General features: G+C 45.7%; 2 protein-coding genes across 2 annotated transcripts; both read right to left on the reverse strand.

Annotated features, from left to right (window-relative positions):
• Positions 1-17,959: 17,959 nt before the first annotated feature.
• On the reverse strand, positions 17,960-29,683 carry LOC149284242 (Golgi phosphoprotein 3-like). Its single transcript, XM_089497028.1, has 4 exons — positions 29,483-29,683; positions 21,688-21,819; positions 18,669-18,783; positions 17,960-18,384 (listed from the first exon to the last, which is right to left on the reverse strand). The coding sequence occupies exons 1-4, from the start codon at positions 29,681-29,683 to the stop codon at positions 17,960-17,962; spliced, it is 873 nt and encodes a 290-aa protein (XP_089353154.1).
• A 7,338-nt stretch (positions 29,684-37,021) lies between these two features.
• LOC149284243 (myotubularin-related protein 12-like) lies at positions 37,022-59,623 on the reverse strand. Its single transcript, XM_089497011.1, has 16 exons — positions 59,549-59,623; positions 52,330-52,390; positions 49,505-49,641; positions 48,448-48,520; positions 45,143-45,279; positions 44,599-44,704; positions 43,615-43,729; positions 42,879-42,954; positions 42,534-42,640; positions 41,832-41,956; positions 41,410-41,488; positions 40,940-41,010; positions 39,103-39,272; positions 38,244-38,414; positions 37,879-38,034; positions 37,022-37,606 (listed from the first exon to the last, which is right to left on the reverse strand). The coding sequence occupies exons 1-16, from the start codon at positions 59,621-59,623 to the stop codon at positions 37,022-37,024; spliced, it is 2,244 nt and encodes a 747-aa protein (XP_089353137.1).
• Positions 59,624-63,500: the final 3,877 nt, after the last annotated feature.

Consider the following 63,500-nt stretch of genomic DNA (forward strand, 5'->3'; position numbering starts at 1 on the left):
CTCTGCTCACTTACCTTGATTCCTGTGCGCCAAACCCACTGACTCCTTGGACTCTGCTCACCTACCTTAATTCCTGTGCGCCGACTCCTTGGACTCTGCTCACCTACCTTGATTCCTGTGCGCCAGACCAGCCGACTCTTTGGAATCTGCTCACCTACCTTGTTTCCTGTGCGCCAGACCCGCTGACTCCTTGGACTCTGCTCACCTACCTTAATTCCTGTGCGCCGACTCCTTGGACTCTGCTCACCTACCTTGATTCCTGTGCGCCAGACCAGCCGACTCTTTGGAATCTGCTCACCTACCTTGTTTCCTGTGCGCCAGACCCGCTGACTCCTTTGACTCTGCTGGCCTACCTTGATTGCTGTGCGCCAGACCCACGACTCCTTGGACTCTGCTCACCTACCTTGATTCCTGTGCGCCGACTCCTTGGACTCTGCTCACCTACCTTGTTTCCTGTGCGCCAGACCCGCTGACTCCTTTGACTCTGCTGGCCTACCTTGATTGCTGTGCGCCAGACCCACGACTCCTTGGACTCTGCTCACCTACCTTGATTCCTGTGCGCCGACTCCTTGCACTCTGCTCACCTACCTTGTTTCCTGTGCGCCAGACCCGCTGACTCCTTGAACTCTGCTCACCTAACTTCATACCTCTGCGCCAGACCCACCGACTCCTTGGACTCTGCTCACCTATTTTAATTCCTGTGCGTCGACTCCTTGGACTCTGCTCACCTACCTTGATTCCTGTGTGCCAGACCCGCCGACTCCTTGGACTCTGCTCACCTACCTTGATTCCTGTGCACCAGGACTGCCGACTCCTTGGACTCTGCTCACCTACCTTGATTCCTGTGCACCAGACCCACCGACTCCTTGGACTCTGCTCACCTATTTTAATTCCTGTGCGTCGACTCCTTGGACTCTGCTCACCTACCTTGATTCCTGTGCACCAGGACTGCCGACTCCTTGGACTCTGCTCACCTACCTTGATTGCTGTGCACCAGAACAAGGACTCTGCTCACCTACCTTGATTCCTGTGCGTGGACTCCTTGGACTCTGCTCACCTACCTTGATTCCTGTGCGTGGACTCCTTGGACTCTGCTCGCCTACCTTGATTGCTGTGCGCCAGACCCACGACTCCTTGGACTCTGCTCACCTACCTTAATTCCTGTGCGCCGACTCCTTGGACTCTGCTCACCTACCTTGATTCCTGTGCACCAGACCCGCCGACTCCTTGAACTCTGCTCACCTACCTTGATTCCTGTGCACCAGACCCGCCGACTCCTTGAACTCTGCTCACCTACCTTGTTTCCTGTGCGCCGGACCCGCTGACTCCTTGAACTCTGCTCGCCTACCTTGATTGCTGTGCGCAAGACCCACCGACTCCTTGCACTCTGCTCACATACCGTGATTCCTGTGCGCCAACTCCTTGGAATCTGCTCACCTACCTTGATTCCTGTGCGCCGACTCCTTGGACTCTGCTCACCTACCTTGATTCATGTGCACCAGACCCGCCGACTCCATGAACTCTGCTCACCTACCTTGATTCCTTTGCACCAGACCCACCGACTCCTTGGACTCTGCTCACCTATTTTAATTCCTGTGCGTCGACTCCTTGGACTCTGCTCACCCACCTTGATTCCTGTGCTCCAGACCGGCCGACTCCTTGGACTCTGTCACCTACCTTGATTCCTGTGCGCCAGACACGCCGACTCCTTGGACTCAGCTCACCTACCTTGATTCCTGTGTGCCGACTCCTTGAACTCTGCTCACCTACCTTGATTCCTTTGCACCAGACCCACCGACTCCTTGGACTCTGCTCACCTATTTTAATTCCTGTGCGTCGACTCCTTGGAGTCTGCTCACCCACCTTGATTCCTGTGCGCCAGACCGGCCGACTCCTTGGACTCTGTCACCTACCTTGATTCCTGTGCGCCAGACCGGCCGACTCCTTGGACTCAGCTCACCTACCTTGATTCCTGTGCACCAGACCCGCCGACTCCTTGAACTCTGCTCACCTACCTTAATTCCTGTGCACCAGACCCGCCGACTCCTTGAACTCTGCTCACCTACCTTGTTTCCTGTGCGCCGGACCCGCTGACTCCTTGAACTCTGCTCGCCTACCTTGATTGCTGTGCGCAAGACCCACCGACTCCTTGCACTCTGCTCACATACCTTGATTCCTGTGCGCCGACTCCTTGGACTCTGCTCACCTACCTTGATTCCTGTGCACCAGACCCGCCGACTCCTTGAACTCTGCTCACCTACCTTGATTCCTTTGCACCAGACCCACCGACTCCTTGGACTCTGCTCACCTATTTTAATTCCTGTGCGTCGACTCCTTGGACTCTGCTCACCTACATTGATTCCTGTGCGCCAGACACGCCGACTCCTTGGACTCAGCTCACCTACCTTGATTCCTGTGTGCCGACTACTTGGACTCTGTCACCTACCTTGATTCCTGTGCGCCAGACACGCCGACTCCTTGGACTCAGCTCACCTACCTTGATTCCTGTGGGCCGACTCCTTGGACTCTGCTCACCTACCTTGATTCCTGTGCGTGGACTCCTTGGACTCTGCTCACCTACCTTGATTCCTGTGCGCCAGACGCGCAGACTCCTTGGACTCTGTTCACGTACCTTGTTTCCTGTGCGCCAGACCCGCTGACTCCTTGAACTCTGCTCGCCTACCTTGATTGCTGTGCGCAAGACCCACCGACTCCTTGCACTCTGCTCACATACCTTGATTCCTGTGCGCCAACTCCTTGGACACTGCTCACCTACCTTGATTCCTGTGCGCCAGACCCGCCGACTCCTTGGATTCTGTCCCCTACCTTGATTCCTGTGCACCAGACCCGCCGACTCTTTGGACTCCGCTCACCTACCTTGATTCCTGTGCGCCAGACCCGCCGACTCCTTGGATTCTGTCACCTACCTTGATTCCTGTGCGCCAGACGCGCAGACTCCTTGGACTCTGCTCACGTACCTTGTTTCCTGTGCGCCAGACCCGCTGACTCCTTGAACTCTGCTCGCCTACCTTGATTGCTGTGCGCAAGACCCACCGACTCCTTGCACTCTGCTCACATACCTTGATTCCTGTGCGCCAACTCCTTGGACTCTGCTCACCTACCTTGATTCCTGTGCGCCAGACCCGCCGACTCCTTGGATTCTGTCACCTACCTTGATTCCTGTGCGCCGACTCCTTGGACTCAGCTCACCTACCTTGATTCCTGTGCGCCAGACCCGCTGACTCCTTGAACTCTGCTCGCCTACCTTGATTGCTGTGCGCGAGACCCACCGACTCCTTGCACTCTGCTCACATACCTTGATTCCTGTGCGCCAACTCCTTGGACTCTGCTCACCTACCTTGATTCCTGTGCGCCAGACCCGCCGACTCTTTGGACTCCGCTCACCTACCTTGATTCCAGTGCGCAAGACCCGCCAACTCCTGGGATTCTGTCACCTACCTCGATTCCTCTGCGCCGACTCCTTGGACTCAGCTCACCTACCTTGATTCCTGTGTGCCGACTCCTTGGACTCTGCTCACGTACCTCGATTCCTCTGCGCCGACTCCTTGGACTCTGCTCACCTACCTTGATTCCTGTGCGCCAGACCGGCCGACTCCTTGGACTCTGTCACCTACCTTGATTCCTGTGCGCCAGACATGCCGACTCCTTGGACTCTGTCACCTACCTTGATTCCTGTGCACCAGACACGCCGACTCCTTGGACTCAGCTCACCTACCTTGATTCCTGTGTGCCGACTCCTTGGACTCTGCTCACCTACCTTGATTCCTGTGCGTGGACTCCTTGGACTCTGCTCACCTACCTTGATTCCTGTGCGCCAGACGCGCAGACTCCTTGGACTCTGCTCACGTACCTTGTTTCCTGTGCGCCAGACCCGCTGACTCCTTGAACTCTGCTCGCCTACCTTGATTGCTGTGCGCAAGACCCACCGACTCCTTGCACTCTGCTCACATACCTTGATTCCTGTGCGCCAACTCCTTGGACTCTGCTCACCTACCTTGATTCCTGTGCGCCAGACCCGCCGACTTCTTGGATTCTGTCACCTACCTTGATTCCTCTGCGCCGACTCCTTGGACTCAGCTCACCTACCTTGATTCCTGTGTGCCGACTCCTTGGACTCTGCTCACGTACCTCGATTCCTCTGCGCCGACTCCTTGGACTCTGCTCACCTACCTTGATTCCTGTGCGCCAGACGCGCAGACTCCTTGGACTCTGCTCACGTACCTTGTTTCCTGTGCGCCAGACCCGCTGACTCCTTGAACTCTGCTCGCCTACCTTGATTACTGTGCGCAAGACCCACCGACTCCTTGCACTCTGCTCACATACCTTGATTCCTGTGCGCCAACTCCTTGGACTCTGCTCACCTACCTTGATTCCTGTGCGCCAGACCCGCCGACTTCTTGGATTCTGTCACCTACCTTGATTCCTCTGCGCCGACTCCTTGGACTCAGCTCACCTACCTTGATTCCTGTGTGCCGACTCCTTGGACTCTGCTCACGTACCTCGATTCCTCTGCGCCGACTCCTTGGACTCTGCTCACCTACCTTGATTCCTGTGCCCCAGACCGGCCGACTCCTTGGACTCTGTCACCTACCTTGATTCCTGTGCGCCAGACATGCCGACTCCTTGGACTCAGCTCACCTACCTTGATTCCTGTGTGCCGACTCCTTGGACTCTGTCACCTACCTTGATTCCTGTGCGCCAGACACGCCGACTCCTTGGACTCAGCTCACCTACCTTGATTCCTGTGTGCCGACTCCTTGGACTCTGCTCACCTACCTTGATTCCTGTGCGTGGACTCCTTGGACTCTGCTCACCTACCTTGATTCCTGTGCGCTAGACGCGCAGACTCCTTGGACTCTGCTCACGTACCTTGTTTCCTGTGCGCCAGACCCGCTGACTCCTTGAACTCTGCTCGCCTACCTTGATTGCTGTGCGCAAGACCCACCGACTCCTTGCACTCTGCTCACATACCTTGATTCCTGTGCGCCAACTCCTTGGACTCTGCTCACCTACCTTGATTCCTGTGCGCCAGACCCGCCGACTTCTTGGATTCTGTCACCTACCTTGATTCCTGTGCGCCAGACCCGCCGACTCTTTGGACTCCGCTCACCTACCTTGATTCCTGTGCGCCAGACCCGCCGACTCCTTGGATTCTGTCACCTACCTTGATTCCTGTGCGCCAGGCCTCCCGACTCTTTAGACTCTGCTCACCTACCTTGATTCCAGTGCGCCAGACCCGCCAACTCCTGGGATTCTGTCACCTACCTCGATTCCTCTGCGCCGACTCCTTGGACTCTGCTCACCTACCTTCATTCCTGTGCGCCAGACCCGTCGACTCCTTGGATTCTGTCACCTACCTTGATTCCTGTGCGCCAGGCCTCCCGACTCTTTAGACTCTGCTCACCTACCTTGATTCCAGTGCGCCAGACCCGCCAACTCCTGGGATTCTGTCACCTACCTCGATTCCTCTACGCCGACTCCTTGGACTCTGCTCACCTACCTTGATTCCTGTGCGCCAGACCCGCCAACTCCTGGGATTCTGTCACCTACCTTGATTCCCGTGCGCCAGACTCACCGACTCCTAGGACTCTGCTCACCTACCTTGATTCTTGTGCGCCAAACCCCCCCGACTCCTAGGACTCTGCTCACCTACCTTAATTCCTGTGCGTCGACTTCTTGGACTCTGCTCACCTACCTTGGTTGCTGTGCTCCAGACCCTGGATACTGCTCACCTACCTTGATTCCTGTGCGCCAGACCCGCCGACTCCTTGGACTCTGCTCACCTACCTTGATTCCTGTGCACCAGACGTGCCGACTCCTTGGATTCTGTCACCTACCTTGATTCCCGTGCGCCAGACTCACCGACTGCTAGGACTCTGCTCACCTACCTTAATTCCTGTGCGTCGACTTCTTGGACTCTGCTCACCTACCTTGGTTGCTGTGTTCCAGACCCTGGATTCTGCTCACCTACCTTGTTTCCTGTGCGCCAGAGTCCGCCGACTCCTTGGACTCTGCTCACCTACCTTGATTTATGTGCGCCAGGGCCGCCGACTCCTTGGACTCTGCTCACCTACCTTGATTCCTGGGCGCCAGACCTGCCGACTACGTGGATTCTGTCACCTATCCTGATTCCTCTGCGCCGACTCCTTGGACTCTGCTTACCTACCTTGATTCCTGTGCGCCTGGCCTGCCGACTCCTTGGACTTTACTCACCTACCTTGATTCTCGTGCGCCAGACTCACCGACTCCTAGGACTCTGCTCACCTACCTTAATTCCTGTGTGTCGACTCCTTGGACCCTGCTCACCTACCTTGATTCATGTGCGCCGACTGCTTGGACTCTGCTCACCTACCTTGGTAGCTGTGCTCCAGACCCTGGATTCTGCTCACCTACCTTGATTCCTGTGCGCCAGGCCCGCAGACTCCTTGGACTCTGCTCACCTACCTTGATTCCTGTGCGCCAGGCCCGCCGGCTGCTTGGCCTCTGCTCACCTACCTTGATTTCTGTGCGCCAGACCCGCCGACTCCTTCGACTCTCCTCTCCTACCTTGATTCCTGTGTGCTGACTCCTTGGACTCTGCTCACTTACCTTGATTCCTGTGTGCTGACTCCTTGGACACTGATCTCCTACCTTGATTCCTGTGCGCCGACTCCTTGGACTCTGCTCACCTACCTTGATTCCTGTGTGCTGACTCCTTGGACTCTGCTTACCTACCTTGATTCCTGTGCGTCAACTCCTTGGACTCTGCTCACCTACATTATTTCCTGTGCACCAGACCCACTGACTCCTTGGACTCTGCTCACCTACCTTGATTCCTGTGCGCAAGACCTGCTGACTCCTAGGACTCTGTTCACCTACCTTGATTCCTGGGCACCAGACCTTCCGAATCCTTGGACTCTGCTCACCTACCTTGATCCCTGTGCGCCAGGTCCGCCGTCTCCTTGGACTCTGCTCACCTACCTTGATTCCTGTGTGATAGCCCCGCCGACTCCTTGGACTCTGCTCACCTACCTTGATTCCTGTGCGCCAGACCCGCCGACTCCGTGGATTCTGTCACCTACCTTGATTCCCGTGCGCCAGACTCACTGACTTCTAGGACTCTGCTCACCTACCTTAATTCCTGTGCATCGACTCCTTGGATTCTGCTCACCTACCTTGATTCTTGTGCGCCAAACCCCCGACTCCTTGGACTCTGTTCACCTACCTTGATTCCTGGGCACCAGACCTTCCGAATGTTTGGACTCTGCTCACCTACCTTGATCCCTGTGCGCCAGGTCCGCCGACTCCTTGGACTCTGCTCACCTACCTTGATTCCTGTGTGCTAGCCCCGCCGACTCCTTGGACTCTGCTCACCTACCTTGATTCCTGTGCGCCAGACCCGCCGACTCCGTGGATTCTGTCACCTACCTTGATTCCCGTGCGCCAGACTCACTGACTCCTAGGACTCTGCTCACCTACCTTAATTCCTGTGCATCGACTCCTTGGATTCTGCTCACCTACCTTGATTCTTGTGCGCCAAACCCCCGACACCTTGGACTCTGCTCACCTACCTTGATTCCTGTGTGCCAGACTCTTGGACTCTGCTCGACTACCTTGTTTCCTGTGCGCCAGACATGCCGACTCCTTGGACTCTGCTCACCTACCTTGATTTCTGTGTGCTGACTCCTTGGACTCTGCTTACCTACCTTGATTCCTATGCGTCGACTCCTTGACTCTGCTCACCTAAATTGTTTCCTGTGCGCCAGACCCACCGACTCCTTGGACTTTGCTCACCTACCTTAATTTCTGGGCGCCAGAACCTGCTGATTCCTTGGATTCTGTCACCTACCTTGATTCCTGTGCGCCGACTCCTTGGACTCTGCTCACCTACTTTGATTCCTGTGCGCCAGACCCGACGACTCCTTGGATTCTTTTACCTACCTTGATTCCTGTGCGCCAGACCCGCCGACTCCTTGGACTCTGCTCACCTTCCTTGATTTCTGGGCGCCAGACCTGCTGACTATTTGGATTCTGTCACCTACCTCGATTCCTCTGCGCCGACTCCTTGGACTCTGCTCACCTACCTTGATTCCTGTGCGCCAGGCCTGCCGACTCCTTGGACTCTGCTCACCTACCTTGATTCCTGTGCACCAGGCCCATCGACTCCTTGGACTCTGCTCACCTTCCTTGATTCCTGTGCGTCGACTCCTTGGACTCTGCTCATCTACCTTGATTCCTGTGCGCCAAACCCCCCGACTCCTTGGACTCTGCTCACCTACCTTGATTCCTGTGCGCCAGAACCTTGGACTCTGCTCGACTACCTTGTTTCCTGTGCACCAGACACGCCAACTCCTTGGACTCTGCTCACTTACCTTGATTCCTGTACTCTAGACCATCCGACTCCTTGGACTCTGCTCACCTACCATGATTCCTGTGCGCCGACTCCTTGGACTCTGCTCACCTACCTTGATTCCTGTGCGCCAGATCTGCCGACTCCTTGGACTCTGCTCACCTACCTTGATTCCTGTGCCCCAGACCCGGCGACTCCTTGGATTCTGTCACCTACCTTACCTTGTACAATATCTGTTACTATTATTATTTATATAAAGTCGCCATATTTTGCAGCACTGTATAATGTGTGTTATTATTTTTATTGATTTATATAGCGCCATCATATTCTGCAGTGCTGTATAATGTGCGTTATTATTATTGATATATCGCCATCAAATTCCGTAGCGCTGGACAATGTGTGTTATTTTTATTGATTTATATAGAGCCACCACATTCCTTAGTGCTGTACAATGCGTATTATTATTTCTTATATATCTTCATCCTACTCTGCAGCGCTGTAGAATGTGTTATTATTATTAGTTATATATCACCATCATATTCCACAACACTGTACAATGTGTGTTATTATTATTCATATAGTGCCATCCTATTCTGCAGCACTGTAAAATGTGTTATTATTATTGATTAATATAACGCCAACATATTCCGCAGCGCTGTACAATGCGTTATCATTATTAGTATTGATTTATATAGCGCCATCATATACCGCTGCAATGTACAATGTGTTATTATTATTATTGATTTATATTTCATCATCATATTCTTCTGCACTGTATAATGTGTATTATTATTTTTGATTTATATAGCACCATCATACTGACATTTTCTAAAAGCAAGTGTTGCTATAAAGGGAATAAGGTCAATAAACTAATCACAAATAAACTTCAAAAAGAACAGCAAAGAGGTTAATCACTAAAGTTATAGATACTGATAAAAAAGTTATGAACCCTGATAAAATTGGCTTACGTTTTTGCAAACTCTGTACAATCTCCTATCAATACTTCACCGAGGAATATTTTAACGATAAAAATGGGATGAAAATTATAATTCAGTCGTTGATTCCTGCAAACCAAGCAGGTTTCGGTGAATAATAGAAGAATATCAGACACATTAGACTTCAGCCTTTGACAGATTCAGATGGAATCTCTTCTTAAAATCTCTAGAAACCTTTGGATTTAATGCTAGAATGATAGACGCTATAGGCTTTATATACTATCCCTACTGCTACAGTAACGGGAGCAGGTTTCTCCTCATCACCACTCTTATATATTGTCTCATTGGGACCCTTGGCCATGTTGAATTGAGAAAACCCAAGCATTAAATGCTTCACTACTGCACACGGGCAGCCTTTATGCCGATGATATACTAATCGCCAAGGAAAATCTGGAGATCTCGGTATAAGAAATAGTAAAAGCTATAGACATTCCAAACCATGTGAAATGCAAATTGATAAACAAACTTTGTTTTCCCCCGGGCTAAAGATGACATTAAACACCTAGGAATAAATATGTTAAATAAGTGGTGGAGGATAACTTCCTACCACAACTACAACAAACTAATAAAAATCTGAAAGAGTGGAAAACGCTGGAGATTAACGGTGAGGAAAAATAAATTCTATTAAACCCAATATTCTCCCAAAATTGACATATCTTATTCAGATGATCCCGTGTTTCTAAACCCTGATTAAAACTATTACAAACAGCATTCTCTAAATGTATTTTATTAGGTAGAAAAGTGTGATATAAGATATATTAGAATGCTAGCAGGATGGTCCATGTTCTCATTACCCAAAAATACAAACTAGAGGTGTGACAGATGGCCCCATATATAGCTGGATATCGCTAGTATTAAAAATGTACTCACTTTGTATGGCGTCCTGATAAAACGAATGCTTCGATGCTAGATACGGTTTCAACTCTCTAGTCTTAAGCAATATATTAAAATTCTGGTTCAGGAATGTGTTCCAATTTGGAAAATAGGGTGATTTCATCTCAACTAATCGGGATACTGGATAAAAATATAACCGATTTTAACATTACAATGAGAGAGGGTGCGTGAGAGGAAATGTGGGCTTCTGACAACGAATTTCATTTCTGAATTTAAATTGGCCCACCGGAAACAAGCAAAAGGTATTCTTACCTAACACTCCCTGAACCTGAGAAAAAAAGGCTAGAATTATTATTAGGCTTTTACCCATTTGTTGCCCAAATCAGGATGTTTTCAGTCTTTTAGGTTTTTCGCCATCCGCTACGCTCTTCCTCTGCATGTCTCCGTGTTTGAGGAGCTGCGTGTTATTGGTGTGATTGTTAATAATTGTGTTTTGCCCAAAGATAATACATGTGCTAGAGAGAGCTACATATATGTTTTCTCTGGAAGATGAATAGTGTATGTTTGTTAGAGAGCTGTCGCCGTGTCTGTGTGCAGGAGCGTCTGTGTGTCAGAACTATGACATCATAAGACATGAGAGTTGCTGGAGATCAGCCTGCTGGAAAGCAAAAAAACAATCTCCCACGAGGCAGATAAATAGCTAAAACTGTATTAAAGATTGTAATGTGTACTTTTGTGTAATAAATAGTTTTATGAATTCCCGGCTGTTGTGTGTTTATTACCGGGTTTGTGTTAAGTGTATAAGCGGAGAGAGGACGATGCTCACCGGTAAAATGTCTTTTTTTCTAACGGGTTCTGAAAACTAGAGACATAACGGATTTTGTTAAACCGTCACACTGTGTGCGGAGGTACCGCGATCAGCGCGCGTCTATCGTAAATCGTCTTAAGTTAAAACATCGGGTTTTTTTGTTTGTTTTAAATTTATTTAAAATCCTCCATGTTAAATAAAGTAAAAAAAAACAACTTTATTCAACATGGAAGATGTTGGCAGGCCGGCCCTGCCAACGCTGACACTACCCCCCCAACTTCGTGGGGGACTGCCACGCTGCTAGCTATTTTCTGCAGTGGATCGGGTGCCGGAGGGCCCCCAGCGCGTCACATAATGCGCCTCTTCTCTACGCCCCGCAGTGAATCATAGGGTGTCGGATTCAGGGTGTCGAAATCATAGGGTGTCGGGAAGTGGTTTCTACTGCCCGGTGTTTGTCAAGCCCTGCGCTAAAAACATTTTTATTATAAAGTCAGAGTTTGAAAGGGACATGATACCCCCATTATAGAATGATGTGTATATTAGTTACTCTAATCCTCTGTAAGTACCTTAATGGGCATTCTTTCAAAACATGGGAAAAAAGAAACACCTGGCACAGTAACTGCAACTCTGTTGCTGCAGCTGCCCTACTCCTTGGTCTAATTATACGTATTGGTCATTGACTGCTTGAAGCAAACAAATAGCTGCAGGAAATCTTGCTCATTTCAATCGATGTGAGCTTTTTGCATGCATGCGCATGAGTCTGAACGGACCCCTATCATGTGCAGGGGATGTGTCCGGCACAAATCTGCAAAAGGGACAACCTGAAAATTTAAAGGGACGGCACAGCTATCATATTCATTAAAATCCATAAGATGGCTGGAGTGTCCCTTTAAGTTTTTGCCTTCGTCTCTCTATTTGCGTGATGTTCAGTGTCCCTCCCATTTAATATACAGTGCAGAGAACCCTTCACATAACCTATATATATATCTATATCTATATATACTCATACTATGTCAAAAAATAGAGTATTGCAGAGTATGCGGTGATACCTTTTTTATTGGACTAACATAATATTAAAAAGACAAGCTTTCGAGAGTTATCCTCCCTTCATCAGGTCTGAAGGGAGGATAACTTCACCCTTTTACATATACTCATACTAGCTATTCCAGCACAATATATACGGTAGTTGGACACCTGAGTTTGCTTATGTGGACTTTCCCCCTCTTATATTATCTGATACAAGGTTTGCATTTCTGTTTGGGGCGTGAATCTGTCTACGAGTGTCCCTTTAACCTCCTCAGGACCAGGGGTTTTTTTGGGTTTTTTTTACCATGTTTTCAACCAGAATCGTTTTGTTTTTGCCTTGTCTTTATTCAACTGCGATTGCCCACTAACTCCAGTAGAGCTTTCTTTTGAAATAATGATATATAGAAACCATAATTTATTATGATAATATGATAAAATATTGATTTTTTTGAGTCTTAATAGTTGTCGATTTTAGGAATTTGCTCCTTGATGCTTTCTTTGGTTTGTTAGAAAACCAACCTTATGTCGCAATCTAAGAGCGTTGTATATGAGCGTTGTATATGAGCGTTGTATGACGGGGGGGTCTCCAAAAGGCAAAGCCAGCTCTGAGAGCAGAGATAAGGAACATCTGATCATGATTTTATAACTCACTGGTGATGTACCAATAGCACAAGATGTATTCACTAAAATGTAACAGGTTGCAAGAGGGTTAAACATATAACTCTCCAATTTCTCTGGAAATTGCGAAGGACCAACCCAGATGAGTATCTTCAACTCTATAAACTGGTCCAAACACCATAGCAACTTATAGAATGTTCCTGCCAATATGTCCATTTCATTAGAGAATAAGTCCTCTGTTCATTATAACTTTTCTATTATATACTGCGCCACAGCTACCCGCAGCGACACACATATATATATATATATATATATATATACGGAAAGTGGCCGTGCTGGTCCAGTAAAGATGTCAAAGAAAGTGACTCCTGTCTGATTCTAGAGTGCTTTCTATCCTCTTGGTGAGTTTACGGGTTTATTGATCAACCCAGGAGTGTGCCGAAGAGTGGCTTCTCCTGCCAGAAGGGCCTGAGCAAAGCCTGTACAACACATGGTTGATGTTGGAAGACCCTACTACGCATGCACAGAAAGCTCTCCAATTCATTTAAATGAGGGTGATTTCCTGCCAATGGAGCAGCTTCCCCGAAATGTAAATAATTGATTTTATTAATTTCTTTCCAGCTTTAGTGAATGCAAAGTGCTTCACTATCCATGGCTTGTTGATGAGACTGTCGCTTTAAGAGCTGATTAACTATGATGTGATACAAAAACAAAATGTAATATGGGAGTATTTATAACAATATTCTAATTGTGTTTTATGAATTATATAGATAGTTGCAGACGCTAGCTTTGGCACTTGTGGAATTATCTTACCTCCTGCGTGACACTGCCACCTCCTGGCCAAAACGGGTATAAATCCATTTGGTGATTTACAGGGGGAGTCTTTCTTATTGCACCTTGAATTATAAATCAGACTACAGGATGGGGTTAGTATTATATATTGGAGCCTACTGGTGCTCTTTGGTCTATTAACATGCCGGAGGACCAGTGTGGATACATAGTTTAAACACTGAGTTCAGTGACATATTTAGGGCTATCCAGCATCTCCGTGCTACAAAACCATTGCACAATAAGCATGTTTTGAGGGCCGATATAAAGGGACGCAGCACCTTTCAGGACGCTGAGCATAGGGGGGGGGGCAGTGGCTGCCCTGGGTCGGGCCAAGTGCAGCATCCAAGTTAAAGGCACCACTGACATAAAAAGGCATTTAAGTATACATCAATTTTCCCATTATTAAAATTTGCTGCTCACTTTTCTAAATACGGACGAGAAATATATGAACTATAGGAACACGAGTACGTGGACATCTCTCCTAATTACTGAGTGTAGGGGTTTCAGCAGCACCTATTGCGAACAGGTGTATAAAACCAGCACACAGGCAGTCGTCTCCATAGACAGACATCGGCAGCAGAACGGGTCGTACTGAAGAGCTCAGGGGCTTTAAACATGGCGCTGTCATAGGATGCCACCTTTCCACAAGTCAGTTTGTAAGTTTTCTGCCCCGGTCCCCTGTAAGGGCTATTATTGTGATGCGGAAGCAGCTAGGAGTAATAGCCATGATGCAGTACACACTCACACTCACGGAGCAGGGCTGCCGAGTGCTGGAGCTTGTATAGCCTAACAATCACCTGTCCTCTGTAGCATAATTCGCTACAGTGCACTACCTACCAGAACACATAGCGCCTACTAGACTTGTGAATTTGTATTCGGGACAACATGAGAACTAACAGGAACGGTGCGTATTTTTTGTTCAAACCGAATATAGAATAAACTAATATGGCGGCGGTAAACGTGGAAAATGAAGGGGAACCAAGAGGAACACAAAGACCTCGCCGGCTACAGAAAATACCAGCCGCAGGCTTTTATCCAAACCGTTTAGAAAAGAGATGGAGGTATTAGTTAAAATGATAACTTTCAGGATCAGTAATTTGAACTTTACCCACCGTTTAGAAGAAGCCAGGCTGTGTTTTCCTCTAACCAGAACGGTGCGTCAGCCACAGGATAGAGAAGCGCTGCGTAGCCAAAGAACACGGCAAGAAATTCCACTTTTTTAATTAAATAATCTGTAACCATTTTAGGCTTTAAAAGGTCTTTAATGGGCAAACTTTTTTTTCTTTTTACTTGGGCATAAAATCCAGCGCAGTATACAGTAATGTAGGTTAACATTATCAAAAATCTAATTTTATGTCATTTTGTTCCAATGATATGGAGGCTGCCAGTGTTGTCAGTCATGTTATATTGTGGGCAACTTTTACTGTTCAAGCATCACACTAAGCGGATACTTTTTGGCAATGCTAACGAAGTCCGTCCCTTCATAAAGGCATTATGATAACGGAGCGAGAGCTCATACAAACGGCTAATATGCAGCTGCCTGTAATCATATCATACAAAATAACGAACAGCAAAATACCCGATCTATCAGAAATAATTCCTAGCCTAAAAATACTAAATATTACTTACCCTGTAAAGAGCATGTTATTAACTCCATTACATACAAGAAAGGCTCTCTCTCATCACAGATCACATGAAGGCGAGATTATTTATATGAATATATGTTGCCATGCCTTAGTGCGGCATAATCTAAAAAGGACAATAATGTTTAAGTTGTAATTCATTGAAATCTTCCCTTTTCCCCCAAATTGACACTAGCCACGTCATGAGCCATGTTTTCACACTAGTCAACAGCAGATATAAAGTGCTGCCCCCATGCAATCTTTACTGTTATACAGCTCCCTTACTGCAGGGGGCAGCACTTTATACGGAAACGTTTGTCATGGTAAACATGGTATATGTGCTCACCCCCTAAGCGAAAATTGCTGAACACACAGTGGGTCTCTTAATGTAGGTATGTGATAAGGAAAATATTTATTACATGTAAATGCGGTTCCCAGCACCTCTTTAGGACAACACAGTAAGACTGCTGCTAATTACATGGCATTGAGACCCCATCAATGTCAAACGTAATTTTGGGTGACATTTTCCCTATTCATTGCGTGTAGAATTACTTTTATATATTTTGGCTTTTTTTTTAATAAGCATTCTTGGATTTAGTTCCCATTGTGCATATTTCAATTGGGAGGCATATATAGTTTGTTCCTAAGAATATTGTTCTAATAGCGGGGAGAGGGGGGGCATAAAATCTAAATTAGGGAAAAAGTTCTGGAAAAGGACTATGTGCCAACAGAACGATCTGCAATATGAATAATGAACAGATCGTTAAGGGAACACGTACATTCTTTCCAGTCTTCTTTAAAGGATCCACGTGGCGAGGAACCTTCTTACTTGATGCGACGTGTACAGCACTGCGGTGACATTATGAGGGTTGGTGTACAAACTGGGCCCCTCGGGAAGAAAAGCACCAAGCAAGCGCTGTGTTTGCACATAGAAGGAGAGCCACGGCCAGACAGAATACACAATGTGCAAGCAGAAAAAAAACCCATGCATTTTACGGAACGAAAGGCAACAGCGAAGCAGAACTGTCCCCTTTCAACCTTGATATAGCTGATCGATTATAGAATGGCTGTCCGACCCTAAAGATCAAGCTTCTTCCCACCGTGTACAATGAGTGACGGGTCATGGGTCGGCCAGCACATTTAATCTTTATATATAATCTGGATCATTAAATTGAAGGCACCCGTAAAAGTTACAGCTTGGGTGTGTTGTGCGTACCTGTACAGTGTGAAATGTACATACCCGGGAATTCCCAGAGCTCCCGGGGCAGTTTCTTCCGCATGACCCTCATCCAACCCACCACCACCTCATCACTTCGACATCAAGAGTAGTAATGGGGGGGTTTATGCACCTTATTTAATATCCTTTCAACTAGTAAGGTAAAATGTTTACAATTCATACACATTAAAGCACATGTACAAATGACTCGGGTTTGTCGGTTTCAGGCACTTTAAAGATCATAGTTTATTTAACTGTATAATAAAAAGCTAGTATACAGGTAAGGGGGAATCCGATAACTGCAACAATAGTTACTTACCATCTTGCTCTGAATGTACTAACAAAAACATTTCCCGTCATTTAGAAAGCCCCCCTAACATCCCGTCCTGTGCTTCACGATCCTACAAAACAGCTCCAATGCAAGTTGCCCCCGTACTAAAAGGGGATGATGAATATCGAATGGTTTATTTACAGGCTGAACCAGGAAAACAAAATTAAATAAAATCAAGCCGTGGGACAGAGCTAACAGAGTGAATGCGGACAACCGCGCCGAAACGTTAATGTGCTAATCTGCATAATCATATACATAAAAAAAAAGTTTAGGTTTTTGACCTACAGAAAAGCTGTAATTGGTTGATTTGCAGTTTTTTTGTTTTTTTTCTGGAAACGCGCATGCAACATCTCAGGATAAACAACTGGATTGTGTTTAAGACAAAACAGACAGGACAGAGATTTACAGCAACATTAAGTTACGCAAGTACATAGAATTTAAAACTGAGCGCGAGATTTACCGTTCACAGAAACCTCACGCAAAACGAAAATAATAAAAAAAAACAAAAAATGATGAGTTACTCGTTGGCTTTACGGTTCGTTGTATGTTTTGGAGCCCGTGAAATAAGGCTGAAATGTAATTCTGACTCTGGTTGGACAAAGAAAGACGACTCTTGGGTAAACAAAAGGGAAAAAAAAACAAAAAAAAACCACTTAAAACAAGGGAAGGAAAAGGTTTTACTATACAACTGAAACTATTTACATTATGGAATGATTCCCAATCCCAAGCTTCCAAAAACCACTGCGTGTTCTCTACTCTGTGCGAATACATTAAAGGTTTAAAAATGGCCAGCGCGGACACTTCGTTTATTTTTGTTACGGCCGTGGCAGGAGATATTGGGTAAAAGAAAAGGGGGGGGGGGGGAGGAAAGTTTATGGAGCAGCCCAGAAGTGTTAAAACTATTCTAGAAAGCGCTAAGGAAGAAATGGAAAAATAAAGACACGTATTTAGACTTTGGCGATTGAAAGGCTTTTCCGTGACGCTTTTCACTTTGACCTAGAACCTTGCCCGAGTGTTGGTGAAGAAACTCGTGGTGAGCATCTCCTGCGTTGCGTGGGCCAAAGCTTTGCTACCAGTTGTTTAAAATGAACCCTTCCAGTAGTTAGAGAGGAAAAAAAATGGTTTCCAAGTAACGAGTTTTAGGAGTAGTGAAGTGCCAATATGGCAAAAAGAACTCTTTCGACGGGAAGGTCGCGTCGTTCCAGCAGAATCCTGCAGACAGACGGAAACCGATGACTTCTTAGCCGACGCAACACAAGCAAAATACAAATGACCGAGAATGCCGAGCAGATCCACGTACGATGAACACCCTGGACCACGAGCGGGTTTTACTTTGTAAAGGTGGACACCACGGCCCAGAGGATTTCGTTGGCATTGGGTTTCGTAGACTCAACCTCGGGGTCTAAGTCGAGCAGCTGCCGCACTCTTTTCATACCCAAGTCGTATTGGTCATCCAAAAGCGGCGCGAAGGCGTTCTCTATGACATCGGAGGAGTGGGCAAGGTAGATGAGGGCGAGCAGACGCTTGTCCATGCGGTGGGGATCCTTCACCCACTTGTCAAGAACGGCCTCCTGCACCTTCTTGATGAGACGCTGCTTGATGGTGTTGTTGGTGAGCGGGTGGGTGGTCATGTCGAACAGCAGGAAGTTTTGTTTCTCTGTAGTGAGGACGCCTTTTTCCACAAGGTTTTTAGCCAGCCGTTCACGGACATTTCGTAATTGGAAGTGGAGTTTTAGAGGGTTCCATGTCTCACCTGAAAAAAAACAAAAAAAAAACAACACTTTTTAAATAATTTTAACCTAGACGCTAATCTAAAGAATAAAAAAAATACAAAAATTTAAATGCATCATGACATGAAAAACGAAAAAGGTGAAGTCTTAGTATGTTTTTACATTTATCCGCTAGAAGAAAAAAAAAAGCCAAAACTGAAATCTACACTAATTACTAACATAACATTCCCAATATATTCCGATAGACAAAGACTCCTTGTTACACCCAACCAGGGCAGCTGAAATGCAAGGAATCTTATTCACGCACCACTTAGAAGTTCGATCCAGCTCTGCACAGTTTCCGGGGTAGGGGTTTCTTTTATATGTTTTAAGGCTTCGTCAAGCATAACATCACCGGTGGGGGCATCGGATTTGCAGATAACCTAAATGGTGGAGAGAGAGAGAGAAACATGTTAGCGGCATTCAGCACGTAAAGTAACAGGATACGTTTCTTGTTAGTAAAATATGTTGTGGCGTCACTTCACTCAAAGACACAAGAAGTTTTTGCATTTTTATGGCGGACACAGGAGGCTAAAAGTGAAACTTCTGTCTGTAAAACCGATATGCAGGGAGTGGTTTTGGGAAAAATGCTGTTAAAGAACATATGTGAGGAAGACATTTTATTACCCATACACTACCATTCAAAAAAAAATGTGGGGTCACTTACAAGGTTTTTTTTTTAAGACAGCATTAAAAAATGTCCATTAAATGGATCAGAAATCCAGCACACATGGGGTTAATGTTGTAAATGACTATTGTAGCTGGAAACAGCTGATTTTAAATGGAGTCTCTTCATAGGCGTACAGAGGCCCTTTATCACTCCCATCACTCCTGTGCTCCAATGGCCCTTTATCACTCCCATCACTCCTGTGCTCCAATGGCCCTTTATCACTCCCATCACTCCTGTGCTCCAATGGCCCTTTATCACTCCCATCACTCCTGTGTCCCAACGGCACATTGTGTTCACTGATCCAAGTTTAACACTAACTGATAATTACAAAAGGGATTTCTAACCATGTTTTTTCCCCCCATTAAAAAAAAATTATATATATAGATCCCTCGTATGAACAGGAACGGTTTCAGTTCATGTGTATGCGGTGACAGCATTGGCTACACGCGTTCGCGGCACAATGCGTATCTCGTGTGTGGTACGGAGAATTGCGGTTTCACGTTTATACTACGATTACGTTAAGGAATATAACCGGAATACACCGACGAGCGCGATGGGCGACATGTTATTTCAAATAGTCTTTGCCGTCCACGTTTACAGCTCTAGACACACAGCGGTACACATTTATTATCGGCTCCAAAATTTTACAGCCAACTCGCTAGTCTGTTCTACGAATCCCTACAGATCCTCCGTATCCCCTTTCCTAAACTAATCCATCTGGACTGTAAAGACTGGAGATAGTCCGGCCAGGACTATTTAAATGAACACCTGGGGAGACAGGGGCCACGAGCTGGCAATATTCTTATATTTAGTTTGTTACTTAGCTAGAAAACATTAATTCCAGCCACAAGAACTCCTTTAGTATCCACAAAGAAAAAAAACGAAGGGTGAATCACGGGGTGGGCAAGACGGGGTGGCCCGTTACCGCCGCCAATTTCATGAAAAGTAACATTTCCGTGAAAAAAAAAAACAAAAAAAAAAACCAAAAAAAACTTACGCTCTGGGGGTCAGAATCCGGCTAGCAGTGTCTGCCGAGCCAAGCCTCAGGCGAATGCATATGGGGGATTCTGGAGCTATCATGTGCATTACAGCGCATATAACGGCTACCATATACTTACATGATTTAACATATTCTGTATAATATATAATACACACACATATATATACACACACACATACATACACACAGAGTCATCCAGTAATATCAGCACCATTGATAAGTGTAAGCAAAGGCTGTTAAAAAAACGGGTTCTTTTTGTTTTGTTTTATTTAATACTCTGCACTCAATTATCGGCACCCCTATGAATTCATATGAGGAAAATATATCTGAAGTATATTCCTATTGGTATTTTACATTCTGTAGTACCCCTGGGTGATTAGGGACAGGAAATTGTTCAAACATGACTTCCTGTTTCACGGGGGATATAAATATGAGGTAACACATAGGCCAAATTCTCAGTCCTTCATCACAATAGGTAAGACCAAGGAATATAGCGGTGATGTGCGGCAAAATGTTGTGGAGCTTCACAACATGGAAATAAAATAGCTAAAACATTGAAAATGCCCATTTCCACCATCAGGGCAATAATTAACACATTCCAGTCAACTGGAAATGTTCTGAATCAGCCTGGAAGAGGACGTGTCTGTTATACGCACTGTGAAGAGGATGGTTCGAGCGGCCAAAGAATCTCCAAGGGCCTAAGCTGGAGAATTGCAGAAGATAATGTGGTCTTGGAATCAGAAAGTCACCAAAACTACAATCCGACGTCACCTACATCACCACAAGGTGTTTGTAAAGAATTAAAGAAAAAATCGTCTACTCTCATCGAAAAAACAAACTCAACCGTCGTCTTCAGTTTGCAGACACTTTTTGACTATAAACATCAGAGGTGGGTTTGGGGCACACACACAGAGGTAGCCATGGTTAAATATGGCGGTGGATCTTTAATGTTTTGGGGCTGTTTTTCTGCCAGAGGACCTGGACATTTTGTTAGGGTTCACGGCATCATGGACTCTACAAATATCAAATGAACACCCGACTGTCTCTGCCAGAAAGCTTAAAATGGGCCGTGGTTGGATCTTGCAGCAGGACAATGATCCAAAAGTCAACACAAAAATGGTTAACTGACCACAAAATCAAGGTCCTAGCACAGCCATCCCAGTCCCCTGACTCGAACCCCATACAAAACCAGCGAGGTGACCCGAGGAGGATCGTCCACCAGCATCCACCTCAAAAACTGTACAGCGGAACGGCCCGAGATCCCTTTGCCGTGTATTCTCCAACATCATCAGGCATTATAGGAGAAGACACAGAGCTCTTATGTCAGCAAAGCGAGGCAGTGCAAATTATTGACTAAAAGGGTGCAAATTACTGTGCCACAAATATATTTTTACTTCCCCGCTGCTGAGCACCGACCAGAAAATGGGGGATCAGAGGGGAAAACTATATATTGTTGAGAATCCTCAGACTAGGAGGAGGCTGGCAGCTGCAGCATCTACCTAAGGTAAGTACATTTTATCTTTTAGTAGTGGGGTGCCGGGGCAGTGAAAGGTCCCTTTGATGTCACTGAAATCTGCTGTGTTACTCTGTGGACGCTGGCCGCTGCAGCTTCCTTACCTTTCTTGTCAGGAGGCTTTTACGCCTCATCCCTCCGGCTTCGAGTGTAATTCGTCCCCTGAACGCCAGTTCAATCAGCATACAGCCACGTAAGCCGGCCGAGATACAGTCGTTCCAGAAGGAGGTGTAGCCCTGAAAGGAAACAAATTAGGATTTCATCTGGTAAGTCATGTTTGACAATCTAACCATTCATACGGAACACAAACAAGCAGAGAAAACGCAAACAGAAGACACGCATGTTTAAAATTCCCTCACTGTATTACCCTCTACCACTTCTGCTAGAAGGCTGTTCCACTTATCTACCACGCTCTCAGAAAAGCTACTTAAATTACCTCTAAACATCTGACCCTATATTATAATGTTAGAACAAGAGGTCATCATAATCCGGCACTCTGTTAAATTGATTACATATTAAAAAAGTTTCAAGTTATACATATTGGGAGAGAAGCACAGAATTCTACTTATCAAATAAGCAAGTTGATTAGATTTTTTGAGGAGAGAATGTTTTATTTAGGGCTGCAACTAACGATTATTTTCATAATCGATTAGTTGGCCGATTATTTTTTCGATTAATCGATTCATCGGATAAAAAAATAAAATTTTTCATTTATTTTAAATTATTTAATAAAGTAACATAGGATGTTAAAAACAAACGGCAGAATAAATTTTTTTTCTTGTTTTTATTTCCCCAACCTGCCCCCCAGTTATGCATATTTGAGCCCAGGCTTGCCACACTGCCCTCCCCGACATGCCACACTGCCCTCCCCACATATGCCTTATATACCCTATATGCCTTATACCCCCAGATATGTCACTCCGTCCTCCTCAGGTATGCCGTATACCCCCCTGATATGACATAGTGCCCTCATAGGATTTGCAGACTCGTTCACAGACAATACTTTTATAAATAAATACAGGATTAATCTTCACTGCCCCCAGGATTTAGATTCCCCTCAGTCTGTTCCCCTTTACCTCTAACTGCACCTTAAGGTAACCTTATTAAATTAATGAAATTAACCCTCAGTCCTCAGCATCAAATTAATCCTGAAGAGAAGACCCCATTAACCACAACTGCCCCTAAATTAACCCTGAAGACCCCATCAACCACAACTGCCCCTAAATTAACCCATTAACTATAACTGCCCCTAAATTAACCCTAAACACCCCATCAACCACAACTGCCCCTAAATTAACCCTAAACACCCCATCACCACTGCCCCTAAATTAACCCTAAACACCCCATTAACAATAACTGCCCCTAAGTTAACCCTAAACACCCCATTAATATACCTGCCCCTAAGTTAACCCCCACCTCCCCTAACTTTCAGCAGCCCAAATATTAATTTTATACTCAGATGAGTGTCACAGCCATGACGATGCTACAGAAATGGGCGGAGCCAATCGTCTATTTGGCCCCGCCCCTTTCCTCCTCCCTGTCCGTCCCTGCAGTCACTGCCGATTGGCCCCGCCCCTTTCTTTCTCCAGCAGCGATTGCAGGGAGGGATTGGAAAAAGGAAGTGGGCGGGCCAATCGGCAGTGACTGCAGGGAGGAACTGTAAGTAGCAACTGCTGCTGTGACTCCTGCGAGTTACACTAACGGATTATAACACAAGGGGTATTTTTCAGAGCATTTGCTCTGAAAAAACCCTCATTTTATAATCGATAAAAATCGATTCAACTAATCGATAATGAAATTCGTTGCCAACGAATTTCATTATCGATTATCATCGATTTTATCGATTAGTTGTTGCAGCCCTAGTTTTATTATACGCAGGGATGTTTCTGAAAGTATATAAAAATCTAGACCTTTTATGAGCCCCTTAAAAGAAAACTAACATTTTCTGCCTGCAATGGGTTTTTTGTTTTTTTTTTAAAGCAAAGGTGTGTGTGTGTGTGTGGGGGGGTGCTACAGGATTGCAGGATTATAAATTCTGTATGAGATGTCCCCGTGTGGCTGCATTGTGCTTTTATATCCTTCTGAAGACAGACTCGTGTAGCAGAACCTGTTGAAAGAATAAGCACAAAGGGCTTTGTTTTCAGCCGTTTCCTGCGAAACCAGGAGCCCGACGCGTACTAAACATCAAAGGCGAGAGGAGGTCGTGAGAACCCAAACCGCCTTTTACCGATTCAGACGGAGCAACGACAGCACAGCCGCCGCGGGTGTAACGAGGGCCGGAATAGCGGCACAAACACTGGCATCTGCCAGGTTTTAGAACGTGAACACCCCAAGAAAGAATTCCACACCCCCACATTGGGTTTTCCTTATCTCATACACCCGCTTTTGTGGATTACAACTCTCATCACCGTCAGCCAAGCTGATAAGGGTTATTGGAGTCGTGGCTCACAACAGCAGGTGGACAAGAGAAGGCAGGCATACTGGTGAAAATTTATATTTTGTTAGCTAAACTGTTTGCATAGTACATCACCATTTAACCCTTTATTTTCTGTGTGCTGTTGCGCAGCGAGCGTGTATATTTTTTTGAAATCTATAGAAGCCTACGCGTGGGGTATCGCTGTAATCCGGAGATGCAGCTCAATACATTTTTAGGTTGATTTCTCTGCAGTTACATGTAATCTATGCAAACAATCCTAAAAAACAGGGAGAGGTTGGCTGGGAAAATAAAAATCAACGTTATGGCTCCCTTTGCCACGGAATGGTGAGCAACTGGTTGCGTGACGCGCTCCTAGCGAAATACTCCGGCTTGTCCCAAAGGAGACAGACGTCAGAAATAAAACTAAACATTTTCAAGTTTGGAAAAGTGTACAGGAATGTTCCCCGTAACATCCAAAAAAAACAACCCACAAAAACCTTGAGTGGTATCTTGATCACCGAACTGGTTTGGGGACCATTTTCATAGTAAAATATTAGAAAAGATGGTTTCTTTTACAAATATTTGTATTATTCATATGAAATGTTGGACTACACAACTAACAAGGGTACCAAAAGAAATGTGGGTGCACAAAAAAATTTAAAAAAGGAGAATCATGGTTAAGGAAACCGTGTAAAACATCTCAGGTGTTTGCGCACAACACCCAGAGTAAAGAAGGGGTTAATTTATTGCCCCAGGGGTCAGAGAAGAAGCTCTTTGCTTCACTTAAGCAGTCCCTTAACATGCCAATGGATTGTACCCAATGGCACCCTTTGCCATCATGCCAGTCAACAAAGCCATGTAGAGATTACCACACAATTACTCTAAGACTACAATATAGAAGTAACTCATCAAATATCCTCTCCCATCAAGATAGGAAATAGGAGTCTGGTAGAAAACCACATGCATCAGAACTCAAACATTCTAAAACGTACACAAATAGAAGAGTTATAAAGAAATAAAAGCTTAATTAAACTAGAAGTAAAGCTTTAGAGCCGGCATGTTCTTTGTAATGGAGACAAATGGGGGGGGGGGGGGTATTTGTCTGACCAGGATGTCCCTTGCTGTATGTGCCACAAAGGAGATGGCTGCTCTCATATCGCAAGTGGATGAGGACCAATCTGTTGCACAAACTTGGGGAGCCATGTCAACATCGAGGTACTGGGGCGCAACATCCAGACTATGTAGCCTTGACAGTAACACACATTCATAGCACGGAAGGCTCCTAAACCGACAGAATGAGTCAACTCAATAAAGGAACCAAGCACACCAGCTTTTCACCTTCGTGAATCTGTTCACTGTGCAAAGTTGCAGATGGAACACAAGCTACCTTAGTCTGCCTCACAGAAATTCCCCAGGTAGCTCTCAACTGATATATTTACAACATAATAAAGAGCTTTAGAAAATCCTTCCTGGAGAAAACCCGAAAACTGGCCAACGTCGGCAGAAACATTTTCCCTGAAAACCATGAAGAAAAGATCCTCCAAACTTTGGGGTATTTAGAATTCTGTAGAAAGGTCTTAACCACGCTAGAAGGAAGACTATGAATCATCTCCATCATCAAACCCACCTATTTCAGGTAACTTGGGTTGGAAGAGTGGACCCTTAGAACTCTTCTGTCTGGTAGTCTGAAGGGCTTGACCACCGACATTCTTATCAGGACCACCTTAGACAGGAGGGGAAGAGGTTGCAAAAATATACAGAAGACCTTCCTCCAGAGCCACTGGATCTCCTACTGGAAGCAGTAGAACAAAACGAACATCCTGTTGAATCAGGAAGCCATCAGGTCTAGAAGTTCTAGGTAGCTGTGTCTGCAAGCTTCTGACATGCTCCAGAGACCTTGGACTGAGCTTCCTAGAAGCGTAGATCCACGGCTGGATGGCTTACATCCATGGAGAAGACAACCAAGATCTCCATAAAAAACACTGAATCTTCTTGTATGATAGATAATGTACTATGCTCCATCATCCATGTTTATGCTTAAAAGACAAACTATAGAAAGCACCATCCTCAACAGGAAGTCCTGCTAGTGGCCTTGGCCACAGCTGGGTAAACATTAGGGATGGCCCACAAGTCCGTGTTGCCTCCGGAAAGGGGTAGAAGCGACACACTCTCCTAGATGTTGACAGTCATTTCCCAGGATGTTTTCATTGCTCTGAGAAGCTTGGACAAAGTCTCATGCACAGGAAAGCAGTTTTGGTCTAACATTGCCAGAACAGGAGGCCATTCCCTAAACTGATGGTAGAAACTGGTGGTCTACTTCTTCGGCTGGTAAAAAAGGGTTCATCTTGAACTTTCCCTTCTTCGGATAAGGACAAATCTGCTGAATCTGGGTCCGAAACCGCTGGAAAGGCATCCTTTCCCTGGAGGAGAAAAACTCCAGAGCAGGAATCATGGCATGGAAAAAATCTAACATGGACACCTAGTCAAGGAGATGAGGATGCAGTAGGAAGAAAGCTGTATCGTTGATTACAAAAGGAAGTCAAAAGGCATTTCTGTAACAGGCAGAAATACTGCATCACAATCCAGTGACGTCAGCACACTTATACAAACCTATAAAAAAAAGCGAAGATCGTGCGCAGCCGCAACCTAAGGGCCGTCTCATACCAGACTGCCGAAAAACTCCAGACTAACAGCCACGAACGGCAAGAAGGACTGAAGACATCTGGTGGCCCAGCGACCGGGGCCACCCCTTCTGCTAGTGTAAAACCACTAGACACGTCACTGAATTACTATCACTTTGCTCTCCTATGCTAGGTACCCTTTAAAGACCTCTATCATACCTTTACATCCTTTGGTTATTGCCCTATGGGTGTAAGCAATAGACGAGGCCCAAAAGGTTTCGAATAGTAACTTTTTTTTTTTGTTTGTTATTGTGATGGTCTATTTGCAAAGTTAATTCACATAACTTGAAAGCCTCTTGGAGATCAGAAGAGGGCACAGGCTGGAACAAAGACATACACACTATACATCTGCTGCAAATAGTGTCAAACATCCTTACACAGTCCATATATTGTTGCAAAAAATACATTGGCTCTGGCTACAATCGGGTAAAGGCGGCAGGATTTGGTGAGGGACTGGATGTGAGGGAAGAAGGAGAGAGCAGAATCAAGTGTGACACCAAGACAGTGAACTTGGTCAGTTGGTTGGCGGTGTTGTGATAGAGATGTCAGGAATTGCAGGCAGCGGAAGAGCAGAGGCCCAAGAACCGAGCCCTGAACAGACAGCGGTAGGGGAGAGGAGCAAGTTCCAGTGACTAAGACACTATAGGTACGGTCAGAAGTAATATTTAAACCAGGAAAGAGCCGTCTCACGGATGCCATCGCCATGTTGGTAGAAGGGGAGGTCAACTGTGTCAAAGGCTGCAGATAGGTCCACGAGAATAAGTATTGAGAAGTGGCCTTTTGTTTTAGAGGTGAGGACATAGTAACTTGAGTGAGTGCTGTGGACAGAAACCAGATTGTAGGGGGTCAGGCAGAGAGTCTGAAGAGAGGAAATTAGTTAATTGGTTGTAAGTTAGTAGTTTCAGCCGTTTGGATGCCAAGGAGAGAAGGGAACTGGACGGTACTTTGATGGCGAAGTGCGATCAAGGGAAGGATTCTTTATGATGAGAGAGATGACAGCAGGATGGGACTACACCAGAGGAGAAGGATTGAAGATGCTGGTTAGGGTTGAGATAATGACACTAGAAAGCGATGGCAAGGGCCGATGGGACAGGTGGCGAGGTGAGAGGACGGGACAACTTAGTTCTTTTTTTGTTTTTCTATCAATGAACAGCAGGAACTTTATTAACAATGTGTTACAGACACAAAGTAACCAGGCTCGCGGGACGTTTACTGCAGTGTATATATCACATTTGCCTCGGTTAACGTGCTGCAATCGCTCCACTTAACGGATTTTCAGGCAGGCTTTAAAGGGACTGGGAAGAAAAACAAGAGCCACGGCTCAGGGAGCGTCCAACATGCTGGTTTTAGCCAAGATATTGTACAGCTCTGCGGAATATGATGGCGCTTCATAAAAATAATGAGATGGATAAAGTGTAACAGAAATCCATGACAACCATTTAACATGGTGCTTCCTGTAATGAACACTCACCAGCATGAGTAACCCCTCAACTTAGGGCAAAAATCACAATATTTTTTGCTGAATATGTTGGCTACTGAAGAGTATAACAAACTGATACGTCTAAAAGAACGACGGGCTGAATATCCGGATGTCTTTATGAGACAGAGGATCTGTGGATTAATAAGCAGGTGACAAAACAAATAAGGGGTGATTCACTAAAGACAGAGTTGGGGGTTTCAGCTCCTTGCCTTCACTCCATTACGAGCGAGCTTCTGCAGGATGAGCTGTGCCAGCCCTGTATGATGTATAATGAAATAAGTGCAGCTCCTCCTAAGTCATTATACGTTATACAGGCGGCCCGTGCTGGCCCTTCACATAGCAAAGTATGAGCATAAAGACCACAACTCTCCAACAGACCCAACGGCAGAGTGTCAGGAGCGGTAAATGTACAGACAGCATAGAACTATAAGTTAACGTGCACAGTTTGGCTCGGACCACTGATCCAAACGGCACTGCCCCAGGAGGAGAATAACCCCCACCAAGCGACAACGAAGCAACCGTTCTGAAGGTCAGGTCTATAGACAGCTATCACGTCCAAACACCTAACTTACCAATAGAAAAGGAATCTGACGGCAGATCAGACCCATTCTATCCTCATGTAAGACTTGGACCTTAATCAGTCATTGGTCTCTTCTTAAATCCCCCATCTGTGGTAGCTTGTAGTGCTACGCCTGGGAGGCTGTTCTATGTATCTACCACCCTTTCAGGAAAGTATATGCAGGCACCAAGCAAAACTTCCTTACATTCCCTCTAGTTTTAGATTACGGCCTCTTGTTCTAACCCTCCGGCACTTTATGAAATCCCTTTAAGTATTTAAATGTTTCCCTCACATTCCCTCTCACTTCTCCCCCAAGCTGTAGATGGTGAGCCCCCTTAGTCTCTGCTGATAACTTACTTCAGCCCCCCCCCCGAGCTCCAATAAGTCATTTTACATACTAATCACCGAGATTACCTGCAAAGTTTACCATACCAGGGGTAGAAAATGCTATTCCTCTAGCTGCTGTGGGACTGCGATTCCCATGATCCCCAGTACACCTCCGAAATGTAACTTATGGGAGATGTAGTTTCTGGTTAGCCACAGATCTGCCAGGGGATTAGGCCACGGAGGGTGTAGGGTGCTGCCACCGCTGGCACAGAGGTGTGCACACCGACTGCAGGTAACCTAATAAGCTACAAACACATAGGGCCCTATTAAGGACCGCGCGAGGAGCCGGATCAGTTACCATCCCAGCCCCGATGCATTGTTTCGGGTAGTCGGAGAGCTCGCACCCGCCTCCCCTTGCACTAAGCGGGGCACTCACCTCCCTGTCCTTCAGCCCCAGCAGTAGCACCTCCTCCATCAGGGTGAGTCTGGCCTCCTTGTCCCCGGCCTTGTCGTCTTCGTCCTGCTCGTCACGGTCTCGGTCCTCATCGTCCCCGTGTTCCGCCCTGTCCCGCTCGCTGCGGGAGGCCTCGGTGCGGCGCTGGACCAGCCCGGAGCTGCGCTGGGTCAGGGACGTCATGCTGCTGTTTGGGGGGGGGGGGACACAGAACTGGGCAGCCTACAGCGGGGGTCGTGGAGCAGCCGGGAACACCGTGCAGCAGGCGGGGAGGGCTATCTCTCACCCCAAACAAGTCTCATCAGGCCGCGGCTCCCTGTCCGCCGCTGCCTTACCTCTCCCAGGAGCGGGCAGCTGTACAGACCCCAGCCAAGATGGCGGTAGCCGCTGACGTCACCGAGAGATGTGGCACAGGCTACTGGCTTCAAAGCACCAGAGACACAAAACACATTTAAGAAAGTGTACTAAGCTTTACTAGATATTCCGGCTGACGCGGTTCCGTTGAACACAGGGCTGTTGTACGCGCGTTGGTTGCTCTCTATCGTTTATAAGTCTACGTTGTAGACTCGATAAGAGGCGCAGCCTAAGCCGGATGTGACGTACCCAGAAGAGGCGGAAGGAGGGAGAGGGTCCATGTGCGTGTTTTGCTTGGGAGATGCTCGCCTCAATGTCAGGGAGATGGCGATTTCCAGCCCCCTGAATACATACCGCTGCTGCTCTATACAGCGCTACAACTATACAGTTAACCAGCATGGCTGCCTACGTCACATTAACACCGGCTCGCATTATTTATACTTTCATCTTAAATCTGCAGATTATGAAAAAAATAATCCGGAATCATCAGTTTGAGGCATTTTCAGTCTGTAATAAAATTAACTTTATTGTTTTAAATGGTACAGACTTTATATTAACTGTGTGACTGTCATACTGTGCAACGACCAGAGAGGGTGTGGTTAGAGGCGTGGCAAGGGGCAGGGCTGTACAAGACATTTTATGTGATTTTGTGACACCTAAAAAGTTACATAACCAAATCAGCCCGTCACCCGAATTCCTGCTGCTTCTATACACATTAATGTGACTTTTAGGATACATTCATACTGTATATATATTTTTTTTACATATTATTACTAATTATTAGGTTATGCATTCATATTAAAAACGTCCTAAACAAACTATGTATCATTTCTGTGGATACATCAGATATGGAAATGGGAGATCTTGGTTTAACCCTTTAAGGACAATGTGCGGTCCCTAAACCCATTGAAAACAATGCATTTTGAGCCCGTACATGTACGGGCTTTGTCATTAAGGGGTTAACAAGCATGGTAAAAACGAAAGGTCCTGAAAGGGGGAAGGGAATGGGCAGCCCTACAGTGCAGCTTGCAGGGGTCCAGCGTTTCGTTTCGTGTTAAGAACCCGCCTAGAACGTTCAGTCTAGAACTCAGCAGCTCCAGCTGAGTGGCCACCTGGATTTTATTTTTTAACTAAATGAAGAGCACTCATTTCTTTACAGCCCTGGAAATTATTATTAGGGCTTTGCCGCTTATTAACACATTTGCCCCTTCGTACTTCGTACAGATACCTCCGCGGATGCAGCCTCGCATTTCCCCCTTAGCTGCTGCTTAACTTCCCGAACCTTTCAGCGAGTTTTGCCCCCGCTCTTCCTTCATTAGAAGATGTGAAAGCAGCATGCAGGGAGTGTAGAAGCATGCAGTTTACCCCCCCCCCCCATAATCCTGGGAAAGAACCCGGCTTTGTGTAATGTAGGTTTAAACGAGGACAGGCTGATCGCTGCGAGCGTCTGACCTACAAAGAGTCATTTTCCTGCAGGATCTCGCAGGACGGAGGGGTTGGCGCACCACGTAGTGCTTGGATATAACCCGCAGAGGCAAGAAAAATGGAAATAAAGCATTTAAGATGCTTTTGAAAGGTTTGGGATTTTGGATCGTACAGCAGGAGGCATCCACTGGCTGCTGGACTACAACTCCCAAGATCCTTAGCTAACCCCTGGCTGACTGTCTAATGACCATGAGAGTTGCAATGCGACAGCAGCTTGGGAGCTAACTGCTGGTTACAATCCCATGTAGCGTTTGCTGTCACTATAATTATTAGATTGTGAGCACACGAGTGCAGCCGCCATACGGCTAGATGGCAGCTCAAGGGCCGGGTTCTCAACTCCTGCTGTGTGTGTATTATTGTATATTTGTTATGTGTGTTAATTGCCGCATTTAAATTGTACAGCGCTGCGTAATTTGTTGGCGCATAATAAATAAAAGGTAATGATAATAATGAATAAAATGGCACACAGTGCTGTAGAACAGTCATTACGTGACATTTTGTTTAAAGAGCACCTGCAGATACCATAGCGGTGAGAGTGAAAAAACATACATCACAATATACTAAACCGACAATAAGATTAACACACATGAAGTCATACTGTTACAGAGTCCTGCTCTTGTGATCTTACAATCTATTGCAGACGTGTGATTTATGTCTGCTGTTCTCTTTCATGTTGGGACTGTCCTGCAAAATTTCTGAACCATTGGCAGCTATGATAAACGTCTTCTAGATTGTGACGGCTCTGTATAAACCAATAAGTAACACAAGAAATGATAAAGCGCATTCAGGTTTCAGAAACAAAATCCGAGCGGCGGGTTTCTCGTCCGCTTTATCTCTCATTTAATTGGATAGATATTTTTTATCATTTTTTTTTCTTATTATCGTGAAGCAGTTCCTGGGTAATCTGTTAGATGGGGCCCTTTTTACGCGGTATTTATAAAGTCTAGTGATTTTTTGCGAGCCTCTCGCCCTCCACCAGCAGCAACAGCTTCTTAATCTATAAAATGTGTTTAGTTTAAACTACAAAATCAATATAATCGGCATAAATTCAGGAACGGGTGTAATATAGAAGCGCGTGGAGCTGGATTGCAGTATTTTTCTTTTTACTGGTAAGCCCGCCTCGGAAATGGATATTTTTACCGCAGTAATTGTATGAATCGGCTCTTTATTCCCCCAGACCGGTTACAGACTCCAGCGGCCTCCTGCCCTAACAGCCCAGGTATTGAGTCTCTCGCAGCGCTCATCGCTTCTTTAGAATTATAGAATTATTTCACTCCTTCCCCCCCCTACCCTAATCTTCCCATAGTCCTGAACCCTGCCGGTGGTATAACACAAATCCGGGGGCCCTCACCCTGTATTCATCATGGTTTGGACCTAGATGGTAACGACTTGCAGAAAATGTGCTCAGGATATGACCCAGCGGTATATTAAACACCCTTTGAATGCTCTGTAAAAATATTACAGATGCTGTATACAGGAGATTAGATTCTTGGGGAGCGCAGGGTCTGCGAGTGCCCGTGTTACTCCGCAGAATCTCCCCCGATTACATTTGCCCCTTTCGGCTGTTGCTGTGTTCGTCCGAACACATCTACCGAGCCGTATAATTATTGCTGGACGCAAGTGTTTGAGGAGGGTCTAAGAAGACACCACCTGTAATTTGGTCATTTTCATTTAACCCCTTCAGGACCATGGATCTAGGGAATACGTCACACACACACAAAAAACCTGGACGTTTCTCCCGCATCATCGTCTTTTTGCACCGGTAGGGATAAATGCCTGCTGGTGAACAGGTGACCGGTGACCTGTCATTGCTTAAATTGTTAAGAGATCCTCCAGGGCCATCTGAAGACGATTCGGAGGATAGCTGTCCGTTATTATAGTTCATACATTTATGGAACCCAGTAATAAGCCTTAAAGACAGCGCAGTCAAACCGGTTCAGCAACATGGATAGCAATAGACTTGTGCAAATGGACCAAAAACAATTCGGATAACATTTTATTTCCTGCCCTTTCGGTTCAGAGCAAAATTAGGAGGGCTTTTTTCCATTGTCATTAACACTCATTCACTCTCTCACTCGCATTTAAGTTCTCACCCTCACTCTCATGGTCTCCCTCCCAACTTCTCCACTGACTGCTCCCATGCCATGTCTCCTTCCCCACAGCTCGTTTGCCTCTCCTTGCTCTCCCGTCTTCTTTCTTCGTCTGCATTAACCAGGCTTCCAGGAGCACTTCCGCAAAAGGGCAGAGAAGTGTTTCTCCACCTATTCTCTGCAAATCCATCTTCACTATTCTGGCCTTTCAGAGTACTTCCATTAAACGACAGACTCACGGGGACAGAATCTCCCCTGTTCCTCTAACTGGGAGACAGGCCTGTTTCACAAAGAAGAAGAAGAAAGAAGAAGAAGAGGCAAGAGAAGAAGTGGAGCTGCGGTAAAGAAGACAGGGACACAAAAACAGTCGGTGGAGAAGGTAGGGAGACATTGAAAGAGAGCGAAAAACAAAATGCAAAAGGAAATTCGGAGCGCTCTGTTTCTTTTACTTTCTTCGCTGGGGTGTCTCCTCCTGACATTTGTGTCAATGGATGAAATTGGCAAATGCACAAGTCTAGTTAGCAATACAACTGGTCATTCCAGCGTGAATTCCCTGTATTTATCTCTCATATAGGTGCTTTTATATAGTATCTGCGAGTTATTTAACCCCTACAATGAGCAGCATATTCATGCGAGAAACTAATTTACATTCAGTTCTTTGGAGGATAATTTTTTCCCCTTTGACAAACAACCCAACCCTCCCATCCCAGCAAAGCAATCGGAGAAAATGAGCATCTGAAATATTTATAGATTTTAATAACAAAATTGCCATAAAGTAAAAATACACAAAAATGCCTTTCGGTTCTCGAAACGATACAAGCCTGCGGTTACTGAATCAATTACATTTCTAAACATGTTAACAAAAAAAACAAAGATGCGTAGAATTCAGAATATTGGCCAAAGCTTTAGAAATTGTTCTAATAAATATATTGCCTCTAATATAGATGGGGCGATTGTTATTTATATGCAGGAAATATTACAAGGTTATTCCATAGACCAAATCTGCTACAATGTGGTGCAGTTACCACGGCAACCAATTTTCCCACTTTGCGTCAGAAATGCTCTTTATACCAAAACCCTGTTTTTTTTGGATCGTCAAAGAGTAAGATCAACGCAGACTTATTTTAGAACAAAACCTTTGTTTGGGGGCGGTTTTGTTACCCAGAAACAATCTTTTTTTTTTTTTTTTTAAATGGACTGCACTTTACTCTTCCAGCGCTAGCAACATCCTGAGCAATTGAAAGTGAAAAGTGCCATATTGCAACGCCAGACGGAGCAGAAGGGAGGGAGGTGCGAACATCTTATGGCCCTTTTCTTTTCATCTTTACGGCCAATAAAACATTTAGACCGTTCACAACGATCTTCACATACGCTGCGGTCCCTGGCCCCGAGGCCCTTTTTGGCTCACTGACGTGTTACCTACGGACGGATTGTCGCACTTAAGTGAAAAGCGCTTGACTTTCCGGTGTAAAATCACCTTTTAAAGGAAGAACGTGCGTTAAAGCCATGTAACTAGCTTTAAAAGTGGTCCGGGTATACCAATCACCCATTCTAGATTATCAACCCATCGCTCTTACTCCGGATGGCTGAACCAAAGCACAGGGCAGGACCGAAGCGCATGTCCGGACAGAAGAGGCATCAGAGGCGGGTAGCTGCCAAACCGCGAGTCCCGGGGGCAATCCTGGAGGAACCTTCTAGTAAAGCTGAGCAAAAAAAACATAACTGGAAAGCCCTGAAAATCAGTCATGTCCTAATTTAATACTCAGTTATTCAGATTTATACAGTCCTAGACTGCAATGATCCGTGATAGTAGGAAGTTGTATCCGTCATCCAGGACTGTACCTGCATTTAGTTAGCATGGGCCAGTGATTACCTGATACTTTGGCCAAAAGGTACACAGACCATGCATGACCATCAATAGCCTTATATTTAGGAGTTTTCTTGGTTTTATGGCAGCAGATGCAGGAGGACGAGAGGAGAGGGAAATAAACCATCAGCTGGACTTCCATCTTGCCCTGGAACACCCCCCCCCCGCTGGCTGGCCAGAGTTTACCTATATCATATAAGCTCAATCAATATATACAATTGGTCAGCTAACATTTTTATCAATACAAGGTTCTCGGATGTCAAGATGACACAAGCACAATGATAAATGACATCATATCTCCACTAGGACAATGTGGATCAAAGTCTTACCTACCCCAACACTCATCATCTGGCCAATTATACTGCAACAGATATGAATTAAAAGAACCTACATTTGATGCAACGTAAAATGCCTTTTTATAATACAATATTTACAAAGATTTCAAACTTTGCCTTATTAGACCCGATATATAAATTGAATTTTTAAATTATATTCCTTTAGAAGAAAAGTTTTGCTAAAACTTGTATGCTGCAAAAAAATAAATCGGTTACACGATTCATAACAATGAATAGTTGAAGCCGGCTCGGATCACAGCAACAGCGACCCAGACGTATTCAGAATATAAGATACTGCGATAGACTGATAATTATCGACAGAGAGCATTACTATGTTATAAAAGAATGAAAAATAAAATAGAGACTCGATGGGTCTGAACGATACTGCTTTACACAGTGTGCTGCAATAAAATATTGTTCTCTAGCTGCCAAACATAAAAAATAAGGTTGAACAAGCAGATTTTAACAGCAGATACGATGATAAAGGGGACAATTTCCCTTTTGTAGTACTAATGCAGCAGTGACCTGGTAGTCAAGCTAACGAGCGTGGGTCAGACGCCAGCGATGGGTATTTGTGCCCGCGTGTAGCCCCGTGGGTCCGCAAGCACTTGCCCGGCAGCTGTGTTGGGCAAGTCCTCTGTCTAGTTGGCAAGTCGGTTGGACCGGATGGATTGCCAGCATCAGAGACACACAAGCAGCCTCGTATAGCATTTCACAGAGAAACACGACGCAGGGTAGGTGAGGAGGACTGTAATTGTTTGGTTTTTTTACATTTATATAGATATATATATATATATATATATATATATATATATTTTTTTTTTTTTAATAATTTTAAATAGGCCGTGAGCACCATCTTGCCACTCTGCTCTGTGCAAAACCGGCACGCAATAGACAATAGTAAAAAGAGACAACGTGCCGATACGTTAAAGCATATGTCATACCTGCCAAGCAAATACTCATAATACTGTATTACCCTTTAATATGAAGCGGGGGATTCTGGGTAATAAAGCGAAGTGTTGCCCTCCTGCACTTCTACCTGGCTATCTAGGTCTGTGAGGTTGAGAAGGTTCGATAACACTACTGGGTGAGAACACTGCCGGTAAACCGGGATGGTGCTTTCCGCCGAGTGTTTTCATTTTTTTTGTTTTAATCCCTTTCTACATTTATTTTCTCCGTGAACTCTTCACGACTGAAGAAAAAATATTTTCCTTTCATTTTTAACAGGATATCGCTTTCCAACCTATTTTTAATAGATTGCGCTAATCCGTCGGTGATATCGGAATCTGCCCATTCCACGTCTAAACCAAAAGCATAGAAATAAATTAAGAATTTGGCTGGCAGAGTGCATACAACTTTTTTTATGTATGGAATGAAGAAGATATGATTTTTATAGAAGTCCCAGCTCTTCAGAGTCTATGAACTCATCTTCTCGATTGACGAGATCATCCTCCCCATCCCAGCTTTGCCACGTCGTGGTGGAAATGGACGGTCTGAACGAGCTTACATGTAGCATCGCGAACGGATACAGCGAAGATCGTCTCACGGACTTCTTGCGTCTCGTGTCGGCCTCGTTCACCTTGCTGTACTGTGGAAGCGAGGTAGGAGACTCTTTGACCTTCTTCTTCAGACTCTGGATCTCGTCTGTTAGTTCCAAAATCCTCTGCATGGCGGCCATGTTACCCCCACCCAAAACCTGCGCCTCTGGAATCCAGCGGAGGTGCCGCTGAGCCCAGATCCGGATTTCCGGCCCATCCACGCACGGCAGGATCAGTCCATGGAAGTCCACAGGCTTCTGGTGCCAGTTCTCGTAGAACGCCCTGTAGTTGCTCGGCACGTCGTCGGAGGCGCTTATTAATTTGCTGATCCTTTTGCCCAGCAGATTTTTAATGAACGGCCCCGTTTCATCTCTGAAGAAGCCTTTTTTGTTTGAAGGCTTGGACTGGGTAAGTGGCAGGGACAGCTGCCGGTGATGCTAAACAAAAGAAAATAAAGAACAAACAATTACCACTTGGAACTTTTTTTTTTTTAAAGCTTCCCCCATGGCCTAAAACCTGGACAATCAACATAACCCGGGGGAGAGACACCGACGCGCTCCACTCCTTGTCCCTCCAGCCACAACAATTTCATCCACATACTACATACTACAATGCATTGTTAATGCTGGACAAAGCTAAAATGTGTTAAAAAAAAGCAAAAAAAATATTGTTGGAACTATAATTCTCACAAAACAAGTGATGACGTTACCTTCGATCGAGGAGCCTTCTTGATAGATCTTTCCTGTTTAAACTTCTCGGTGTACAGAGGGTTTGTTAAAAAGGAAAGCGCTTTCACTTCAAATTGCACCGACCAATCCCAGGCCGTGTAAAAGCGGACAGGCTCTTTCTGCGCGCCCGGTCCTTCCTCTACCTGCAAAAGCAAGCAAGCCAAGCTGATCCAGAGAAAGACGAAACCGAGGGGTACAGCGAAGAAAGTACTACTACTTCAAATGTTTGTGATGTGCATTATAACAGGTGCAGGACTCGAGAGGGGGGGCAGCGTAGGCTTCTCTATACAATGGTATCGTATCTTATCAATGGATGGATCCCAGTTCCCACTGATTGGATTCTTACCCACTGGTTCTCGTCTTTTTGGTACGGGGAGTTGAAGAAGAACGTGCTAAAGATTGGGATGTTGATGCTGTCGGAGAGAACCGTCAGGTAGGTCTCTGAGAACTCAAAAGCGAGAGGATACTGCTGTACCAGCTGCCACACGCAGTCCAGAAACAGGAGGAACACCGGAGCCTACGATGGGGGCAAAAGGAAAAAAATCAGTGATACAAAGAACGGGGAAGAGGAACATCTCCAGCTACATACAGCCTCATCCCTACTCATTCTGCACTTCTACATGTTAATAATGGCACAGCTACATATATCCATACTCAGACACCAATACACACTACCATGAGTTTGGGGTCATGTCCTCGTTTTGAAAATAGCATGAAATTGATCAGAAATCCAGCGCAGACGGGGTTAATGTTATAAATTACGATTGTAGCTGGAAATGGCTGATTTTTATTGGAATATCTTCACAGGGGTACAGAGGCTCTTTATCACTCCCATTACTCCTGTGTTCCAATGGCCCTTTATCACTCCCATCACTCCTGTGTTCCAATGGTCCTTTTATCACTCCCATCACTCCTGTGTTCCAATGGCCCTTTATCACTCCCATCACTCCTGTGTTCCAATGGCCCTTTATCACTCCCATCACTCCCGTGTTCCAACGGCCCTTTATCACTCCTGTGCTCCAATGGCACGTTGTGTTCACTGATCCAAGTATAAAAGCCAATTGATGGTTAGAAAACCCCTTTTACAATTAAGTTACAGCTAGAAACCCCAAACGTTTAAGTGGCAGTGTATATTCCGATCCCAAGCCAGTACTGGAGCAATTAAAAAAAGGGTGTGGGGCGTTTTTTGTACCATCCATACGCACCTCATTGTCATTTTTCCGGAGATGGTTGCACCGGTCTAGGAAGGCATGGCCCCCCATTACCCACTCCTTCTGGACGAGGCTCTGGAAGCCGTGCTTGGTGCGGTAATGCGGATCCATCATGATCTGAACCAAGCTGGAGATCACGCAGCAGAAGTCGGAGCCGGTATCTTCTACAAGAACAAACAACAAGGGTATGGCAAGCGAGTCTCGAGAGCGGTTGTTTGGGCATGTGAAAGTCGTTTCGAGGGAAGACCCAAAATGCACACAACTAGGACAGCTCCGTTAATAGTCTGTGCGGTCACAGTCCTTGATCTCCATCCCCGAAGTTCCTCCTCCTCTTGATCGCCAGACGGCCCAGACATAGAATACTACGTGAAACATTGGTTTGTAACAAGGTAGGTATTACAATGACGCAGAGATACAAACGACCAAAAACATCTGTGAGCCATCAGAGAACATCCCGAACAAGGCCTTTTAACTGCTCCGGTAAAGCTTTTTACTATTCACGTAGAACATTCATTTTACGGCAGGAACTGCGTTTAGTTAATGCCACCCCTGAAGTAGCCACGTAGCGGGCAAAACGCGCAGGGTTGTAAGTTAAGTATTGCGCAGGATGACCCGAAGTACGAGGGGCTTCATGAGATTCCCCAGAATCCATTAAGACGTTTCAGTTTATTTTATGGTTTTTTATGACTGTACGAACTTTGTGTGATTGAAGTTTTTTTTTTAGACTACATTAATTGATATATTTAACAATAAGTTCAGCTCCTGCCTCTTCAACTTACAGAAGCGGCCATGCGCTCATATTATTAGCACGCGTCTATTATTGTAAGGCGGGAAAGCCGAGTCATACGGAGACCTAGCTGCGGTTTCAGCAGAGAGAACGCAGACAGAGGACGCATTATTTGAAGGCAAGCTGGAAAGACGAGAGTCATAAAACTCTTTAACGGGACCAAACTACCCCAACTCCAGGCCGCGCAGGCTTTAAACGCACAGACAGCCTTTTCATAGCCGTGCGATTTTAATCCCGGATCCCTTGTGGTTAAAATAATGAAGGTGCCGGCCGATGCCAACCGCTCCTCTCTGGCACTTTACACGCCGTGCCAAAGAACGCGTCATAGATTCCCTCCGGCTTCTAACATCATTCAGAACTTATTTCTATTCAGAGACCTTCTAGAAAGGCATAAAACTTACTAAAAGTTAAAGAAAAAAAACTAAACTCTACATCTGATTTTAGCGACCAAAGGCATTGCTGGCAAAATTGGTTTACCTGTAACCCTAAAAAGCTGCTTCCACCAGAAGGGGAAGAATTATCACCGAAATCATAAGAATGGACGTTAAAGCTGCAGTCCTCCCTACTTTGCTGAATTTACCATTTTTTGTAATTACTTTAATATGCGTTCATTAAACCTATAGGAACAAATAAGGGACAAATACATATGGGGGATATTGCAGAACCCCACAAAAATGTTAAGGGATCACTCAGCTATTATATATATATATATATAAAAATATTATATTATATATATGATGGCTGCAGGGTCCCGTTCACATCGCCAACACCTTGGGTATTGCCATAGCAGCTGAAAGAGCTTCCTAATTCCTTATTTTGTTGCTTTTCCACATTTATAATATATATATACACACAAGACCGCTCACCACCAATACTTAGATGGCTCAGAACGTTATAATATTCTCCCGTAAAACAAGTCCCCGATTTCACAGACAATCGCTTCATCCGCCCAAGAAAACGGTAAATGCAATATATACAGAAGAATACAAAATCACTCATTTCAAATAACGGGATGATAAAATAGGTAAATTCAATTTTTTTTACCTTTAAGAACAACGTTTATTTTTTGCTCCTCCAAATGCTCAATAACTTGAATTGCTTTTTTAAGGCACTGCCTGAAAATTACAAAATAAAATGAAATCAAGATATTGATGTCCATATAAGGAAAAAATATAAATTATGCATAAAACTAGAACTATGTTAATGGAAACAGCACAATATTTTTAAAACAAACAGAGTCGGGGCAACTGTATGTATCTGACGTTTCACAAACATGCTTATCTACCGTCAGACAGAGAACCTGTAACGCCACCGAAAACTTTGGGTTGTTTTTTGCTAAATATAGATTTTTCTGATCTGGTGCTGAAGCGGAATGATTAATGATTATTTGTGTTTTTACAGGATCCGGGGATTTCTGGTGCCTCTTGTAAAGGGATGCATATTACCCCAAATTAAACACCGCTCGGTACAACACACCTGCTTCGGGACTAAGCAAGCCAAGAGCTCTTACCGACCTTATAATTTCAAGCCAGTTCGACGTCTCCAGCAAAGAGAACCATTTTAAATCCGTGTCCCAAAAGTCAGTAGAGTTATCTGAAAAAGAGACGTTAAAGAAATAATAATTAAGTTGTGCAGAGTACTCTGAGAAGCGCACTGTGCGCATAGACAATGGTTCTCATATTCCACAATAGATACAATACGGCTGCCTTTTTGCAGCACCGTTTACACGCGGGATGAGAGCCGCTCCTATGTCGTCATCTTAATCCTAAAAGGTTTGTGGCGTGCACCTGACTTTCAGCCAAGTTATTCTGACACCCAAATCGTACCAAAAATCAAGCCACGATTGGAGCAAATTTGTGTGATTTCTGACAGTTTTCTAAAGCTTGATGCGCCCGGCGTTAACAGCAGAAATAAGCCAACACGCGTCCGTTCATACCTATCAGAAATAATTGCTTAAATCGGCCGTATGCCATCTGGATTTCGGCGAGAGACGGGAGGCCGACGGAAAGGTCTTCAATCCTGACTTCTTCATACGGAGGCCTGTGAAGCGCCTTCTCTACGCTGAACAGAGCAAAGTTACAAGGAAGTGTTAGTCTAGCTTATACCAAATGTTACATACATTATATATGTGTATACACATACATACTAATATATATATATATATATATATATATATATATATATATATATATATATATATATATATATATATATATAGCCTTTGAAAGGGGGAGTATATTTCCCTGCAACCCCCAAACATTATACGTGAACAGTGAGACATTTGGGAGACTGTTCTGAATGGCGACCTGGTCGTTGACTCGCCTTAACGTTAATAGTAGACTTTTCTATGTAAAGACACGAATCATTAAGAGGAACCCAAGAACATGGATTAAACACACATTTATAAAAATAATAAAGAACCAAACCATTGATAATCCTTAATAATTTAGACTGAAGCATCAGAGGCTACCTAGCCTGGGAGACCTCTGGTATTCTAGCTAGTATGGACTACATCTCCCGTCATGCTCGGTGCACAGCAGCAGACTGCCGGGGGTTAACACATGTAAAAACGATGAGTCTTCGTGCCCACGTTCCTGTAGAGGACATGAACACCTAAATGTAAACCCAGTCCACGAACCTGTCCAGAAAGGTCTTCTGCTCCTGCACGGTCGCATCGTCCACGTCTTTGGGAAGAGAAGCCATTTTTAAAAGGGCTGAACCGTTCTGACACGACCAGCACCAAATCTAAAGACAAAACACCGGCAAACAGACATTTTATTCACCGTACGGCCAATTCCGGACAGTGGTGGACAGAGTGTACGTATAAACGTGTAAAGAGCAATATTATTTTACGCGCACACAAGCGGTTGTATCGTCTTTTGTTTCCCGTTACGGAGATATCCGTCCCCGGCAGTCGAATCGAGCGCAGTACAAGAAATCATTTAAAAGCCTTTATTGTCTACGTAGCATTGAAAACACTTACAGGAATTCCTTTTCCTTGGAACTTAAACATACCATCTTCGGGTAAAGAAACGGGAATAATGAAATACTGCGGTAATCTAAATAAAAAACAAAAAAACAAGACGAAAAGAAAGATTTATAGGGAAAAATTCTAAAAACATTAGATTTATTGCAGTTGCATCTCCTCCAGGAGTGTCCTGAGCCAAACCGAGGCGACTCTATGCTATGATGGGTAACGAGGGGGGTGGGGGGGTTTTAAACAAATTCTGATCTCATATAGAATAAAAAACATCGTAGGGGCCGGTGGCAGTATGGGTCACCCAAGCCCCAGTGACACATACTGGCCTGGCCATCAGGCTACTCAGTGGGGTACTTCTGATCTCCCCAACAAGCCCATTTACTCCATGGAGGTTGTGCTGGCTCGGCGCAGCCTCCATACATCCATAGACACGATATCGTATCACGGCAGCCTGTAGCAAAGATGGAGGTCGTAGAGGGTGCCCTGCCCTGGGTCATGGCCTTTGGGCACCTCCAAAGCTAAATACACCGCCATGAAAATTATCCACCCCCTGCCAGTGCTGAATGGGGCCACAGGGAACGGCCTCAGCCCAGACTCGACCTCCACAACTCTCTCTACCTCAACCTCCGACGAGACCAAGTGACTCTCTGTCTCACACGTCCTACATCGGCCAAAAACCAAAGCTGTGATAATCACGAGCCCGTCCTGTACCGACTGCAGCAGCCACGTGGCCTCCTACCGCATGGACTCTTTGTAGCCCTCATTGGCAGACGACACCTTGTAGTTCAGTTTGCCTTTAGTCCGTTCCAGTTCCGTCTGCCAGTCATTAATAGTCTCGAACATCAACGTCTGATCTCTCGCTGGGTAAAGAAAAACAAAACAAGACACAGGGGGTTAAACAGCGTTACCACTAATATTTTATATTTTATAATTATTAGTATTAAACAGGAAAAGTGTTATTTCTAGAGAAATAAACGTTTGGGGACAGATAGATCTAAAAAAAAAAAAAGTTATAACTGTACAGCACAGTGAGATACGAGCAATACTTTAAAGTATATTTAGAAATAACTATACAAAAACAAGGTGGTCTACAATCAAAATGAGTAGCAGACAGATTTAGAGATTATATGATAGATATATATATATATATATTAGAATGTAAGCTCCGCGGGGCAGGGATCCCCTTTCCTAGCGTGTTCATGCACCCTGATCTAAAAGTCTGTAGACTATGTTACTTATTGTATTTCCCCTTTGTTACACTGTAAACTTTAAAGCGCTAGGTAAATCTATTGGCGCCCAATCAAAATATACATGTTTATCCATCATCAGCGTGACTGCATCTCTAAATTAAAGGGGAACGGTCACAGTCACAGCTTCCTACCATAACCAAACGGAGATATATTTACTGCCTACAGCTTGCGTGTTGTGCTTGGCTTGGTTTGGTAAGAGAGAGAAGTGGAGATCGGTGGCATATTGTGGCAGAAACTAGAAGTAATCAAGTTCCTGTCCCAAAGTTCTCTCTCGCCCAAATCCTAAGAAAGGGCCAACCGTCTGGCATTTCAATTTCCCCATTCTAAAACTTTGTTAAACACGATGGCATTGACATATATATATATATATAAATGAATATAAGAGTCCTGAAAGGATCTATATTCTTTCACTCAGCGGCTGAGATCACAAGCCGAGACATAACGGAGAAGAGCTGGAAGACAGGGTGGAAAGCGTGCGATCTCACCGATGTATCGCGGGACGATGGCCGCGTACGAGAACAGGAACAGGCGCTTCAGCCGTTTAGGACTTAAAACATGATGGATGATTCCACTGACGATCTAAATGAAAACAGAATTGGAACAACTTCAGCTGTAAAACCCGATCTCCACTTTCAAACAGTAATCCCAACGCAAGAGGAACACAATGGGCTCTATTCACTAAGAGCTGGCAGGAGAGAGGTGGTTTAACTCCCTTACCTCACTGTTTGTCACGAAGGACAGACACCAGTTTCTCCAGGTGAGCTGGCCCTGTATAATGTATACTTAAACAGTTAAGGAGACATTATAGAGGGTCAGCCAAGCTTAGCGGAACAGTCAAGCTGGCCCTTCATAATGTATAGTGAAGCCACAACTCTCTATTTAGTGAATAGACCCCATTGCCTGTTGATCCTCTGCTGATTACGTTTATGTATATAGCGCAGATGAACGCACGTCTGGTTATATTTTGAGCGATAAATGTGTTATTCCGCAGCTTTGCCCCGCAGATGCTATATTTACCCGCTTCACTTCCTCCTCCTTCGTGTAGCTCAGACAGAAGTGAAAGACGCGGAAATCTTTGCAGTAGATAATGAGCCTTTCTGGGTACTTTTTAACCACAGGCGCAGTTATAAGAACTTTCTTTTTATCGTCGTACACTGAAAAGAGATGTAACGCCACGTGGTTATTTCTGCAAACAGGAGAAAACACTTCCGCTGCTGGGAAACAAAAACTTACAGCAAATTACATGGCGTATAACAGAGTTACAGGGCATGTGCCTTGAGATATAGGTGTATTTGTATATGTACTAGGGCTGAAACAACTAATCGATAAAATCGATAATAATCGATTATGAAAATCGTTGGCAACGAATTTCATCATCGATTAATCGATTTTTATCGATTATAAAAAGAGGGTTTTTTTTCCAGAGCAAATGCTCTGAAAAACTCCTCTCCTTATAATAATCCGATCTCAAACTGAGATCGGATTATAACACCAGAATCCAGATCCCCCGCAACGCTGCAGGAGACCTGGATTCCCCTCACTGTCGGCCGGTCTCTCACTTCCGTCTCTCTCTCCCCTCCCATACACCCCTCAGACTCCTCCCCCTCCCATACGTCACTCTGCCTCTCTCCCGGCTCCGTTACTGACAAGGACTTTCACTGCAGCTTCATAGAAGCCACAGTGTAAGTGAAGTGCAGTAACGGAGGCTGTCTGCGATGCAGACACTCACAGGCTGACAGAGAATCATCCTCTCTGTCAGCTGGTGGGGGTCTGCATCGCACATACAGCCTCCGTTACTGTCAGTAACGGAGCCGGGTAGAGAGGCAGAGCGGTGTATGGGAGGGGGGAGGAGTCAGAAGGGTGTATGGGAGCCACCCTCCCATACACCACTGTGGCTCCTCCCCCCCAGAGAGGATGATTTTCTGTCAGCCTGTGAGTGTCCGTTACTGCACTTCACTTACACTGTGGCTTCTATGAAGCTGCAGTGAAAGTCCTTGTCTAGTGAAGATCCGTTGCTGACAGGAGGCAGAGTGGAGTATGGGAGGGGGAGGAGGCAGAGTGGAGTATGGGAGGGGGAGGGGCCAGAGTTGTATGGGAGAGGGGAGGAGCCAGAGTGGTGTATGGGAGAGGGGAGGAGGCAGAGTGAAGTGTGGGAGGGGGGAGGAGGCAAAGTGGTGTATGGCAGGGGGAGGAGGCAGAGTGGAGTATGGGAGGGGGAGGAGGCAGAGTGGAGTATGGGAGGGGGAGGAGGCAGAGTAGTGTATGGGAGGGGGAGGCGGCAGAGTGGTGTATGGGAGGGGGAGGCGGCAGAGTGGTGTATGGGAGGGGGAGGCGGCAGAGTGGTGTGTGGGAGGGGGAGGCGGCAGAGTGGTGTGTGGGAGGGGGAGGCGGCAGAGTGGTGTATGGGAGGGGGAGGAGCCAGAGTGGTGTATGGGTGAGTTATAGTGGTGTATGGGGGGTATTATGAATTTCAGGGAATATAGGGGGTATAAGGCATATCGATATTAGGCATATCAGGGGGTCATAAAACATCTGGGGGTAAAAGGTATATCAGGGGGCTCAGTTGCATATCACTGGCATATAAGGAGTATAAGGCATATCAGGGGCACAGTGGAATCTGGCATATAAGAGCTATAAGGCATATATGGGGGCAGAGTGGCAAGCTGGGGGTCTGATGTGCATAACCGGGGGCAGTTTGGTAAATAAAAAATTTTTAAATAAGGCTTTTTTTCCTCATAGTTTTTATTAAATATGAAAAATAGTTAACATATGAATTAATATTTACTAATAACTTTGTATTAAAACCTAGTTTGAGAAACACCGTGTTTGGGTTCTTGTAGCTTTTATTATGTCAGTAAAATAAGAAGGTGAATAGAGAGAGGCCATTGTGATAAAGAGATGAAAGTGTAAATTGTACATTTTTTATTACATTATTTTAAATGTAAAAAAATTGCATTTTTTTATCCGATTAATCGATTAATCGAAAAAATAATCGGCCAACTAATCGATTATTAAAATAATCGTTAGTTGCAACCCTAATATGTACATATTCTCTGGCTATATATATATATATATATATATATATATATATATATATATATAAATGCACAATGGTATCACCAAAATGTATTGTTTTGTTGACTTCATCCCAGGAATAAAAGAATCATCCTTAAATTTAAAGGAACACACCAGCCATCTCATGCAAACAAATTGATCAGCCCGTCTCCTGCTTGCCAGTGTACATGTGTAACGCACTCACCACGAGACCGCGCCAGTGCTGGCTCGAGAATCCCAGAGATCTAATGGAGACCCCCGGCAGAAAGCGCTCTCACTCATTTCTACGGGAGCAGATTCATGCCAGCGGTGATCCAATACAGTCAAGAAAATCAGACATTAAAAAGGGTGGATGGGGCTGCAGCTTCTCCTTAAGGTGAATGGCTTCTATTACATCCCCCTTATGGACTAAAGTACTTCAATGTGCATTCATCATTGGGGGGGGGGGCAGGGACATCATACTGTCCCTTTAACATTCTGATCCGTTCCAGCGGCCGGGATAACACAATGCGCAGTATATAATCGTTAATGTGTCACTAGTTTTATGATGTTTCCAGACCGAGACAGCGCTATCTATACTTAACAGCATCATGAAGATAAACCGCCAGCACGCGCCGTCATACAGCCGCTACGATCCGAGGACACGCTCACTCAATACCCAACACTCCATTCTTCTGCAGCCCCTACATTCTAACAGCGAGTCCCTTCTCACCTCTAACCTTCAAATCAGATACACTTTTAAGCTCAATAAACACAGCCTGGAGGACTTCTACTGATATACCAGGGTTGATGTGGAGTGTAGAAAGGCTCGGTAACGAAAGGATTAGGAATTTATGCGATCGCAAAACAAATACCGCGCTGATTGCACAGGATTTGCCCGACTATAAAGACAACCAACTGGATATAAGATGATCCTACTGGGGGGGGTGCATAAAACACTGTTTAGGCATCACAGATTTTATTACAGGCAGATGATAAAACAAAATAGTCTTATAATCAAGCGAATACGGTGATATTCTGTATGCAGACTAGCAGATAAAATGAGAGCACACATGGTGACATCGGTATCTGTGGGAATAAAGAACGTGCGGCAGAGAGAACTCACCGACTCTGTATAAAGAAATATAAGTCATTAAGTGATGCCCAAAACTGGGGAGATAAAAACAAATCTACTACTATAGGAGCTACGAACGATCAAAGAAGAATTTATAAATTGTTACCCGACAGAGAAAGTTTACGTAGGAACCCGACAGAACAGATCTACCCACCTCCGTATAACTGGTCCACGCATTGAAGCGTTATGTCATTTTCACCCGCAATCTTATTCCGGAATTCTGGAAGCTGGAAGAAAGCAAGTGGGAGATGTGAGCGCATGAACATTACACGGCAGCCATTACAGCCACGACATGAGATGTAACGGAGATGTGAGCGCATGAACATTACACGGCAGCCAGTACAGCCACGACATGAGATGTAACGGAGATGTGAGCGCATGAACATTACACGGCTGCCATTACAGCCACGACATGAGATGTAACGGAGATGTGAGCGCATGAACATTACACGGCCGCCATTACAGCCACGACATGAGACGTAACGGAGATGTGAGCGCATGAACATTACACGGCCGCCATTACAGCCACGACATGAGATGTAACGGAGATGTGAGCGCATGAACATTACACGGCTGCCATTACAGCCACGACATGAGATGTAACGGAGATGTGAGCGCATGAACATTACACGGCCGCCATTACAGCCACGACATGAGATGTAACGGTTCTAGTTTTTGCATAATATAATGTTTTCAGCCATTTGTATGCGTTCTCGCTCTGTTATCCTAGCCCAATCTACTAGACAAACAACCCCGACTCCTTTTTATACTGCCTGTGGGGAAACAATAGAATGGCTAAGTCTTAATCAATCACCCAGACGCTCTGAATGAGAGCTTATGGAGGAACAGACATCATTAGCATTGTCGTAAAGCATCAGCTCAGTGTGGTGATTGAGCAGAGAAAGCCACCCAAAAAAAAAAAAAAAAAAAAATCACGACTGACAACAATGGCGGCCTCCAAGCTGCAGATAAAGAGATAAATACAGGTTTCCTGTTACTGTATACAGCGCTAGGGTTTATGCTTAAATATGGCATTTGCCCTCATTCTTCACGGTACTGAAAGGGTTAATGACACGGCTGCTGGAGGTCTGCCCGTCTTCTAATTAATCCCGCACAATGTCTTAAGGGGGTAACTTGTAATCACCAGATATTACGTTGAGCGAAGAGGTAAAACAGAGACTGAACCCCGTGAAGCGTCCCCCGTTACTCACGCTGTCGTCAGGCGTTTCCTCGCAGAGGAAGGCGATCTTCAGGTTGGTGCAGATGAGCTTCCCGTAGACGCCGCGCTGAGATCCTTCTTCCTGCGAACACTTCAGCACCGTGTTGGCTTCGCACAGCAACAGCTCCCCTACATCACAGAAACGGAGACATATTACTCCTCCGAGAACACGCGGCATCGGGGCGGCCGGATCCCTTCCTAACGGGAATTTATTTTTGAAGCAAGAGGCGCCTAGTTCATGATTCGCTTACATGGGAAGCCCCATGGAGAAAAAACTATTTTCTTGTGCTGTAGTCAGTCTAAAATCAGATTTTTGGACAAAATTTCAAAGTCTTCCTATACCTTCTCCGCCTACCATTCCCACGTCGTGGTCTCCTTTCCTGCATCTTCTTGTTCGTCTTTCTTCTATCTCTATCTGCTTTTCATAGTGTCTTCTTTCTTGGTCCACAAATCAGGCCTCCTGAAGCCCTTATGCAAAAGGGCGGAGCTTCCGGGAACAACCTCTGCTCTGATTGGAGAAACGGGGGGAGAGGATGTTCATGGAAGCTCTGCTCTTTTGCAGAGGTGCGCCGGGAGGCCTGATTTGCAGACCAAGAAAGAAGACACTATGAAAAGCGAAGAAAGAAGAAAAAAAAAAAAAAAAAAAAAAAAAAGATGAACAAGAAGATGCAAGATCAGAAGAAGAGCCGTCGTAAAGGAGACAGGGACACGAAGCGGTCGGCAGAGAAGGTAGGGAGACATTGGCAGAGTGCACAAGGAAGTCAGTATCAACGAAACAACTTAATTTGAGAACTATATATAGGTATACAGTATTTGACTTAAACGGCGCAAACATTCCTGCCAACAAATCGCTGCCTAAGCTGCCAATCCACAGACGGAAAGAGCTCCCAACGATTTCAATGGAAATACCCCCCCCCCATCACTGATTGACAGCTTCAAACAGCCAATCAGTGGAAAGAAAAGTCAGATCATGAAGATGAATGAAGACTTTGCACCATAGCTGCAAATTCCATGCCTGGCGAGTACTTTTATTACGTTTTGATTTGGAACAATGAATTATAAAGAAAGAGGGTCGGATTCACTCCGTTTACTTAAATATGCATTCTTTTACAACGGGGATATTGGACAGTTCCTTGCAAATTCTAGTATAGTAAAGAAACCTGTTCAGGTCTTTTGTAATTATTTTCACTGGCTATTCATTCATATAAAAACCCTACGGACATGTTTAAGAAGCTCTTTTCAGAGCTAAAGGTGAGAGAGTAAGAGGCAGGCAGGACGTACTTAAACAGAACAGGCAAAGACAATGTTTTAAAAATGTCAGAAAATGTTAAAGTTTGGTTAATGTGTAATATAAATGCACTCGACTGAAACCTGTGCAAGTCAGGACTGATTCTGTCTGCCTCCTACCAGGGAACTCCCTGCTTTCTGTCTCCGGGGAGCGGATCACAATGTACAACTCCACCAATTATCACTAATCACCTATAGATCTAATTTCCTAGCAGATCAGTTTAAGTGTTCCCAGTGTCCAAAAGCCCGCTATGGGGGTTGATGAGGCCCCGCGTAATGCATAGGCATTTGTTTTAATGTCATTTCCCTAATCCCACTATGCAGGGGCAGCTCATGGGGTCGGCCCTTCATAATGAATAATGACATGTTCAACATCCCTGCAAACTGACGCACTGGTAAGCACATTGTAGAGGGGGCCACAGACACGTGCACACGTCATGGGGTTTATTCACCTGCCAGTGTTGCCCCTTCATAACAAATAGCGAAGTCAGGGAGTTGAACTCACAACTCTCCTGCCAGCGCATAACAACGCTCCGGTTAGCGAACAGACCCCTAACGGGGCAGATCAGAAGTCCGTTACGACTGAACACGTTAATTGGCAGCGTAAACAACTCAGCTGGCATCCGCACATTCTGCTGATGAGCTCATGACTTCCTTCCTTTTAGTACACATTACATCACTGGGGAGTCTAACAGCGAACTTCCTCCGACGGAAACCTCGGAGCCGGCCTCATAACCGCAGGAGCCGGCGAGTACAAAAGGACAAAAACGCAGGGCTTCCTTAACAGTGGGTACCCCAACCCAGCACACAGGGGGTTAATATGATTATAATCATGCTAGGAAGTACTGTTTTGGGAGTATATACAGTATATCCCTTGGCATTTAGCTGGGGGGGGTTGCATATAATTTACATTAAAGCATGTAGGATGCCCCGTTAAGCTCTTCTGTTTAAACGGTGTAAGTAACGCTCGATTCCGTTCTGAGCCGGTTAGAAAGCAGTGTAATAAAGCATGGTTTTGCTCCCAAATTTATTTTTAACGAATAGATTTGGCATGAACTCCGACGCATCTATCTGTACGGAGATCGACGCAGGCATTCTTTTAATTTAATAAAGATTGTTGAAGCAGGAAGCATACCCAAGTACACTTCCTGTGCAGGCTCTGCCGCGCTCCTACTGATGGGTGCTGATGCGATAGGAGATGAACGGCTAGGAGAGCCGCCATTGGCTACGTCTATTCCCATTGATTACTACACGCGTTCCAACCCCACTGAGTAGAAGGAGCATGATAAGTGTACTTGGGTACGCTGCCTGCTTACACTTCTTGCTTCCAGTAAAGGGGGTGGAGAAGTCAAACCAGTTAGACAATCATTTTTTTTAACTGGAATTACAAAACTCTGCGTTGGTTTATATCGGCGTCCTCGCACAGTAGGCCAGCACCGCGCTCGTTACACGAATACAGGACCAGGGGGGTTCCTTTAAGCAGACGCTAAACGTTGACCGGAGGGGATGTAGCCGCGTCCGGAACGTTACCTGGCAGCAGAGGAACATCATCCGTCTTCTCGGGCTGTTCTTTCCCTTTTACGATTATTTCCTGCCAGGAAAACAAGGAAACAAAATTAGCCGATTCCACAGAATTCATGAAGTTAACGGCGAGGAGCGAAAACAATCGAAGCAAAACATGATTCCTATGCCTCCCTAGTAATGGTTACTTAGAAACGCATACACACGCAACAGTTTACATACGTGTAGCCAATCCTGTGCATAGTACTGTAAACATACATGGCGTCTGGGCATACACAGCGAAGGGCATTTCGGTTTCTAAAGGCGCAAGTCTAAATATTTTAGTTTTTCGCAGATTTTTGCGCTGTTGGGTAGTTTGAACGGCCATGATGGCAGCCTTTATTTACAGAGAGGGTAGTAGATAAACGGAACAGCCTCCCATCGGAAAGGCACACTGTTGCAGGAGACTAAAGCCCTGCTCTTGGGGGCTTACTAAGATAACAATGGAGGGGGGCTCATGACTAATTCTGCACAGACATTAGATGTTCTTATGCTTGTATATTTATTATTATTATCATCATCATCAGTTCTGAGTTAAAGGGACGGCGCCAACTAAAAGCACATCGCAGAACATGGAAGTAAACAGCCGCTTACAGCCTCTAAACACAACAGGAACGATAGAAAAACACCCGCTGAACCATAGAAAAACACCCGCTGAACCATAGAAAAACACCCGCGTGATCCACGGAGGAGCCAATTTACAGGCTGGGTCGACTGAAGAGTCTATTTATAGGCAGCTATTACGAGTGTGAGTGTGAGTGATGGCGAGAGTAAAGTAGCAGGAGCGCGAGGAAAGAGATGAGGGCTGTGAGCATCTTCTTCCCCAAATCCTCTGCCACGGCAGGGGCCTGAAGCACCGCATCATGAGCATTGTACTTCAATCAAAGCACGCGTGTGCAGTAACACGCAGAGCTCAGGGGCAGGGAAAGAAGCAAACACATGGGGGGGGTCCCTTCACACATTTGAGAGGACCCCCCCCCCCAAACTCCAACCATCATTTGCCCCTTTCACTGCCACCACCCCCCCATCCATTTTTTACGATCATCGCACAGGGGGAGGCCTAAGGAGACCCACCTTGCGCACGTGTTTTAAGGGCTCCCACTGATTTTCCCCGCTATTGGCTGCTTTAAGTGGTGGGAATCATTGGACCACAGAGGAAGCTGCAGCTTCTCCAACAAGTTTTTTTTTTTTTTTTACTTTATTGAACGTATAACGATAGAAAGTTTGGAACTTTAAAAGGAGACACGTGCAATAAAACCGCATACGATGGCCAGAGAGCCCCCTTAACGGAAATACTCGCAGCACCTACATCCAGCAATAGGAACTTTCCACTCACAAGTAAAAAGCCCCCCCATAGAGACCCCCCCCATTCATAATGATGCTTTGGCGCTCTGCTTTCAGCAATACAGAAGCTTCCTAAACGCACGTCGCATTTTAATGGCCGCACCTAAAGTTTCAACAGCAACTCGGGGAACAGGTCTACCGGGATCCGCCGACGGGACGCAGAAAAGCCGGTTTCCAGTCCCTGGCGCAAATTAACTTCCCCGGAGAGCAGAAAAATACCCCTCAACACAACCAACAGAGACCGTTCTGGCCAGGCACACACGGGGGGCTTGTTTAATCCCCCCTTGGAAGGCAGAAAGTATGTCATGTGATCATCTTTTGCAAATCAAAGAGCAGTGAGGGGGGGGGGATGCAGTAAAGGGGTAAATGCACATGGGGGAAATTAAAACTCTTAAAATGAGGATTTTAAAAGCATCTGGAACGGACGTACCTGTGGGACTATCTCGTGAGAAGCAAGACTGTTGGGAAGTATGTTTTTTTGTTGTTTTGTCTCCCAAAAGCAGCTACAGCAAACCAGCTGCCCCCAAAGTTTTAAAAAGGAGAATAATTCCTTGAGAAATAAACCAAGGTTATGCGAACAGACACCGAGATCGGGGTTAACCCTTTCTAATCAGTTTCTTGCCTTGACTAACGCCCCCCCTCCCATAGCGGGGTTGTTGGGTCTAGGGGACATCGTATGCTGAAACGTATCGGGCGCTGAAACGGATCAACAGCAGCCGGCAGATATATTATCGGACAATGTCAACCTATACGCTGCCTAATAATAGCAAACGTTATGTAACTCACTGATATAGAATGACATTTAAAGGGACACGTTAAGGTACACGTTACATATCACACGCCACGCTAATTCCAAATGCCAACGGAAACTTTATTACCTGCCGCACGATAAAGAGAATCTCGCCCCGAACGGCAGACAAAATACGTCCTACAGACAAGTGTGGCTCACTCCATGCAGTTTAATGTATACGATAGCCGAGCGTCACACTCCATGCAGTTTAATGCGATAGCCGAGTGTCACACTCCATGCAGTTTAATGCGATAGCCGAGTGTCACACTCCATGCAGTTTAATGTATACGATAACCGAGCGTCACGCTCCATGCAGTTTAATGTATATGATAACCGAGCGTCACGCTCCATGCAGTTTGATGTATACGATAACCGAGCGTCACGCTCCATGCAGTTTGATGTATACGATAACCGAGTGTCACACTCCATGCAGTTTGATGTATATGATAGCATCTGCAATCATCCCCAGCATGTTCTTTACATCGCAGGAGATGCGTGTGCACAGGGCCGGCCCTACAATGGAGCCGACTGGGGCAATTGCCCCAGGCGGCACTTCAGAAGGGGCGGCACTTTGCCGCCGCAAGCGTTTTTTTTTGAAGCGGAGGAGAGAGAGAGGGGCACCGAGTGGTTTTCGCTTACCCGCTCGGCGCCCCTCTCTCTCTCTCCTCTGCGGCGAGTCTCCCTGTTCGGTCCCGGTGCCGGCTTGTAATGCAGAGCGCCGGAAGTGACGCAAATTTCCGGCGCTCAGCATTACAAGCCGGCACCGTGGCACCACAGGGAGACTCGCCGCAGGACTGTTTAAGGGTAAGTACCGGGGGGGGGGGTAGATAATGCATTTTAAACTTCGCCCCAGGCGGCGTTAAGTCTTCGGCTGGCCCTGCGTGTGCATGTGTGGATACTCCCAACGCACGAGAGGTAGCCAGAGAAATATCTATATTTATGGTATATTTTTTATATATATATATATTTAGTCCTCCAATGTTCTTGCACTCAACCTTTTCAAACGAATTTCCAGCCTGGGTGCAACTCCATCAACCATAAATATCTACAAAACGAGGCGCACACGTCTTAAAAGTGAAATAACTCATTGGTCCATGCGCAGATTGATGCTTCACTAAGATATATATATATATATATATATATATATATATATATACACATACATATATATATATATATATATATATATATACACACACAACTACTGTTGAATTGTTTGGGGTCAGTTAGAAATGTCCTTGTTTTTGAAAGAAAAGCAAATTTTGTCCATTAAAATAACATGAAATGGATCAGAAATCCAGCGCAGACGGGGTTAATGCTGTAAATGACTATTGTAGCAGGAAGCGGCTGATTTTCAATGGAATCTCTTCCTAGGCGTACAGAGGCCCTTTATCACTCCCATCACTCCTGTGTTCCAATGGCCCTTTATCACCCCCATCACTCCTGTGTTCCAATGGCCCTTTCTCACTCCCATCACTCCTGTGTTCCAATGGCCCTTTATCACTCCCATCACTCCTGTGTTCCAATGGCCCTTTATCACTCCCATCACTCCTGTGTTCCAATGGCCCTCTCTCACTCCCATCACTCCTGTTTTCCAATGGCCCTTCATCACTCCCATCACTCCTGTGTTCCAATGGCCCTTTATCACTCCCATCACTCCTGTGTTCCAACGACCCTTTATCACTCCCATCACTCCTGTGTTCCAATGGCCCTTTATCACTCCCATCACTCCTGTCTTCCAATGGCACGTTGTGTTTGCTGATCCAAGTTTAAGTTTCAGAGGATAATTGATCGTTAGAATCCCTTATGTAATTATGTGACAGCCGGAAATGTCTTGGTTTCCATGAAAACAGCCGAGTGACTCCAAACTTCTGAACATTAGTGTATAAACACACGAGTATAATCCACTCATCTGCCTCCCAGTCGTATAACCAAACGAGGAGAACAAACAAACGAGCGCGTCACGCGCGGCCTTCTGCCGTCAGACACAGCCCAGGGTGGAGAAACACACGAGGTAACAAGCTCGGGAGTAACCAGAAACTACCTCCTCAGACTAATTCAGCGAAGGTCACTGGAACGCAGTTTCACTAATAAAGAGAGGGAAGAGTAAGAAAATGGCCAATACTCGTCACAGCAGCTCCTCCGACGCTCCTCAACCTCTAAGCAGATACTCCATACTTCATTTTAAACACATTTACTTCCTGTACAAGCCATATTAGAGTTATTTGTGGACGGCCCCAGGGGCATTTCACCGCATGCATCCCTAAGTTAATGGAAGATGGGACCTCGGCATCCTTTTGCTCCTCCCCTGGTTGCTTCGACTGAAAGCAGGAAATGTACCGAAGTATGCTTCCTGTGCACTCCCATCACATCCTGTATGATGGGAGTGCGACAGAAGTGCACAGGAAGCATACTTCGGTACATTTCCTGCTTTCAGTCGAGGCAACCAGGGGAGGAGCAAAAGGATGCCGAGGTCCCAACCGCCAATTAACAAATAAAGCAGGCAGTAAAACGCCCCGGAGTCCGTCCAAACATTACTCTCATCCCAATCATAGAGGGAAACAGGGCAGGGGGGTTCTTTAACATGTGTTTAAATCGTATACTTAACACATTAACTTGTCATACATGTAAGGTGAGCCGACCGGTTTAAGCGTGACAAAAAATAAAAAAAACTTTACATGCTAGATGATACGTTGTGGCTTTTTTTTTTTTTAGTTTTTAGTTTTTTTCGCAGAAATCCGTGAGCCAGAAAAATAAAAGGTACTTTCGTGGAGCGCAAAGGAAAGCGGCACGAGACGTCAGCAGCGACGCCGGGTCCCGGAGCTTAACAAATTCAGATAAAACGTAAATGATTTACTATTCACGCACTTTAATCCGACAGAGAGAATAAACAAGAAACTCTGAAACATACACCGCACCCCCCCCCCGACAAAAAAAAAAACAAAGCAATTTTGGATTCAATTTAAAAATACGCAGACTATGAGATGCTTTAAATAATAACCCTTTAACAGCCAACCACAAAGACTGCAGAGAATTCCCGACAGTAACAGCTACATTAATAACAGTCATTACGAAGAGCACTCATCATGGAAATATTTTGATGCCACCTGTCTTCAAGCAGCAATTTCAACCGTCACTCCAAATGGGATGTGTATATCATAGAGGAATATAAAGGAGTCGCACAATCTGCCCAGACGCCCCGGGGCAAAAACCTTGTGAATCTGCCCAGACGCCGCGGGAACGGGGCAAAAACCCTGAGAATCTGCCCAGACGCAGCGGAAATGGGGCAAAAACCCTGTGAATCTGCCCAGACGCAGCGGAAACGGGGCAAAAACCCTGTGAATCTGCCCAGACGCAGCGGGAAACGGGGCAAAAACCCTGAGAATCTGCCCAGACGCAGCGGAAACGGGGCAAAAACCCTGTGAATCTGCCCAGACGCAGCGGAAACGGGGCAAAAACCCTGAGAATCTGCCCAGACGCAGCGGAAACGGGGCAAAAACCCTGAGAATCTGCCCAGACGCAGCGGAAACGGGGCAAAAACCCTGTGAATCTGCCCAGACGCAGCGGAAACGGGGCAAAAACCCTGAGAATCTGCCCAGACGCAGCGGAAACGGGGCAAAAACCCTGTGAATCTGCCCAGACGCAGCGGGAAACGGGGCAAAAACCCTGTGAATCTGCCCAGACGCAGCGGAAACGGGGCAAAAACCCTGAGAATCTGCCCAGACGCAGCGGAAACGGGGCAAAAACCCTGTGAATCTGCCCAGACGCAGCGGAAACGGGGCAAAAAACCCTGAGAATCTGCCCAGACGCAGCGGAAACGGGGCAAAAACCCTGTGAATCTGCCCAGACGCAGCGGAAACGGGGCAAAAACCCTGTGAATCTGCCCAGACGCAGCGGAAACGGGGCAAAAACCCTGAGAATCTGCCCAGACGCAGCGGAAACGGGGCAAAAACCCTGTGAATCTGCCCAGACGCAGCGGAAACGGGGCAAAAACCCTGAGAATCTGCCCAGACGCAGCGGAAACGGGGCAAAAACCCTGTGAATCTGCCCAGACGCAGCGGAAACGGGGCAAAAACCCTGAGAATCTGCCCAGACGCAGCGGAAACGGGGCAAAAACCCTGTGAATCTGCCCAGACGCAGCGGAAACGGGGCAAAAACCCTGAGAATCTGCCCAGACGCAGCGGAAACGGGGCAAAAACCCTGTGAATCTGCCCAGACGCAGCGGAAACGGGGCAAAAACCCTGAGAATCTGCCCAGACGCAGCGGAAACGGGGCAAAAACCCTGTGAATCTGCCCAGACGCCGCGGGAACGGGGCAAAAACCCTGTTGAATACGATTTTTGTAGCTAAATTCAGAACACGAGGGAAAATCATTCTGCCACACTGCTGAACGCCGACGTCCCTCCAGAAACATGTCTCTAGTCAAATAAAACGTTTTATGACAAATATTTTTTGAAGGTCTTCAGGGCTCATCCCCTAGTTATTATTGATTTATATAGCACCATCATATTCTGCAGTGCTGTACAACCTGCATCACATAACAAATGTGTGCGTGCGCAAGCGTGGCATGAGAGTGTGCATGTGTGCAGCATGACAGTGTGTGGCATGAGAGTGTGCGTGTGTGGCATGAGAGTGTGCGTGTGTGTGTGGCATGAGAGTGTGTGTGGCATGAGAGTGTGTGTGTGGCATGAGAGTGTGTGTGTGGCATGAGAGTGTGTGTGTGGCATGAGAGTGTGTGTGTGGCATGAGAGAGAGAGTGTGGCATGAGAGAGAGAGTGTGTGTGTGGCATGAGAGAGTGCGTGTGCGTGTGTGTGTGTGTGTGTGTGTCATGAGAGAGTGCGTGTCTGTCATACCTGCATATAACGCAGTTCACTGTTTTTATTGCCCTGATGAGGCAGCACCCCGGGCAGGTAATCAGGTGCAGGGGGTATTAGCGGGTATATAGAGGCGGCGGTATCTTATAGGTGGGGGCGGATGCTAGTCCAAGTGCAAAGGGCAGCAAGGTGATACTGGCAGACAGGCATCCCTCACTGGGCGATACCGAGCCGTACTCACCTCGGGGGTTAGGTAGGACACGAAGGAAGGCTGCTTGGGGGACTTGGCCGCCCCTCCGGCTCCGAGCCCCAGCATATCCCCGCTCCCTGCCGCCCCTGCTCAGCGTGTAACACAGATACGAACACGGACCCCACCGCTCCCGGGCTCCGGCAGATCACATAGACCACGCCCCCTGACTCTGATTCGTCAGCCACGCCCAATATCAAGTGGGCGCGCCCTACAGAAAGCGTCTAGTGCCGAACCCTAAGGAGCAGCGAGTCATTGGCTCGTAAACCTGTCCATCAATTAACTCGATTTTTTTTTTCTCCCCGTCCCTGTCAGTCAGGTGCCGCGGACTGTGATTGGTTGGAAGCTGTTCCTGGTTGGTGGACGTTAATGCCGGGGGAGGATCCCGTCAGCTCTGTTACTTGTTGTGTGTGGATCCGTTCAATAAATATAGGCTTTATAAGACGGGGTCATTCTCTGGGTTCTGTGTTGAGTTCCGGGGGCCATACGCGTGAAACAGGAAATCGCATGCGAATGGATTCGGTGCCGTCTGATACCGGGAAGAGCTGCTTCCTGTCTAACTCAGAGCTCTTCGAGTCGAATTTTCGGACGGGCTTAATAAATAGAGCGTAAAGAGCGCCGCTTACTGGCTTTATTCTCAATAAATAGCTAACTATACTTACAATAATGCAGACGCCATTCCTCCCGTGTGTCCCTATTTAAGAAGGGCAGTCCCTCTTTCCTCCCCTGATGCCCCTCTTTTCTAGGAGCTCAGACTGTTTCCTGGGTATGGGGCCCTAATACCCCCAGTAATGTGTATAGAAACAGCAGGAAATGGGTTTAGAATCTATACGATGTAAATAAAACGCTGATTCAGAGCTCATGTTAGTATTACGAAGATTGGTAAAGAAGATGTAACGCTACATGAGCTTTCCATCTGAAAAAGAGACCTCTGAGGTCCCAAAAGTACATCGTTATCTTTGCTAGCTCAATAAAAGGTATGACCTTCAGTCAGAGACTAAAATGCAGATACAAAGCCTCGCTAAAGCCCCTCCCTGGTCACGCCCCAGTCACACCCCCTAAACAAAGTGTCTTTGGGCCATTTTGCCCCCCGGTCGGCGGTCCGGCGGCAGAAGAGATGGGCGTTTACTATAAATACAGAGAAAGGGGAACTCTTAATATTTTGTATTAAAACCGCCGGCTGAAAATTGAGAAGAGGAACCAAAATAAAAGGCGACTGCTGAGCCTAAGGCCAAGGAACGTGGTTTGTGAAGCCAGAGGAGAAACTGCTTGACTTTAGTTATTCTGTAACAGGGGCCAGGCCTGGGCTCCCCTCACCTGCTCGCAAGGGGGAAACCCACGATCATTCAAAGGGACCTTGCAGCTATCATATGTATTAAAGTGCATACCTTTCTGCATGGTCACGCCTGGGAACTCCGGCCCCAAATCTCTGGTTGGTGGGAGCACCATTAAGACACTCCCACCCTATGCCAATACAAAGCAGTAGGGGCTAGCCCCACCCACAATATCACTGGCCCCACCCACCGAGCGCCAATGCCATTAGCACCGCCTGCTGATGACAGCTGCCCTTCTCTCCGACTTCATCAGCCTACTTGAAGACGGGGGTGGGGTTTGTTCCTCCAAGGAGCCGAAGCCTAGAAGTTCCAGGGTTTGCACATAAAGCGGGTTTACAATTCATACACGTTTCTTATTTCAGTCCCCCGACGGCAGGTCACGTCCGAGATCCATAGGCCAGGGTTTGTACGAAGAATGAATTCTAATCCCCCCAGCTTCGCGGAATGCTAATCTTCTTCCATAACCATATGATCCGGAGGAAAAAATAAACAAAACTCAAAAGAAAATAGCTTCCGCTTATTAAAAGAACCACGTTTGCCACAAAAAGAGACAAACCCAGAAGAGATTTGGGAATTTTCTCATTAACCCCTTATTTACCACCCTTAATACAGGGGCTTTTTTTTTGCTATTTTAACCATAATTATTGCATTATTTCCTTTTTGTTCTTAGAATGCTCACGCATTATATTCAATATTTTATATATGGTCTTTAGTTTTGTATGAATAATAAATGAGAATTTTTTTTTTTTATATTCGTTTACATTATTTGAAGATACACTTAACTGAGTCACCTGCATTCAAGCAGGGCTATCATCCATAACATACTGGTAGCAAAAGCACCAATTGACAATCTGTAGCATTTACAGTATGTGGTATGGATACGTAAAAAAAATCAAATTTCTTGGCTTGAATCCATTTTGTGGTCCTTTTATTATTTTTTTAACCAATTGCATCCCTATGGTATATCCATAAAAGGTGTGCCAAGATGTCCCTAAGGACGTACCAGTACGTCCAGTCTTTTTTTCTGTAGTGGCAGGGACTCTGCTGACGGATTGAGTGTAAAAGCCCAAGCACCGGCGCAGCGTTATTACATGAACAGAGGGGCTGAACGGTTCTTATCTGGTGTCACATTCTACTTTTCTAACCCCAAAAAATGTGAAAAACAGTAAATCAAATGTAATTAATTTTAGAAAGTAAGACTCATAACCGGAACAACGACTGGGAACAAGCGATGGACCACAAACACAAGCTGAACACTAATATACCCGCGATCCGGCCTTACTTCCTCAAACTCGCTCATAAATCCCCGTCCGCTGCTGTAGGAATGGGGTCCGGGACCCCGAGCATCCTGTTTGGAAACGTCTTTAGAGGCAAACTGGGAATCGTCGAAAAATTCAAGCGAGGAATCCCTCCAATAACAGAGGGAGCATGCGAAAGGTTAACAGCGTTATAAATAGAACGTCCGCAGGGAGCGCACGCTCGAGGTTAACGACTGGGTCAAAGATAGCTAAATATTTCAATATTCAACACGGTCAAAAAAAATAAATACATTCTGAAACAGAGATGGCAGGAACCTGAATTAAGATGTTAATTTTTTATATATATATATTTTTTTTACTAAAATATGAAGAATATATGATGGTGACTGGTGTGTGGAATTGTGGACTAGATTTATATTGGATTTTTGAAGAATTGTATAGTTTTTGTGTATTTAGCTTTGGGTTCCCAAAATCCAGGCGTTTTATTTGAGTATGTTTAAAAGTCTATACAGCGTGGTTTATATATTATATATATATCTATCTATAAATATATTAACCCCTTAATGACAAAACCCGTACATTACGGGCTCAAAATGCATTGTTTTCAATGGGGACCGCCCATTGTCCTTAAGGGGTTAAAGGAGTAGTCAACTAGAAACAGTAAACTCTTACCTGAGATTCTTTACCGTTGCCATCACAGAAAGCAAGGTAAAAACAGGCAAACTATAAATAAACCATAACCCCCCCCCCCCCCCCCACGGGTGTTGGGAGGGAACAAGGAAGTCTTCCCCCTGGTTCTTGTTTTTTTTAGTCGTCATGGGATGACTAGTCCTGGGCCATTTTCAGCACCCTCCGGAGGCGGAGGGCCATTAATAGTCCCGCTGTACTCCAGGTGGAGTGCTAGAAACAGTGCTGGGCCGTAGGACCCTGTGGCTAAGCTCTATGCCTTTTTAGATATATATTTTATTTATATAAGAATCCGCTCAGACAACAGGACTGTGGTGGCATTTGTGTGTGTATATATATATATATATATAAAAAAGACGGGGAGACACAAGGAACCACAGTTTGGGGCATTGATAAAATGTCATAATTCGTTGGGTCTTAATGTCACGAGACAGTCTGATGGCGGTCTATATGTAGAGTCTTGGGCACCGCGTGCATTTCCCAAGCCGTCAGATGGGGAATGGAGTGTGGACTCGAAGGTTTTTTGCCCTTGCTTGCAGAAAGTGGAAACCGGTGTAAGTGAACCTAATGTCCCCGTACAGGAATACCAAACTTCAGAAGTCCTGGACTATGTCCAAAGGGAAATCCGGTCACGATAGATGCCTTCACTGGGCCATGGAATTACAG

Source organism: Sceloporus occidentalis, unplaced genomic scaffold, assembly GCF_023333645.1.
Source record: "Sceloporus occidentalis isolate IW3139 unplaced genomic scaffold, rSceOcc1.0.p SCAF_97, whole genome shotgun sequence".
Classification (NCBI taxonomy): Eukaryota; Metazoa; Chordata; class Lepidosauria; order Squamata; family Phrynosomatidae; genus Sceloporus; species Sceloporus occidentalis.

Coding starts and splice junctions, on each gene's coding strand:
- LOC149284243 (XM_089497011.1), bottom strand. CDS start 59,623: ATGCTGGGGCTCGGAGCCGGAGGGGCGGCCAAGTCCCCCAAGCAGCCT. Junction 43,730..44,598: donor ATACATCGGTGAGATCGCAC/GCTTTCCACCCT, acceptor ACCCAGCGAGAG/ATCAGACGTTGATGTTCGAG. Junction 42,641..42,878: donor TCCAAGGAAAAGGAATTCCT/GTAAGTGTTTTC, acceptor TTTTGTCTTTAG/ATTTGGTGCTGGTCGTGTCA.
- LOC149284242 (XM_089497028.1), bottom strand. CDS start 29,683: ATGACGTCCCTGACCCAGCGCAGCTCCGGGCTGGTCCAGCGCCGCACC. Junction 21,820..29,482: donor TGGGGCTGAAGGACAGGGAG/GTGAGTGCCCCG, acceptor GTTTCCTTTCAG/GGCTACACCTCCTTCTGGAA. Junction 18,385..18,668: donor CTGGATCGAACTTCTAAGTG/GTGCGTGAATAA, acceptor GTTTTTTTTCAG/GTGAGACATGGAACCCTCTA.